The 71402-nt window shown below is 44.6% G+C and overlaps 4 protein-coding genes and 1 long non-coding RNA gene across 8 annotated transcripts; 4 read left to right on the top strand and 1 right to left on the bottom strand.

Moving 5' to 3' along the window:
• The first annotated feature begins 21976 nt into the window (after positions 1–21976).
• Positions 21977–26353, top strand: LOC115192022 (CD209 antigen-like protein C). The gene is made up of 6 exons (XM_029750110.1): positions 21977–22345; positions 22429–22530; positions 22612–22869; positions 24670–24794; positions 24907–25007; positions 25335–26353. The coding sequence occupies exons 1-6, from the start codon at positions 22162–22164 to the stop codon at positions 25504–25506; spliced, it is 942 nt and encodes a 313-aa protein (XP_029605970.1). The 5' UTR covers positions 21977–22161; the 3' UTR covers positions 25507–26353.
• Positions 26354–34896: 8543 nt separating this feature from the next.
• On the top strand, positions 34897–39754 carry LOC115192019 (CD209 antigen-like protein E). The gene is made up of 6 exons (XM_029750109.1): positions 34897–35307; positions 35958–36059; positions 36183–36257; positions 38133–38257; positions 38372–38472; positions 38803–39754. Exons 1-6 carry the CDS (start codon positions 35205–35207, stop codon positions 38972–38974), a joined length of 678 nt encoding a protein of 225 aa, XP_029605969.1. The 5' UTR covers positions 34897–35204; the 3' UTR covers positions 38975–39754.
• On the bottom strand, positions 37965–52331 carry LOC115192020 (uncharacterized). Its single transcript, XR_003877860.1, has 2 exons — positions 52257–52331; positions 37965–38227 (listed from the first exon to the last, which is right to left on the bottom strand). It is a non-coding gene; the product is annotated as an uncharacterized LOC115192020 (long non-coding RNA).
• Positions 49049–53715, top strand: LOC115192018 (C-type lectin domain family 4 member E-like). 4 transcript variants are annotated; one of them, XM_029750108.1, is made up of 6 exons: positions 49049–49441; positions 50071–50172; positions 50299–50370; positions 52268–52392; positions 52489–52589; positions 52921–53715. In XM_029750108.1, exons 1-6 carry the CDS (start codon positions 49339–49341, stop codon positions 53090–53092), a joined length of 675 nt encoding a protein of 224 aa, XP_029605968.1. In that variant the 5' UTR covers positions 49049–49338; the 3' UTR covers positions 53093–53715. The 4 variants fall into 4 exon arrangements, with proteins under 4 accessions (XP_029605968.1, XP_029605967.1, XP_029605966.1 ...); XM_029750107.1 differs by having other exon boundaries at positions 50296–50370; XM_029750106.1 differs by having other exon boundaries at positions 50056–50172.
• Positions 53716–67450: 13735 nt separating this feature from the next.
• Positions 67451–71215, top strand: LOC115191618 (C-type lectin domain family 4 member E-like). Its single transcript, XM_029749405.1, has 6 exons — positions 67451–67830; positions 68221–68322; positions 68446–68562; positions 70397–70521; positions 70616–70716; positions 71044–71215. The coding sequence occupies exons 1-6, from the start codon at positions 67728–67730 to the stop codon at positions 71213–71215; spliced, it is 720 nt and encodes a 239-aa protein (XP_029605265.1). The 5' UTR covers positions 67451–67727.
• The last annotated feature ends 187 nt before the right edge of the window (positions 71216–71402 follow it).

The following is a 71402-nucleotide window of genomic DNA, read 5'->3' as shown; positions in this document are numbered from 1 at the left end:
ACTGCCCAGACTGTCCCGAACGGCCAGACTGCCCAGACTGTCCCGAACGGCCAGACTGCCCAGACTGTCCCGAACGGCCAGACTGCCCAGACTGTCCCGAACGGCCAGACTGCCCAGACTGTCCCGAACTGCCAGACTGGCCAGACTGCCCCGAACTGCCAGAGTGGCCTGACTGCCCGGAACGGCCAGAACCGGAGCCACCTCCTGATATAGGTGGGTTGGGGAGGGGGGGTGTAGCACAGTGCCGTCGTTGACGGCAGCCACCCTCCCTTCCCTCCCTTTAGTAGAGGGGAATTTTTGTTTTGTTGTTGTTTTTGTTTTGTTTTTTGTTTTAAAGGTGCTTCAGGGGTTAGCACCTTTAAGAGGGGGGGGTACTGTCACGTCCTGGCCAGTATAAGGGTTAATTAGTATTGTAGTTTGGTCAGGACGTGGCAGAGAGTATTTGTTTTATGTGGTTCGGGGTGGTGTGTTTGTTGTAGGGACATTTGATTTAAGTATTCTGGGGTTTTTGGGCACTGTTTGGTTTTCATGTATTCTATGTTTAGTCTAGTGTGTCTGTTTCTATGTTTTGGTTAATTGGGGTTGGGACTCTCAGTTGAAGGCAGGTGTTGTCTATTTGCCTTTGATTGAGAGTCCCATATATTAGGGTGTGTTTGTGTTTGTCATTTGTGGGAGATTGTTCCGTGTTTAGTGTGTGTAAACCTAACAGGACTGTCAGTGTAGCGTGCGTTCGTTTTTGTTATTTTGTATGTTCATTTTGGGAATTTATTAAAAGTTCAAAATGAACCATCTCAACTCCGCTGCATATTGGTCCTCATTTTCCGATGATGATTTCGCTATATTGTCAAGCGACGAGGAAATCCCTGACACGCAGCATCTGCTAAATATGTGTATGTAACCAATAAAATGTGATTTGATACAGCAGAACTATGTTGTCATTTGAAATGTTTTATTCTGTCCACTGTTCTGTGAATGTCCCACAAGATCATTACCTTGTCCCGCATTTGGGCTTCTTAAATGTGTTCACCTTAATTCCACTGGTGGAAACATTGTTACTGCAACATGTTAACATAATGTTTTCACAGGAGAAAAACATTACTTCAACCCAACATGTGAATTTGTTTTACATGTGAAACAGCAAATGTGATTTTTACACGTTGTCGGAAATGCAGTTTTACACGTTGCAATGTGGAATTGAATTTTCACATGTGAAAAACGTTCACATTGCAACGTGTAAAACTGCATTTCCGATTTTCATAGAAGTTTTTAACATGTGAAACTACAATTCACATGTGAGATGAAAACATGTTATTCTCCTCACGTGAAAAGGTGGTGTTAACATGTGAACTCTAAATTGAATACATGTGAAAGTATGGATTCACGTGTGAAATTTAAGCTCAACATGTGAAAACAGCTGTTTTTATAATCTCAAAGTGTGAAAATGTGTTTCTTTCTCACCTAATGAATTGCCTGTCATACAATAGAAAAAGTGGTGTGGAATCTCTCCTCTGCCGACAACTTTTTGCTGAATCGTCCATTCCCCTTGGTGATCCGCCTGGCGATTGGCACTTTCCATAATGAACCTGAGACTCCGGAATGTGTGATGCGCTGTTCTAAATATTAATACATCAGATGGGGTAGTGTGTGTGTGTGTGTGTTTTTAACAACATGATTGGTCCACCATGGGGAACCCATTTCTTTGTTATTATCAATAATGACAGAGCATTGACGTGATCCTATCATACAAGAGCAACTTTTTCTTACACATCCTTTAAAATCCAAAGCCTGGTGAATCAATAACTATTATCGGTTTATTATGATATTCATGAAAAACGTATCTAAAAAAGCTCTGTTCGGCTGCTCTTTGCAATCATTTGGCACGTCCATGGTCGTCTGAAGTATTTGATGAGGCTTCATTTGCACACTGCTGTAAGAGATTTGGTCACAGTTGTTCTCTCTCTCTCTCTCAGAATCTTCGTTTACCACATGAGTCAGCTCCTAGCTGCGCTCGGAGGGGTGGAAGAGCGGCAAGTTACATTCAAGTGCAGTCTGTTGAATTTGAAGACAGTTACAGGGCCCTGGAATAAGCAGATAATTACAAAAAAAGCCTTGCACAGAAAAGAAGATATGCCTCGCATGTGATTACGCTGCGAGTTCAAGCCAACATATTAGGTCAGTCATTGGTGAATTAGTTAAAAGGGATATCGGGCCAAGACACAGCGAAGTAGCAGAGACAAATGTAGCAGAGACAAACTGTTCAACTTCCACAACCTTAGGAGGCAAGGAAAACAATGGAGACAAAGGTTTATTTTGGTTTATTATTTTCTCTCTCAAAATTATACATTTCAAATTAACCATCCGGCTGTGCTTAACTTTAGTAGATAGTTGTTAAGGTAACACTTTTGTCTCCATAAGAATGGAATTCAAGATAATTGGGTTTGGTCATTAATGTTGTCATGCTCTAGTCTAGCTTATTTGCAACTGTCCTGTGAAAGGAGTAGCATTACCCATTACCTCGTTCAGATTTTCAGATGGGGAAATATACGGTCTTCACCGTACCCGTCCCTCTCTGTGTCGTATTCCCCGCCTCTCCATCCCTCTCTTTAGAAATCAGGAGGCGAGGGAGAGAGGAGGAACAGTTAATAGCAACTCATTGTCTCCCAGCTCAGCATGGCGGCTCCCGGTGAATGGCAGGCAGTGGCCAGGGCTGGGACAAGCTGTTGGTGGTGGGGGCCATTTCTTATTTGTCAGGGGGGAGAAGCCAGGGCTTTGTGGGATTATGAGGCACTCAGAGTGGAGTAACTGGGGCTCCAGTCTCCACCCTCCGCCTAGCTCCTCTGTCCCCACCCAGTCCCAGAGCCCCTCTCCCAGCCTTAGCCATCTGCTGCCCCTGCTTCATCTGGAGCAAAGCTGATCTGCACTGGGAATAGAGCTGTTTCCATCTGTGGATAGATATAACTATATGCTGTATTTGTGCATCATTTTAGCTACACACAGATCCAAGCAAGAGGCATTACTTGATGATGAGCTACTAACATAATTATTTTGCATACAACATTTAAAATAAGTCATTTGTCAAATAGTGCTAAGACAAACAAGACCACATTTAAATCCACCAAACTCTTGTAGCTCCACCACCATCCTTGTTAGAGAAGAATGTCTCACTGGCACCCCTATGGTGGAACAAGCTCCCTCACGACGCCAGGACAGCGGAGTCAATCACCACCTTCCAGAGACACCTGAAACCCCACCTCTTTAAGGAATACCTAGGATAGGATAAAGTAATCCTTCTAACCCCCCCCCCTCCCTAAAATATTTAGATGCACCATTGTAAAGTGGTTGTTCCACTGGATATCATAAGGTGAATGCACCAATTTGTAAGTCGCTCTGGATAAGAGCATCTGCTAAATGACTTAAATGTAAATGGTCCCCAAAAGGAAAAAGGCTATTTTAGGTTTAGGGGTTAGGTTTAGGGTTAGGGTTAGAATTAGGATTATGGTTAGAATTAGGGTTAAGGATTAGGAGTTAGGGTTAGGTTTAGTTTTAGGGATAGGGGTTTGGTGTTAAGGTTAGGGTGAAGGACTAAGTTAAGGGTTAGGGTTACGGTTTAGGGAAAATATGATTTTGAATGGGAATACATTTTTCGTCCCCACTTGGATAGTAAAACCAATGTGTGTGTGTGACCAGGCTTGTCCACAGCAGGCGAGACTCTCATAAAACTCCCATCTGCTGGGGCCACATGTTCCAACGCCCAGTGTCTGGCTGGAGCCCTGATCCCCCACCCTGAGATTTAGGCAGACACTGTCATCAACACTGGAGAGGGTGTATAGCACACTACCTTTATAGCACACTACTTTTGACCAGTGCCCATAGACCCATGGTCAAAAGTAGTTCACTAAATAGGGAATAGGGTTCCATTTGGAATGCAGTCCTGGACTCATTTCTGGACTCATTCTTAATTTAGGTGTAATGATGTCATCACTTTCACCAAACACCAGTTTTACGAGCGAAGCAGGGGAAATAACAGTGTCACATCATCTTGACTCGCACATCTAGGCCGCTCAGAAAAAAGAACCGTAAACACCAGCAGTAGATTAGCAGTAAATAACAAAACTGAAGTGGAGAAGCAGCTGACCCTTGGCTTGAACCTTGAACCCAAGAAGCCAATTTCTGCTCCAGGTTGACAATTCCTCTAGGTACAGATCTAGGATCAGCTTCCCCTCCCCCAATCCTTTACAATTGTGGGGAAAATGCTAAATTGACCCCGGATCAGCGTCTAGGGTCAACTACATCCAGGTCCCCAATCTCTCTTGAAGAGGAAATGTCCCTGTTTCGAGACATTTCTGTCGATCTCACTCCGGTTCTGAGAAGCAGCATTACATAACTGCAGGGCTGTTGAACTGTTAATGAACCTCTCTATGTTACATAAGCACCCAGTCACATCTGGTGATGTATCCAGCAATTGTCACGTTCGCTATCTTCGAACTCCCTGTCATAAATAAGCCAAGGCGCAGCATGCCGGTAATTCCACATCCTTTATTTTGAAGTGAAACCGAACAAAACAATAAACAGGATAAACAGAAACGTGACGTTCTGGGGCTGCTCCAAGGCAGCTACACAAAAACAAGATCCCACAATTCAAGGAGGGAAAAGGGCTACCTAAGTATGGTTCCCAATCAGAGACAACGAAGGACAGCTGCCTCTGATTGGAAACCACACTCAGCCAAAACAAAGAAATAGAAAAACTAGATTGCCCACCCCACATCACACCCTGACCTAACCAAACTAGAGGAAAATAAACGTCTCTAAGGTCAGGGTGTGACAGCAATGTTAAAAAAGGATGGGAGAACTCAGGACTCTGTTAAAAAACAATTGAAATAGGTCCTATTCATTAGAGCAAAACATTTAGCAACAGACAACTAATATGAAAGTTTCTTATTGTGCAACTTCATATACTGTAGTACCTCCCCGTTTTGGTTGCCTGGCTACCCATCCACATCGCTCCTGCCTAAAGCCACGCCCACTAATGAGTCTGGATCTCCTCCACGACGACATTTCGAATGTGAACACATTCAAACTGTTTTGATTGGTCCCAGAAACCGATGGGTTGGGCCAGAGCCGGAACACACGTGGGTAAAGCGAAGCTTCGGAAATAGTCATTGGCTTTGATACTCCGATTGGTTAGACACAATCCAAATGCTGCTGATGACTTGTTTTGTACAACGCTCCGCATTTTGATGTCAGCATAAAGGATATCTATGATGGCTGTCTCAGACTGAACGTATGGAGCGATAGATAGAGCAGCGGAATCCAATCCAGTATGAGTCGTCAGGCAACCATTTCGGGCCCGATTCCATTTTGTGTCTAGTGAACACGACACTACTCTCCTCTCTCCGTTCAATAGCCTCCTTTCTCTGTTTGACTGTAGAAGTAAGCCTGCTGGATGGGTGATTGGGTTTGGAGCAATGGGTTTGGAGGTGTAGGCCTAGCAATTTTTTTGCCACTAACGGATAGGCATATGGGAACTGAGCTAATGCTAGGGGAAGATTCAAGTTTCTCATTAGCTCTGGTCTATTTCATCCAGGAAAAAGGCAGAGCGAAGCAGGATTGGAATTAGCAGGGCTAATTCAATTCTGGCTCCTCTTGCTGTGGTGTACGCGGCTCCGCGGAGGAACAATATCCAGCTGTAAAATGCTTTGCTGGAGGATAAACAAAGTTAATGGAGGAGGAAGAGGAGAGAGGGAAGCACAATCAACCGTTCCGGATAAGATGGATGTTGGTGATAGAAAGAAATGCTAACAGAATTAAGTCAGCCCAAACTTTTGTTGTTTATTTGATTGATTTCAAATACAAAAGTGTGTCGTTATCAACTGGTCTATTATTGTCCAATCAGGAGAATGATTTCATTTCTTTTCATAAAAACCCATCTAATTTTTGTCTGTATAGAAAACAAACAAGAATAAGTATTGATGGCTTTTTTTCGCCACTGCTTGTGCAGGGTACACTTTATGCTTTTTCAATGCTTCTACACCTTCCACCTTGGTTTCTGTTTACAGACGGATAGATTGCTTTGTCCGATGCTTCAGCTCGGATACGAGACTTTCCCAATCAGCCGCGTGGTGTGAAACAGGGAAGGCCCCTCTCTCTGCTATTCTGTTGTAACTCATAGTTCTCTCCCTCAGACAGAGCAAGGTGCAATGTGATCAACTGTAAAATGAGCCATTAACAGTGTCAGAGCAGCAAAGCGTCAGTCACCACTCACCGATAACAGGAGGCAACATCCATCTCAGATCCCAAAATAAACGGAGGAGAGTCAACGACACATACGTAAGACAACATTCAAAAACATTCCTCTCCATACGTCCACTATGGATCACAACATTTTCAGATACTGTTTTAATCCATTCCGCTGATCATGAAACAGCAGAGATGGCCGTCGCCTAAGACAGCAAAGTCATCAAGCTCTTCTTACTGCATTTAACGAGTCATCGACTAACCCTAACAAGTGTAGCCAGTCTCCTGATCCACGTGGCGGCAAATTCACAAAGGCAGTAGGAGGTCGCTAATTCGATTAACGAGGCTATCCCAGACGACTGCATGCTACTAGTGATTTTAAGTTTAATCACCTCAGTCACAAAGCTTAATCAGACAATTAGTAATTTAAGCAAAACACTTAAACAAGGGGCTAAATACTTAAACTAAAAACGGCATATATATTATTTATATTATTATATATACATACAGTATACCCTATCATTATTCATAAACTGTCTGGTTCGAGCCCTGATTGCTGATTGGCTGACAGCTGTGGTATATCAGACCGTATACCACGGGTATGACAAAATATTTATTTAAATTTGTATAATTATGTTGGTAACCAGTTTATCCTCAGGGGTTGGTGGTATATGGCCAATATACCACGTCTAAGGGCTGTATCCATGCATTCATGCATAAGAACAGCACCTTAGCAGTGGTATATTGGCCATATACCACACCCCCTCTGGCCCTATTGCTTAAATAATCAGCACCATGTTTTTTACTGAAGTGCCTAAATCAAGCAGTAGGAGCGAGCACTCTCTACGTTGTGCTCTTTCTCTGAAACAGACTCGATGAATGGAAGGACAGATTGACATCAGAGCTGCTAATGACAGTTTAGACCATGCGTTGCAGGCTGGGACTTCACAGGTTGATGCTCTGGGGAGACGGTGAATCAAATCTACTTTATTTGTTTATTTGCTACCTTTTTTGGACTGGATGTATCTACTATACATTGAATATATTGTATGTCTCTAGACGGACGGCTGTGATAAGACGCGGGTTTTAACACTCCTAGTTACGCTGTAACACTCTAATGTAATTCCTGTCATGCATAGAGGTTATGGGAATCTTAGTAAACCCATCTATGTGGGTGACCTACTGTAGGTCAATGACAAGCAAGGCCAATAGCTCTGGCCTGCATGAGGCTTGGCAAGTGTTTCTCTAATTCTCAAAATGAACACTTTCCCTTAAAGTGTGACTATGTTTTGAAGTATTGTGTATACTGGAATTACACATTGCAGCAGTGCACTCGGGGCCAGGTTAAAGGTTTGAGTTTTTGCTGTATATAGTAACAAGAATAAGTACACAGCAGCAATGTTACCAAACAAACACTGGTTAAATGATCTTTTAAGTCAAACGTGACATAATGCATCCATTACAATTGTGGTATGGATTTATCTCTAGCCACTGGCTGCATGTATGGATTCAATCTGTTAATCCACAAATGAATCCAGAAGAACAGATAGCATGTCCGGCTGCGTCGGATATGACCATAGGTAGGCACAGAGGAACATAGGCAATGGAAAGTACAGAACGCTATTTGCTCTGGGTTCAAACTGTGTTCATTTACAACATATTAATTGCTCCGCTAATGTCAACCTGAATGCTTTGTTATTTTAGTAGTTGATTTGCCCCTAAGAATCCTGCATCCATTGCCCTTGCCTTGCCAGCCTGTGGAACACACATACTGTATTAACCCCTGCTATTATCATCACATCAACACTTTACCATGACCTCATTATCGCAGACTTCTCCTAGCCCAGCAGCTCATCCAATGGACCTGTAGTAATGGTGCTATTAATGTAGTAATCACCATCTCATTTCATTCACAACCCCGAACACCCATATTGTTCCTCCCCCTACCCGTCGGTGCTCAGACAGTCTGGGATATGATTGGAAACGATTCGCCCTGTAAATGAGGTTTTGTAGGACGACTCTTCCTTTCTTCTGCCTGATGTAATAAGACATGCCACATAAAGGTCTGCGGTGCCGCCTAGAGAGGTGTCAGGTGAGAAAAGAGAAAATAATTATATTTTGTTCGAAATAAAATTCTGATATGATGTGCTAACCTGGCTAAGGCTAACACAAGTGTCAGGCACGTTAACTCATCACGTGTGCATGGCTCTCCAAACCACGTCTGTTCCACAAGCAGGCTGAGGCTGCATCCAAAATGGCACCCTTAATTACTACATAAGGAACAGGGTGCCATTTGGGACGTTTACGTCGTTGGTCCATCCATCATCCGTCCTGGTAATAGGAGTGATCCCTGGTGTTAAATATAACTCCATCCCACTCCCTCGAATTCTAACTCGGGGTCTCGCTATGTACAGTGCAGTACCTGAATCATGAATTAAAGATAGTTCATTATTTAATACATGAAGCAGGAAATTAATCATTTAGATCAGCGTCAGTTTGATATATGGCAGTGTGGCATGCAGTGTGGACCATGAACTGTGAAGTCCCATCCCTCCTCCCAAATGGCACCCTTTTCCCTACATAGTGATAGCTTTGGTCAAAAGTAGTGCACTCTATAGGGAATAGAGTGCCATTTTGGATGCATCCACATACAGTGGTGCAGTCTGCCAAGACCCCACATTAGAAAGCTTGTACCGCATGCCCCCGCTCATGATAAAATAGCCATGGCAAATGGATTCCCTAATAAGGCCAAGCATATAAGAAAAGAGGACTAATCTGTCGTAAATGTGTTACTTCTGGAAAGTGTCCATTGACTTGGCTTGGTTGCTTATGTTCTCAGAAAATGCACCGAGGTGCATTTTGAAATGCATTGTTCATCATCGCTCACTCAGGGAGGCCACTACATATTTCCCAATCATGTTTTTCCCTCTCTGCCTTTACTGGAAGTTTGTTTGTTTGCCTCGCAAGATGTCAGGACCGTGTGTGTTCCCGTAGATAAGCTTGGCTAGCAGGCGGCGTACATCACCCAGGGACGGGAGAGGAATACAATGGACCAGCTCAGTGTATGTCTGTGTCCCAAATGGCACCCTATTCCCTATATAGTGCACGATGGCACTGGTCAAAAGTAATGCACTTTATAGGGAATAGGGTGCCATTTGAGACGCAACCTGTGAATGGGAAACAGTGTTGTCTGTCTGTCTTTAGCCCTCCCCCTCTCCGCTGCTCAATCAACCCCCAGCTCAAAAGAGAAAATAGTTATGTCGTCTGTCAGTTTTTTAAAGCAGATTGTCTGCTGCGTCTGAAGATTGAGTGTTCAGATGACTTCTGGTGAAATGATAGAGGGAGGGGAAAAAGGGAATACAGAAGGAGGGAAAAATCTGAGCTTCAAGGCACACGAGGTAGGGAGCATTTCCCTCATAAGATAAGAGATGAGAGCAAGGCTTTGTCAAGATATCCACACCGGCAAACTGCGTATTGAAAGGTTAAAATTTGACATGTTTTTTTTTCACCACCTAACCCTTCCAAATAGATTATAAAGAAGGTAAAACGAAGTGGTAAGCTGGTGTGAACATTGGAACGTAGCCTAGATAATGCATGCATCCATCCAGAAGTAAAGCAACCACTCTGCATCTCCAGAGGCTAGGGGAGTCTAGCTGCGGCATTGCCCTGCCCTACACTTGGAACACTTGGGACTTGGAAATGGGTGGATGGCACACCACTGACCACAGAGAAAGGAAGGATAACTACTTACTTTGACTACTTATCTATACAGGTTATTCTCATTGATGGCAGAAGTCAACCAAGTTGATTTTAAGCTGAAAAATGTTTGGTTATTATTGAGGATTATGATGTTTTAGCCATAATGTCTGACTATTTTTAAACCCTGGTAATGCAGAATGACTTGTAATGTGAGGATAATCATCACTGGATTTGTGAGAAAATGGTTTACCAACATGGTAAAATGGTTTACCATGATAATCAAGTTTTAGGGAAGACCCAGATGCATACGGTGTCGAAGTAATAAAAGTTTATTACTAGAACAGGAGCAGGCTATTACTAATATACTAATACTTTTAGTAAAAGTATGTATCTACAACTCGCAATCTGTGGATTATATTCGATTAGATAGATTGAAATTGTGTGTTAAACATCACAGCATAGTTGAAAGATATATGGTGCGTAGAAATCCGAAGAGGGTGGCCAGCGGAGATAGGTGGGATGGGCTGAGGGATGCTGAGGGTTGGGATGTGGAATTGGAGACAAGTGGGAGTGGAGTTGCTGGGCGGGGGCATAGAATGACGGTCAAAGATAAAAGTATAAATAAGTAAAAATAAAACTTTCTCGGATGATTAAGGGGCAGCTCTTGGGGAACTGTGTGTGTGGGGGGGCGATATTGGGGGGGGGGGGGGGGCGATATTGGAGGGCTGCTGGCCTGGCTGTTGGGAGATGGGCCGGTGGCTGATGGATCGCTAGTTCGACGTGCCCTTGAGCAGGGTGTTGACCCTGGTTGCTTCTGTGTGTCGCTCTAGATGGGAGTCTGTTAGATGACTAAGGTGATGTAGGTTTTGAGCGGCTTCACTGCAAGTATATTGTATGTTTTAAACATTCAATAATAAAAAATAATACAACATTTAAAAAGAACAAAACGACAGGTCAAGGGCAGGCAGAGGTCAGTAATCCAGATCAGAATCAAAAGGTACAGAATGGCAGGCAGTCTTAGGGTCAGGGCAGGCACTATGGTCAACATCTGGAAAACTAGAAAACAAGAGCTATAGAAAAAGACATGAGCAAGGCAAAAATGCTGGTAGGCTTGACAAGACGAACTGGCAACAGACAAACAGAGAACACAGGTATAAATACACTGGGGATAATGGGATAGATGGGCGACACCTGGAAGGGGGTGGAGATAAGTACAAAGACAGGTGAAACAGATCAGGGTGTGACAATGATAACATACTGTTACACATACAGCAGACCCCAGTGCACACAACTTCCTCCTTCATTCTCTCTCTCTATCTGTCTCAAAGACACACATACACACACACACATGCATGTACACACACGCACCCAAGTATGCAAATGTATTATATTTTTTGTATTTGTATATTTAAACCTCTTAATAAGCTGACAGTCCCCAAAATTGGGCACTGGAACTACTTTAAAAGATATGTATATGTTTACACGGCTTATTTTATTGATTTCCCACCATTTTATAATTCAGAAGAAAGCAATCCCGACCTTCCTAAGACCATGTAAAGGTCCTCTGTGGAATAAGCTGGTATTTGCGTCCCTCTGGTGGTCAGCTGCATCATTACATTAATTTATATCACTTCACTGCAACGTTATGGCAAAGGGGTGGTCCTTAGAAAAACATTTATTCAACTGATTCAGGGCACAGATATGGCAAGGAAATCACTGAATGTGTCTCAAGCAGGCAGATCTAAATACATAACTTCATGGCTCAACGATAAAGAATGTGAACTACCCACTTCCTTAAACCTAAAATAAGTAAAGTCATTTTATGAGGAAGTCAAACATTTATTTTACGTCAGAAGTAGACACATTTTTCCCTTTACCTATCCCTTCTCCCCTTGTCTATAGGACGGACGTATGCTGTTTAAAAGTCCCAAATGTTGATTTAGACGTTCACAAATTTAACAGATTTTGACTATCACTAATGTCATGATATGTTTGGTAAAGTAATAAAGAAGGTGAAATATGACATATTGCAAAATATGAAAAGGCTTATCATATCATAACATTTGTATATGTTTTAGTGTACTTTTATTGTGTATTAGATCATATGGGTTGAATTTTTTGTTTGTTTTTATCAGACATAAATCATTCCAGGTGAGCGCCAAAGGTCATAGCTTTATGGTGGGGGGGGGGGGGGGGCTAAATGTCTGTCAGCTCAACTACCTTCCTGCTTATTTCCTGATAGTGTAGCTTCCTGTGGACCAGTAGTTATGTTTCACACATCATCAGACACAACATGAAGTCAGTACAGTAGACTCAACAGAACAGATTTTACAACAGAAATAGCTAATTTTGTTTTTTTGTATTAGCATATGAATAAAATCCTTACTTATTAGCTTCATGTGTATTAGCAGTTATGTTTCACACTTCAACAGATACAACATGAAGCCATTACAGTAGACTCTTGATAAGTTCACACTCACTACTTGGGAACCAAATGCAAATATGCAAATGTGAAGAAAATGCCATAGCACACAACTACCCATGCCATTTTTTTGTCATCTTCCTCTATTGACACACCTGGGAGTGACATCTTCAGCAGATAGTCACACAGACAAACACAGAGACAAACACACACACACACACAGAGACAGACACACAAAGAAACAGACACAGAGAGACAGACACAAGGCAGAGGCAATTAGAATACAACACATCCACAAAGATATGCTTTATTGACAACAAAATCAACATTTTGCAATGGCCATCTCAGTCTCTTGACTTGAACCCCATTAAAAACCTGTGGTTTGAATTGAAGAGGGCAGACCATACGTGCATATGAAGGACATCAAGCATCTGTAAAGATTCTATATGGAGGAATGGTCTAATATCCCTCCCAATCTATTAAAACATTTTAGAAAAAGGCTCAGTGCCGTTATCCTCACAAGGGGAGTTTTGCAGTGTTAAAAACAGGGGTGCCAATAATTTTGACCCCTATCTTTATTGGATTTTTTTAATTACATGTTAAACCAAATATCTTTCTATGAGCAATTGTATTAGTATAAAATATCATAATAAAAAATATGTGGAGCTCAGTATTTTAATTATTTTATACAGTCTTTTTTGCTCATCTTTATCAAGGATGCCAATAATTTTGGACCTGACTGTATATATTTATCTTTTTCAACAATATGAGTTTCTCTACAAATCAAAATGTATTTGTTACATGAGCCAAATACAACAGGTGTAGATCTTACTGTGAAATGCGTACTTACAAGCCCAACCTGTTAGGGCTAGGGGGCAGTATTTACACCGCCGGATAAAAAACGTACCCGATTTAATCTGGTTACCACTCCTACCCAGTAACTAGAATATGCATATACTTATTAGATATGGATAGAAAACACCCTAAAGTTTCTAAAACTGTTTGAATGGTGTCTGTGAGTATAACAGAACTCATATGGCAGGCAAAAACCTGAGAGATTCCTTTACAGGAAGTCTGACCATTTATTGGCTTCCTTTGACATCTCTTTCCAAAACAAAGGATCTCTGCGGTAACGTGACACTTCCCACGGCTCCCATAGGCTCTCAGAGCCCGGGAAAAAACAGAATGTCGTCATTCCAGCCCCAGGCTGAAGCACGTTATCGCCTTTGTCAAGTGGCCGATCAGAGGACAAAGGGCTTAGGCTCGTGCACTGGCCGCACGAGCCTAATCTGCACTGGTCGTCTTTCTTTTTTTCCCTCTATTTACCGAAACGCAGATTCCCGGTCGGAATATTATCGCTTTTTTACGAGATAAATTGCATAAAAATTGATTTTAAACAGCGGTTGACATGCTTCGAAGTACGGTCATGGAATATTTAGACATTTTTTGTCACGAAATGCGCCATGCTCGTAACCCTGATTTACCATTTCGGATAGTGTCTAGAACGCACGAACAAAACGCCGCTGTTTGGATATAACGATGGATTATTTGGGACCAAACCAACATTTTTTATTGAAGTAGAAGTCCTGGGAGTGCATTCTGACGAAGAACAGCAAAGTTTCTAAATAGCTAGCCCGTGATGGCTGGGCTATGTACTTAGAATATTGCAAAATGTGCTTTCACCAAAAAGCTATTTTAAAATCGGAGTTCTGTATCTATAATTCTTAAAATAATTGTTATGCTTTTTGTGAACGTTTATCGTGAGTAATTTAGTAAATTGTTAGTAAATTCCCCGGAAGTTTGCGGGGGGTATGCTAGTTCTGAACGTCACATGCTAATGTAAAAAGCTGTTTTTTGATATAAATATGAACTTGATTGAACAAAACATGCATGTATTGTATAACATAATGTCCTAGGTGTGTCATCTGATGAAGATCATCAAAGGTTAGTGCTGCATTTAGCTGTCTTCTGGGTTTTTGTGACATTATATGCTAGCTTGAATAATGGGTGTCTGATTATTTCTGGCTGGGTACTCTGCTGACATAATCTAATGTTTTGCTTTCGTTGTAAAGCCTTTTTGAAATCGGACAGTGTGGTTAGATTAACGAAAGTCTTGTCTTTAAAATGCTGTAAAATAGTCATATGTTTGAGAAATTGAAGTAATAGCATTTCTAAGGTATTTGAAAATCGCGCCACAGGATTCAACTGGCTGTTACGTAGGTGGGACGATTTGGTGCCACCTAGCCCAGAGAGGTTATTAACCAACAATGCAGTTTAAGAAATAGAGTTAAGAAAATATTTACAGGTTAGTCGAGGTAATTTGTACATGTAGGTAGGGGTAAAGTGACTATGCGTAGTTAATAAACAGCGAGTAGCAGCAGTGTAAAAACAAAGGGGGGGTCAATGTAAATAGTCTGGGTGGCCATTTGATTAATTGTTCAGCAGTCTTATAGCTTGGGGGTAGAAGCTGTTAAGGAGCCTTTTGGACCGAGACTTGGCGCTCCGATACCGCTTGCCGTGCGGTAGCAGAGAGAACAGTCTATGACATGGGTGACTGGAGTCTTTGACAATTTTTTGGGCCTTCCTCTGACACCGCCTAGTATATAGGTCTTGGATGGCAGGAATCTTGGCCCGAGGCAGGAAGCTTGGCCCTTGTAGACATTTTTGAGAATCTGGGGATCCATGCCAAATCTTTTCAGTCTCCTGAGGGGGAAAAGGTGCTGTCGTGCCCTCTTCAAGACTGTCTTGATGTGTTTGGACCATGATAGTTTGTTGGTGATGTGGACACCAAGGAACTTGAAACTCTCAACCTGGCCTCAACACAAGTGTCTAGATTGGTCTGACTGAATCTGTTACCGAGGGGACTTGCAAATGTGTGGATGGCACACTGCTGACCACAGAGAAAGAGAGAGTAACTACTTCAACAATAAGGCTTCAATTTTTATTTCATTCAACTTTTATCTATACAGGTTCTTCTCATTTATGTTTTTAAGATGAAAAATGTCTGGATATTATTGAGGATTATAAACTGGGTGGTTCAAGCCCTGAATGCTGATTGACTGACAGCCGTGGTACATCAGGCCGTATACCACGGGTATGACAAAACATTTATTTTTACTTATCTAATTACGTTGGTAACCAGTTTATAATAGCAATAAGGCACCTTGGGGGTTTGTAAAATATAGCCAATATACCACTGCTAAGGGCTGTGTCCAGGCAATCCGCATTGCGTCGCGCGAAAAGAACAGCCCGTAGCCGTGTGTCACAGGATCCAACAAAAGTGGCGCCCCTCCTCGGTCGGGCGGCGCTCGGCGGTCGTCGTCGCCGGCCTATTAGCTGCCATCGATCGTTGTTTCTGTGTCTTTTAGTTTTGTCTGTCTGTTCCGCACCTGTTTTGTGTCTGTCATTAGTGGGGGCTTATTTAATGTGTGTTTTCAGTTGGGGTTTTGTGCGGGATTGTTTATTGATCACTCAGGACGGTGGGACGTATTTTTGTACGTTGTGTTTCCGACAGTTTTGTCAAAAGATTTACCGGGCTGCGCCCCTTGCCTTTTGTGCCGTGGAATATATACCTTTTTGTGTTTTATGGGAATGTGTTTTTTCCCAGGCAAACTTTGTGTAGCGCCCTGTGCTTTACGGCCTTTGTGTGTGTCATTTCATTAAAAGACACACCTCCAGCTCCTCTGTCTCCTGCATCTGATTCCGCCTCTACACCAGTCCAAATCAGTCGTGACACCGTGGTATATTGGCAATATACCATACCACCTAGAGCCTTATTGCTTACTTATGACATATTAACCATAATGTCTTACTGTTTCTAAACCTCTAAGTACGGGTATTGGCCTAACCCTGATAATGCTGACCCTTCTGAGAATGAGGATAAGTGCTGAGGTGAATGCAGAAACATTGCATCCTCTGAGGCTGGGAATGACTTGTCATGTGAAGACAATGGTCATTGGGTTTGTGAGAAAATGGTTCACCAACACCATGACAACACATACAGCAGACCACAGTGCACACAACTTCTTCCATTACAGCAGACTCTTGATAAGTTCCCACTCACTACTCAGGAACCAAATGCAAATATGCAATGGTGAAGAAATTGCCATAGCCACAACTACCCATGTCCATTTTTTGTCATCTTCCTCTGTTGACACTTCCCTAGGAGTGACATCTTCAGCAGATAGTCACACAGACAGAGACAAACTCAGAGACAGATACACACACAGAGACAGACACAAGACAGAGCCCCGTGTGACTCAGTTGGTAGAGCATGGTGTTTGCAACGCCAGGATTGTGGGTTCGATTCCCATGGGGGGCCAGTACGGGGAAGAAAAAAAAAAGTATGAAATGTATGCATTCACTACTGTATGTCGCTCTGGATAAGACCGTCTGCTAAATGACTAAAATGTAATGCAGAGGCAAATAGCACACATTAAATCCACAAAGATATGTTTTGTTGACAACAAAATCAACATTTTGCAATGGCCATTTCAGTCTCTGGACTTGAACCCCATTAAAAACCTGTGGTTTGAATTGAAGAGGGCAGACCATACGTGCAGATGAAGGACATCAAGCATCTGTAAAGATTCGGTATGGAGGAATGGTCTAATATCCCTCCCAATCTATTAAAACATTTTAGAAAAAGGCTCAGAGTTTTGCAGTGTTAAAAACAGGGGTGCCAATAATTTTGACACATATTTTCTTTAGATTTAAAAAAATGTTTGTTCAACAAAATCTCTTTCTCAGAGCAATTGTATTAGTATAAAATATCATAATAAAAATGTGGAGCTCAGTATAGTAAGTCTTTTTTGCTCATCTTTATCAAAGGAGCAATCATTTTGAACCTGACTGTATATATTTATATTTTTCAACAACGTGAGTTTCTCTTCGGCCTCAACACAGGGCCAAGATCGGTCTGACTGAATCTGTTACCGAGGGGACTTGCGAATGTGTGAATGGCACACCACTGACCACAGAGAAAGAGACAGTAATTACTTCGACAATACGTTTTCACATTTATTTTCATTAAACTTTTATCTCTACAAGGTTATTCTCATTGATGGGTTTTAAGAAGAGCAATGTCTAGATATTATTCAGGATTCTGATGTTTTAACCATGACATCTGACTGTTTTAAACCTCTAGGTATGGTATTGGCCTAACCCTGATAATGTTGGCCCTTCTCAGAATGAGGACAGTGCTGAGATGAACACAGAAACATTATCTCCTCTGAGGCTGGGAATGACCTGTCCCTCAATTTGTGAGAAAATGGTTTACCAACATCATGACAACACATACAGTAGACAACAGTGCACACAACTTCCTACATTTTGTCTCTCTTTCTCTCTTTCTCAAATAAAAACAAAATGTATTCATAAAGCCTTCTTTACATCAGCAGATGTCACAAAGTGTTTATACAGAAACCCAGCCTAAAACCCCAAACAGCAAACAATGTTTTTATTTTTATTTCACCTTTATTTAACCAGGTAGGCCAGTTGAGAACAAGTTCTCATTTACAACTGCGACCTGGCCAAGAAAGCAAAGCAGTGCGACAAAAACAACAACAGAGTTACACAAACAAACGTACAGTCAATAACGCAAAATAAAAAAAAAATAGAAAGCTCTGTGTGTGCAAATGTAGAAGAGTAGGGAGGTGAGCAAAAATAGGCCCTAGAGGCGAAAATAATTACAATTTAGCATTAATACTGGAATGATAGATGTGCAGACGATGATGTGCAAGTAGAGATACTGGGGTGCAAAAGAGCAAGAGGGTTAGTAATAATATGGGGATGAGATAGTCGGGTGTGCTATTTACAGATTGGCTGTGTACAGCTACAGTGATCGGTAAGCTGCTCTGACAGATGATGCTTAAAGTTAGAGAGGGAGATATAAGACTCCAGTATCAGAGATTTATGCAATTCGTTCCAGTCGTTGGCAGCAGAGAACTGGATGGAAAGGTGGCCAAAGGAAGTGTTGGCTTTGGGGATGACCAGTGCAATATACCTGCTGGAGCGTGTGCTACGGGTGGGTGTTGCTATGGTGACCAGTGAGCTGAGATAAGGCGGGATGTTACCTATCAGAGACTTATAGATGACCTGGAGCCAGTGGTTTTGGCGACGGATATGTAGTGAGGGCCAGCCAACGAGAGCGTACAGGTCGCAGTGGTGGTCAGTATATGGGGCTTTGGTGATAAAACGGATGGCACTGCGATAGACTACATCCAGTTTGATGAGTAGAGTGTTAGGGGCTATTTTGTAAATTACATCGCCGAAGTCAAGGATCGGTAGGATAGTCAGTTTTACGAGGTTATGTTTGGCGGCATGAGTGAAGGAGGCTTTGTTGCGAAATAAGAAGCCGATTCTAGATTACATTTTAGATTGGAGATGCATAATGTGAGTCTGGTAGGAGAGTTTACGGTCTAACCAGACACCTAGGTATTTGTAGTTGTCCACATATTCCAAGTCAGAACCGTCCAGAGTATGATGCTTGTCGGGCGGGAGGGTGCGGGCAGAAATCGGTTGAAGAGCATGCACTTAGTTTTACTCGCATTTAAAAGCAGTTGGAGGCCACGGAAGGAGAGTTGTATGGCATTGAAGCTTGTTTGAAGGTTTGTTAGCACAGTGTCCAAAGGGCCAGATGTATACAGAATGGTGTCGTCTGCGTAGAGGTGGATCAGAGAATCACCAGCAGGAGTCAGGCAAGTTGCTGTAGGGGGTGATGAGATGTTGGCCGGTGTAGGGGTAGCCAGGTGGAAGGCATGGCCAGCTGTGGAAAAATTGTTATTGAAATGAAATGAAGTGATGACAGTGTTTCCTATCCTCAGTGCAGTGGGCAGCTGGGAGGAGGTGCTCTTATTCTCCATGGACTTTACAGTGTCCCAAAACTTTTGGGAATTAGTACTACAGGAAGCACATTTCTGTTTGAAAAAGCTAGCCTTAGCTTTCCTAACTGACTGAGTATGTATATCGGTTCCTGACTTCCCTGAAAAGTTGCATTTCGCGGGGGCTATTCGATGCTAATGCAGAACGCCACAGGATGTTTTTGTGCTGGTCAGGGCAGTCAAGTCTGGGGTGAACCAAGGGCTATGTCTGTTCTTTGTTCTACATTTTTTGAATGGGCATGCTTAGTTAAGATGGAGAGGAAAGCACTTTTGAAGAGCAACCAGGCATCCTCTACTGACGGGATGAGATCTATATCTTTCCAGGATACCCAGGCCAGGTCAATTAGAAAGGCCTGCTCGCTGAAGTGTTTTAGGGAGTGTTTAACAGTAATGAGGGGTGGTCGTTTGACCGCGGACACATTACACACGCAGGCAATGAGGCAGTGATCGCTGAGATCCTGGTTGAAGATAGCAGAGGTGTATGTAGAGGGCAAGTTGGTCAGGATGATATCTAAGAGGGTGCCCATGGTTGCGGATTTAGGGTTGTACCTGGTAGGTTCCTTGATAATTTGTGTGAGATTGAGGGCATCTAGGTTAGATTGTAGGATGGCTGGGGTGTTTAGCATGTCCCAGTTTAGGTCACCTAACAGTATGAACTCTGAAGATAGATGAGGGGGGCGATCAATTCACATATGGGGTCCAGGGCACAGCTGGGGGCTGAAGGGGGTCTTTAAGAAGCGGTAACGATGAGAGACTTGTTTCTAAAATGTTGGATTTTTAAAAGCAGAAGCTCAAATTGTTTGGGCACAGACCTGGATAGTATGACAGAACTCTGCAGGCTAACTCCGCCACCTTTGGCAGTTCTGTCTTATCGGAAAATGTTATAGTTAGGGATGTAGAAGCACGGTGGCTAGGAAAAACTCCCTAGAAAGGCAGGAACCTAGGAAGAAACCTAGAGAGGAACAAGGCTCTGAGGGGTGGCCAGTCCTCTTCTGGCTGTGCCGGGTGGAGATTATACATGGCCACTAAGACCAGATCGTTCTTCAAGACGGTTATAGATGACCAACAGGGTCAAATAATAATCACAATGCAACAAGTGAGCACCTCAGGAGTAAATGTCAGTTGGCTTTTCATAGTCGAGCATTCAGAGTACTAGACAGCAGGTGCGGTAGAGAGGGAGAGGGATAGAGATAGTTGAAAACAGCAGGTCCGGGACAAGGTAGCACGTCTGATGAACAGATCAGTGTTCCATCAACACAGGCAAAACAGCAGAAATTGGATCAGGAGCATGACCAGGTGGACTGGGGACAGAGAAAGCCAGGAGTCATCAGGCCAGGTAGTCCTGAGGCATGGTCCTAGGGCTCAGGTCCTCCGGGAGGGGAGAGAGCGAGAAAGAGATAGGAGAATTAGAGGGAGCATACTTAAGATCACACAGGACACCAGAGAAGACAGGAGAATTACACCAGAGAAGACAGGAGAATTACACCAGAGAAGACAGGAGAATTACACCAGAGAAGACAGGAGAATTACACCAGAGAAGACAGGAGAATTACACCAGAGAAGACAGGAGAATTACACCAGAGAAGACAGGAGAATAACACTCAGCCCTAAACTGAAAAAAGGTGGCCAAAATGACACATTTCGTTTGCAGAATGAAAACATAAAATACATGACACACAATCAACTACCTCCATCAAAACATACTGTACAACTTGTTATGTAATGATTTTTTCCTACATCTATCAATATACCCTAACAAGGTTAACCCTCTTTTATAAGTCTGTGCCATCTGTTGATACTACAACTCAAACCAAATAATTATAGTACGCACCATTAAGACAACTAAACATATTATCACAACATGGGCTGCATTCTTTTTTCCTAAAATTATTTTACCAAAGATGACCAACGCAGAAAGAATGTCACTCAAGCGCATGAATATCCAGAAACAAAAGGCTTTATTTGACCTTTTTCCATTTTAACTGAGAGCTGAACTTTCCTCTATGGGCCCCTCTACCTCTCATTTGCCCTCTGCCTCTTACTTGGTCCATTCTTACAAACAGCAAGTCAGAGGTGACCTCTTTTACGCATGAATAAGGACTGATTGAACAATTGTGCAAAGAAGATTTGCACGCTTGCAAAAGTAGTTTACAATCATGGGAGTCATTTGTATCAGCTGTGACCAAATGCTTGAATTTTGTTTGACATGATTTACTCAACTGACTTCTGCGTTTTTTGTAGAGAGTTGTGTTTACTGTTTTGCACAAATGTGCTTAGCATTTGCATACTTTGTGAAAGCAATGAGTAATGACTTACTGTTTTGCAAAACGGTATATTGTTGTGCTCATTAAGTTATGATGGCACTCAAGTGGACCCCAGGTTCATTAAAAGTGTCTTAGCAATCGAGAAAAACTGTAATACATTCCTTCCTATTTCCTGATAATGTGGCTTCCTGTGTACCAGTGGTTATGTTTCACAACGTGAAGTCAGTCCAGTAGACTCAACAACAGAATAGTTTTACAATAGAAGTTGATTATTTTGCACATTTCATTTTTTGTATTAGCATATTAATAAAATCTCTACTTCTTATCTTCCTGTGCACCAGTAGTTCTGTTTCACACGTCGTCAGACACAACATGAAGTCAGTACAGTAGACTAATAAGTGTAAACTCACTACTCAGGAGACCAATACAAATATGCAAAGGAGAAGCTGTAGCCACAACTACCCGTGTCATTTTTTTATACCTCACTAGGGGTTACACCTTCACATAGATAAAGACAGACACACAGACGATACAGAGACAGACACGAACACAGAGACAGACACAGAGACAGACACAAGGCAGAGGCAATGATATCACTATAACCTGAGACTTCATGTGAAATTACAGCACAGAGTACAAGAAGCATCAGGCATTGCTGAAGATGTCTGAGGCCATCTATGCCATGCCAGACATGACCAAGAAGGTCAAGTTTGACAGAAGTAAAGCTGAGGAAAGGATTGTGGACATCTACGTCGGTGCAGACACCCTGAGGGACCATGAGACCAGCACCAAGACAGAAGATGTAGAACATACTTCAACTAATGGACCGGGAGACCAGCACACAGGTAACACACACACACACACACACACACACACACACAATATACACACAAATACTATACACACACATCTTTTTACGTGTACATAGAGCCCGATAGCACAGGGAAGAGACCCTTCCTAGCTGTAGCGGTGTGTCTGGGGCTGCTGTGTGTTCTCCTACTGGCTGGGATCATAGGACAATCTGTCCACTGTAAGTATAGCTAAATTGTAATTACTATAATTCAGGGGCAGTGCCGTGGGTATAATCTGACTTAGTGAGTAACTTTTCTAGGCCGACAACAGACCAGATACAACCTGTCTAAAGAGGGAGACGTGCTACAGACCAGACACAACAACCTGACTAAAGAGAGAGACCAGCTACAGACCAGACACAACAACCTGACTAAAGAGAGAGACCAGCTACAGACCAGACACAACAACCTGACTAAAGAGAGAGACCAGCTACAGACCAGATACAACAACCTGACTAAAGAGAGAGACCAGCTACAGAGGGAGAAAGATGATTTTATGGAAAAGTCCTCTAATCCGAGTGAGTTTACCTAATACACGATCGTAACATTAATTGTACATGTTCAATATGCACAGGGCCGTAGCTACATGAGGACATTGAGGTGCTGACCTCAGTAACTGTTTCTAATGAGAAAAATGAATGAAATAGATTCTTCATCTGACTGAGTTCTATTCGCGCCTCTTCGCAAACGAGTGGAATCAAGAACAGTGGTTTGTTTGTTAAGTTTTCCAACGTCAACCCGGATTTGCATCCTGGATTTGCCTTTTAAGCAGCACTTTCACCACTATCTCAAACGGCTAACTCCTCCCTCTCACGGCACAGGCTGAGGGCCTGAGACGTGAAACGAACTACCCCAGCTCGTAGTCGCTCATGTAGACACTAGTGATGCTGCTGACTGTGTTTGCCAGATGCCAGACAAAAGTACATTTTAAAACCCACCAGCATCTCCTGCCGTGTCTACAGACATGCCCATACGAATCCAAGTTGAATCTCAGAGAATGAGTAGAAAACTATTAAATAGTCGCTAATAGATACTTCAGTCAGTCATGTTTTTCTAATTACCCGCCACAAACACAGTAACAGACAGAGTCACAATCACACAGGTATCCATAAAATCAATGCATTAGTCTTACAGTCAATACGTCACAAACTCATTGCTATAACACCATGTGAAAGAATAGCAGAATTTCCATTCATTTGAAATAAATAAGCAATACATTAGTAATAATCCGTCATCATGTCTGTAGGATTATGAAGCAGAGACTTCTATTGCAGTAATGTTGAAGGGCTCTGGGTAGTATTACTGAGCCAGCTAGAAGGATGAAGTAAGACGGTAATGTTAAAAGGAGCCTACCTCAGCAGGAGCAAAAAATAGGCTACTAAGCTCTCATAATAACTTTGCTTTACAAAGATTAGGCTACTAAGACAGACAGTGATGTGGCGCTCCGTGGTGAGGCTGAGGCAGGCTGCAATGCATGCAGGAGGAAGCAGAGGAACCAGAGAGAAAGGAAGCAAGGCGGGGAGAGGTTAATACAGTGGTTCCCAAACTTAGGGTTGGGGCCCCATGTGGGGTCCCCTGACTAAATCTGCATCAAAGAAGTTAGGAACTAAAAGAAAAGAAGATGTGTTTAAATATGAACATATTCACATTGCCTGTCTTCCCTATAGGCCTACATTTAAATGCACTCAAAATGCAAACAATGCAGGTCTAAAATAGTCCTACATTTCCATTACATCACTGATTGTTCCTCTTATCTCGATCACCACTGGAGTTTATAGTTGACCTATTACCCATCTTTTTTAACCACAACAACATCATTAATGTAATGTGACAATATGATCATCTGTGTGCTCCATTGATATCTGTTTGTGCGGAGCTTGATTAGTAATGCCTAGGAACACAAATGTGAACGCAATGTCAGTTGAGAAAAGCCATATCTATGTAAAGAGATGATGAATTACGCAGTTCAACAATACAACTGACTGAACAGTCACTGATGCTACTTGTCATTGTAAGTCATTTCTTATATTTCTTCCCTTTCTGGGGTATAACATTAATATTGTGTAGCTACTAGGCTTTGTGTTTGTAGATCAACTGAGGTGAATGAACCTACAGCAGCCAAGGTGATAATGGCTGGGGTCAGTTTTGCTTGTTTTTGCTGTTCTCCAAATAGCACTTTAAAGTTTTTTTTGTATTATATAGAAATTGAAACCCTAGTTACGGCCCTGAACGCGCACTAAAATGTTGTTTGTATTCTTTTATTAATGAGTGCAGAATAATGAGATGGCAATGAATGTTTTAACTAACCTGTTCTGAAGGCTGGAACAAGTTTGAATCCTGTTGGTACTTCGTCTCTACTGAGAGAAAAACCTGGAGTGAGAGCAGAAAGGACTGTGTGGCGAGAGGAGCAGACCTGGTGATCATAAACAGCAGAAAGGAACAGGTGAGAGAGTGGGGGGAGATAGATAAATACATGGAGAGAGAGAGCGAGAAAGAGAGAGAGAGACATGATAAACATATTTTGATCAGTATTAATTTATCTTTCTCAACAACAGAGATTTCTCTTTGCCCTCAACAAGAGAGTCTGGATCGGTCTGACTGACAGAGAGACTGAGGGGTTCTGGAAATGGGTAGACGGCACACCACTGATAACAAGGTGAGAGATTTGACCATCTAGTTGTGATATGGAAACTTTGAAAACAAATGATATTGCTTCAGATCATCTTCATAAAAACAAATGTTTCCCTTCGTAGATGTCATTCAATGAGCTCTATAGATGAATAATAGAAACCAAGCATTATTTTCTTCAAGAAACTAAAAAGTTATTTTTTTACACTATGTATATGTTTTTTACTTTTTGTTGGTGGCCCACATCTGACAGCGTGTGGCTTTAAAGCTAAAATAACACAGGCATTATTTATTTGATTTAGAATGATGTTTAACAGACAGTGTGACTGTCTGGTTCTCTGTGTTTTTAACATAGGTACTGGGTAAACAACCAGCCTAATAATGGTGGCAGTGTTTCAACCTTTCCGGGGGAGGATTGTGTTGGACTAAGAGATGGACAAGGTCAGCCTGAAAAGACATGGAATGATTTAAATTGTGCAGAAAAACGTAACTGGATTTGTGAGTTGTGTAACAATAACCTACTGTAACAACTACCCCTCCCTAACCCCCCCTCTCTCTCTTCATCTCTATGACTCTCTCTCTCTCTCACTCTCCCTCTCTCATTCTGTCTCCATCCCTACTCATTTATGTTTGTTTCATTCTGAACATATGAATCAAATTCCCATTTACTTCCTGGGATACATTAGTAGCTTCCTGTCTTCAGTAGTTAAATGATGGACACCTCATCAGACACAGACAATGATTGAGACACAACAACACTAAAAGTAAACAGCTGCATTAGAACAGGTAGAAGGGAACAGTATGAGGTTGTTAAGTCAGTACAGTCGACTCCTGATGAGTGCACGTCAGTTAAGTGCGAGACCTGGGTTCAAATACAACTTGAAATCTTTCAAACACTTTGAGCGTTTGCTTTAGCCTGTCTTCAGTGCCAGGTGGGTACTGGGGCTTTTCTGTTGCAACAGAAGTATTTTAAATGATTTCATATAGAGAGGCATTCTGGCAGTACTCATTAGACACTGGATGAAGAGGGGCGAAATCATGATTTTTCACTGTCCTCATTTCAATAATGTTGTTGCCTTGATTTTTTGGGTCTCGTTGTCTCCAGATTCACAGACACCCAAATGTAAATTTGGCCTATTGATTAACGAGACCCACTGTTTATCTTATTATTTTGTGCTATAATTTGCAGTTTACCTTGGAACATATTATCATTATAATTATTTTACATTGTTGTGCCTCAACGGGCCGTTAGCTATAAATAGGATCTATGTGCAATGGTCAGGTCCCTCTGAGGACGATGTCAGCTTGATGTTGAAATGTCAGTCACCTGTTCGCATCCTGTACAATGTATTAAAGTGAGCAATACGAAATCAATCTCTGCATTTTTTTGGTGACTGCTCCAACTCCTTTTACCTCAAATTAGTCCTTTTGGAAGTGTTCCTTGGCAAACCATTCTAATATTTCCATACAGTATTTCAGACACAGACACAGACACAGGGGTGGTGATAGGTTCAGAACCTGAGTAGACATTGCTGTATAGTCAGAAAACACAATACATTGTTGGAGATGTTTGAGGCCATTCATGACAAGCCAGATGTGACCTAGAAGGTCAAGTTTGATAGAAGGAAAGCTGAGGAGAGGATTGTGGACATCTACGTCAGTGCAGACACCCTGAGAGACCATGAGACCAGCACCAAGACAGAGAGGTAGAAGACACTTCTCCAAAGAACAGACCGGGAGGTCAACCTAATACACACACAATCTTTCTCTCACACACACACACACACGCACACGCACACAAACGCACACGAACATGCGCACACACACACACACACACACACGAACACGCGCACACACACACACACACAATGCAAAGAAAAACTATAAACACATATTTTATAACACAGGGAGAGACCCTTCATAGGTCTTGATGTGTTGTCCTACTGACTGGGATCATAGGCCTGTCTGTCAACTGTTGGTGAATGTTATAATTCCTACAAATTACCGGTAGTTCTGTGGTTTTCTGTTTTAGTTGTTATTGTAGATAACGGGTCTCTCAGAGGTTCTTAGTTTATAAGACCAACTCATCTGCAGAAAGAGTCTTCTTAGTTTATAAGACCAACTCACCTGCAGAAAGAGGCCAAATACAGACCAGTTACAAAACCCTGACTGAAGACAGAGACCAGTTTTAGAAAGAGAGAGACCAGCTACAACACTCTGAATCAAGAGAGAGACCAGCTACAGAGCAAATCAAATCAAAGCAAAATTATTTATATAGCCCTTCTTATATCAGCTGATATCTCAAAGTGCTGTACAGAAACCCAGCCTAAAACCCCAAACAGCAAGCAATGCAGGTGTAGAAGCACGTTGGCTAGGAAAAGCTCCCTAGAAAGGCCAAAACCTAGGAAGAAACCTAGAGAGGAACCAGGCTATGAGGGGTGGCCAGTCCTCTTCTGGCTGTGCCGGGTGGAGATTATAACAGAACATGGCCAAGATGTTCAAATGTTCATAAATGACCAGCATGGTCAAATAAGAATAATCACAGTTGTCGAGGGTGCAACAAGTCAGCACCTCAAGAGTAAATGTCAGTTGGCTTTTCATAGCCGATCATTGAGAGTATCTCTACCGCTCCTGCTGTCTCTAGAGAGTTGATAACAGCAGGTCTGGGACAGGTAGCACGTCCGGTGAACTGGTCAGGGTTCCATAGCCGCAGGCAGAACAGATCAGTCACTATTTACAACACCCTGACTAAGGAGAAGGACAAGCTACTGTCATGCCCTGACCTGAGAGTCAGGGTGTGGGGTGGGCATTCTATGTTTTGTATTTCTTTGTGTTGGGCCGAGTATGGTTCCTAACCAGAGGCAGCTGTCTATCGTTGTCTCTGATTAGGAACCATACTTAGGCAGCCTGTTTTTCCTTTGGGTTTTGTGGGTAGTTGCTTTCTGTTTAGTTGTATGTACCTGACAGAACTGTTGGCTGTCATTTTTGTTTAATTTTGTAAAGTGTTCATTTTTGCATTAAACGACAAGATGAACATATTCCACTCTGCTCCTTGGTCTACTCATTTTGACGCCTGTGACAGAACTACCCACCACAAGAAGACCAAGCAGCGTGGGCAGGATGACTGGACCTGGGAGGAGATCCTGGATGGGGCAGGACCCCGGACAAGGCCTGGGGAGTATTGCCGTCCGCAATGGGAGATCGAGGCAGCGAAAGCGGAACGGCGATACTGGGAGGAACAGGCAAGAAAGCAACAACGGAAGCCCGAGAGGCAGCGCCAAAACATTTTTGGGGGGTCACACGGATAGATTGGCTAAGGCGGGTCTAACACCTGAGCCAACTCCCCGTGCTTACCGTGGGGAGCGAGTGACCGAGCAAGCACCGTGTTATGCAGTGATACGCACTGTGTCGCCAATGCGTACTCACAGCCCGTTCGTACCATTCAGCTATCATATTTGCCACCAATGCTCCTTATAGGACACATCACTGCACTCTATACTCCTCTGTAAACTGTTCATCTCTGTATACCCATCGCAAGACCCACTGGTTGATGCTTATTTAAAAAACCCTCTTAGGCCTCACTCCCCCCTATCTGAGATATCTACTGCAGCCCTCATCCTATCCTCCACATACAACACCCGTTCTGCCAGTCACATTCTGTTAAAGGTCCCCAAAGCACACACATCCCTGGGTCGATCCTCTTTTCACTTCGCTGCAGCTAGCAACTGGAACGAGCTGCAACAAACACTCAAACTGGACAGTTTTATCTCAATCTCTTCATTCAAAGACTCAACCATGGACACTCTTACTGACAGTTGTGGCTGCTTTGTGTGATGTTTTGTTGTCTCTACCTTTTTGACCTTTGTGCTGTTGACTGTGCCCAATAATGTTTGTACCATGTTTTGTGCTGCTACCATGTCGTGTTGCTACCATGGTGTTGTTATGTTGTGTTGCTACCATGCTATGTTATCATGTGTTGCTGCCTTGCTATGTTGTTGTCTTAGGTCTCTCTTTATGTAGTGTTGTGTTGTCTCTATTGTTGTGATGTGTGTTTTGTCCAATATTTATATTTTATTTATTTATTTATTTTAGATCCAGACCCCTATCTCCGCAAGTGGCATTTTGCCTTTTGGTAGGCGGTCATTGTAAATAAGAATTTGTTCTTAACTGACTTGCTTAACTAAATAAAGATTAAATAAAATAAATAAAAATAAATAAAGAAGTGATCTTACATGAAAGTTCTCGAATCTGTTTACCTAATACATGGTCATGAGATCAAATATGAGAACATAACAACTGCCAATTCTGAAGTTTTTGAAAGAGCTAATGTAAGAGCTGGTGACGGATGGGAGCAAAATGTTCCCTACTGAAATCTCCATTATGCTTTTGTTAAGTGGGAAAAAAATATGTGAAAAATACATGTGAACCTTGTGTCTGAAAACCACATCTATTGTTTCTCACGGGAGCTCTAGAGGAAGAAGACATGTCAAATGAATGACGGAGAGAGAGAGAAAACAAAAACATTGTGATGCTAAGATTTAGAGAAAAGCATACTGTACTCTGTAAAATACATGTCAGAATTGTGTTTATTAGAAACATGTACATTTCCAGCATCAGGCTATGTTTAGTAAAAAGTTTGTAGATTTTTTTCATGTCCAGTTATAAGCATACTGTCACGTCCTGACCAGCAGAGGGCATATTGCTTAGTCTAGGTCAGGATGTGGCAGGTGGTTTGTGTTTGTTTAATGTTGGATGATTGGGACTTCCAATTGAAGGCAGGTGTGTATAGTTGCCTTTGATTGGAAGTCCTATATAGGTGTGTGTGTTTGTCTTTGGGGTTGTGGGGAATTGTTGTGAGCACTGCTGTGTTTGGTATAGCCTGCCACACCGTCACATTGTGAGTACCGTTCATTGTTTTGTTTATTGGTTTTCAGTGGATGCTCTACTCCTTTTGTTTTCAACATTAAAAACATGAGTATCCACACTTCCGCTGCATTTTGGTCCTCTTTCACCGACGACAATCGTGACAGAATTCCCCACCTACAAAGGACCAAGCAGCGGAAGAAGGCTGGCGAGGTAAGGGAGACCGAGAGGCACCCCCAATAATTTTTTAGGGGGGGGCACAAGGGGAGTGTTGCGGGGCAAGTATGGAGCCCCAGGCCAGCTCCCCGCACTAGCATGGAGGTGCGTGGTCACAATCGGGTACGCCCAGTACCAGCACCAGGCTTCAAGTGCGTGAACCCAGCCTCGTCAGTCAACAGTCGTCAGTGCGGCCCGCCAGTCAACAGTCGTCAGAGCTGCCCGCCAGTCAACCATCACCAGAGCTGCCCGCCAGTCAACAGTCGTCAGAGCTGCCCGCCAGTCAACAGTCGTCAGAGCTGCCCGCCAGTCAACAGTCGTCAGAGCTGCCCGCCAGTCAACAGTCGTCAGAGCTGCCCGCCAGTCAACAGTCGTCAGAGCTGCCCGCCAGTCAACAGTCGCCAGAGAGGTCAGACTGCGCTGAACTGCCGGAGTGGCCAGACTGCGCTGAACTGCCGGAGTGGCCAGACTGCGCTGAACTGCCGGAGTGGCCAGACTGCGCTGAACTGCCGGAGTGGCCAGACTGCGCTGAACTGCCGGAGTGGCCAGACTGCGCTGACCTGCCGGAGTGGCCAGACTGCCCTGACCTGCCGGAGTGGCCAGACTGCCCTGACCTGCCGGAGTGGCCAGACTGCCCTGACCTGCCGGAGTGGCCAGACTGCCCTGACCTGCCGGAGTGGCCAGACTGCCCTGACCTGCCGGAGTGGCCAGACTGCCCTGACCTGCCGGAGTGGCCAGACTGCCCTGACCTGCCGGAGCGGCCAGACTGCCCCGACTGTCCCGAGCCGCCAGACTGCCCCGACTGTCCCGAGCCGCCAGACTGCCCCGACTGTCCCGAGCCGCCAGACTGCCCCGACTGTCCCGAGCTGCCAGACTGCCCCGACTGTCCCGAGCCGCCAGACTGTCCGGACTGCCCCGACTGTCCCGAGCTGCCAGACTGCCCCGACTGTCCCGAGCCGCCAGACTGTCCGGACTGCCCCGACTGTCCCGAGCTGCCAGACTGCCCCGACTGTCCCGAGCCGCCAGACTGTCCGGACTGCCCCGACTGTCCCGAGCTGCCAGACTGCCCCGACTGTCCCGAGCCGCCAGACTGTCCGGACTGCCCCGAGCCGCCAGACTGCCCCGACTGTCCCGAGCCGCCAGACTGCCCCGACTGTCCCGAGCCGCCAGACTGCCCCGACTGTCCCGAGCCGCCAGACTGCCCCGACTGTCCCGAGCCGCCAGACTGCCCCGACTGTCCCGAGCCGCCAGACTGCCCCGACTGTCCCGAGCCGCCAGACTGCCCCGAGCCGCCAGACTGCCCCGACTGTCCCGAGCCGCCAGACTGCCCCGACTGTCCCGAGCTGCCAGACTGCCCCGACTGTCCCGAGCCGCCAGACTGTCCGGACTGCCCCGACTGTCCCGAGCCGCCGGACTGCCCCGACTGTCCCGAGCCGCCGGACTGCCCCGACTGTCCCGAGCCGCCAGACTGCCCCGACTGTCCCGAGCCGCCGGACTGCCCCGACTGTCCCGAGCCGCCGGACTGCCCCGACTGTCCCGAGCCGCCGGACTGCCCCGACTGTCCCGAGCCGCCGGACTGCCCCGACTGTCCCGAGCCGCCGGACTGCCCCGGCTGTCCCGAGCCGCCGGACTGCCCCGACTGTCCCGAGCCGCCGGACTGCCCCGACTGTCCCGAGCCGCCGGACTGCCCCGACTGTCCCGAGCCGCCAGACTGTCCAGACTGCCCCGACTGTCCCGAGCCGCCGGACTGCCCCGACTGTCCCGAGCCGCCGGACTGCCCCGACTGTCCCGAGCCGCCGGACTGCCCCGACTGTCCCGAGCCGCCGGACTGCCCCGACTGTCCCGAGCCGCCAGACTGTCCGGACTGCCCCGACTGTCCCGAGCTGCCAGACTGCCCCGACTGTCCCGAGCCGCCAGACTGTCCGGACTGCCCCGACTGTCCCGAGCCGCCAGACTGTCCGGACTGTCCCGAGCTGCCAGACTGCCCCGACTGTCCCGAGCCGCCAGACTGTCCGGACTGCCCCGACTGTCCCGAGCCGCCGGACTGCCCCGACTGTCCCGAGCCGCCGGACTGCCCCGACTGTCCCGAGCCGCCGGACTGCCCCGACTGTCCCGAGCCGCCGGACTGCCCTGACTGTCCCGAGCCGCCGGACTGCCCCGACTGTCCCGAGCCGCCGGACTGCCCCGACTGTCCCGAGCTGCCGGACTGCCCCGACTGTCCCGAGCCGCCAGACTGTCCGGACTGCCCCGACTGTCCCGAGCTGCCAGACTGCCCCGACTGTCCCGAGCCGCCAGACTGTCCGGACTGCCCCGACTGTCCCGAGCCGCCAGACTGTCCGGACTGCCCCGACTGTCCCGAGCTGCCAGACTGCCCCGACTGTCCCGAGCCGCCAGACTGTCCGGACTGCCCCGACTGTCCCGAGCCGCCAGACTGTCCGGACTGCCCCGACTGTCCCGAGCTGCCAGACTGCCCCGACTGTCCCGAGCCGCCAGACTGTCCGGACTGCCCCGACTGTCCCGAGCCGCCGGACTGCCCCGACTGTCCCGAGCCGCCAGACTGTCCGGACTGCCCCGACTGTCCCGAGCTGCCAGACTGCCCCGACTGTCCCGAGCCGCCAGACTGTCCGGACTGCCCCGACTGTCCCGAGCCGCCAGACTGTCCGGACTGCCCCGACTGTCCCGAGCTGCCAGACTGCCCCGACTGTCCCGAGCCGCCAGACTGTCCGGACTGCCCCGACTGTCCCGAGCCGCCGGAATGCCCCGACTGTCCCGAGCCGCCGGACTGCCCCGACTGTCCCGAGCCGCCGGACTGCCCCGACTGTCCCGAGCCGCCGGACTGCCCCGACTGTCCCGAGCCGCCGGACTGCCCCGACTGTCCCGAGCCGCCGGACTGCCCCGACTGTCCCGAGCCGCCGGACTGCCCCGACTGTCCCGAGCCGCCAGACTGTCCGGACTGCCCCGACTGTCCCGAGCTGCCAGACTGCCCCGACTGTCCCGAGCCGCCAGACTGTCCGGACTGCCCCGACTGTCCCGAGCCGCCAGACTGTCCGGACTGCCCCGACTGTCCCGAGCTGCCAGACTGCCCCGACTGTCCCGAGCCGCCAGACTGTCCGGACTGCCCCGACTGTCCCGAGCCGCCGGACTGCCCCGACTGTCCCGAGCCGCCGGACTGCCCCGACTGTCCCGAGCCGCCGGACTGCCCCGACTGTCCCGAGCCGCCGGACTGCCCCGACTGTCCCGAGCCGCCGGACTGCCCCGACTGTCCCGAGCTGCCAGACTGCCCCGACTGTCCCGAGCCGCCAGACTGTCCGGACTGCCCCGACTGTCCCGAGCCGCCGGACTGCCCCGACTGTCCCGAGCTGCCGGACTGCCCCGACTGTCCCGAGCTGCCAGACTGCCCCGACTGCCCCGACTGTCCCGAGCCGCCGGACTGCCCCGACTGTCCCGAGCCGCCAGACTGCCCCGACTGTCCCGAGCCGCCAGACTGGCCGGACTGCCCCGACTGCCTGGAACGGCCAGCACCTGAGCCACCTCCAGGATAGGTGGGTTGGGGAGGGAGGGTGTAGCACAGTGCCGTCGGTGACGGCAGCCACCCTCCCTTCCCTCCCTTTTTGTTTAGGGGGTATTGTTTGTTGGTTTTGTTGGGGTATTGGGGATTTTCTTGTGTTTTTCTTTTTTAGGTGCATCCCGGAGTCTGCACCTTGAGAGGGGGGTACTGTCACGTCCTGACCAGCAGAGGGCATATTGCTTAGTCTAGGTCAGGATGTGGCAGGTGGTTTGTGTTTGTTTAATGTTGGATGATTGGGACTTCCAATTGAAGGCAGGTGTGTATAGTTGCCTTTGATTGGAAGTCTTATATAGGTGTGTGTGTTTGTCTTTGGGGTTATGGGGAATTGTTGTGAGCACTGCTGTGTTTGGTATAGCCTGCCACACCGTCACATTGTGAGTACCGTTCATTGTTTTGTTTATTGGTTTTCAGTGGATGCTCTACTCCTTTTGTTTTCAACATTAAAAACATGAGTATCCACACTTCCGCTGCATTTTGGTCCTCTTTCACCGACGACAATCGTGACACATACGGTATATCACTTTAAAAATAATAATTACAAAGGCACAGATTGATAAATAAAGGTACAATGTAATTTAACAAGGTCTACCAGCTTTCTGATTGAATGTGATTAGATAGTTAAAACAGTGTCTCTGTAACGCCCTGGCCATAGAGAGGGGTTTTTGTTCTTTATTTTGGTTAGGCCAGGGTGTTACATTGGGTGGGCGTTCTATGTTCCTTTTTCTTTGTTTTTGTATTTCTTTGTTTTGGGCCGTGTGGCTCCCAATCAGGCACAGCTGAAGTTCGTTGTTGCTGATTGGGAGTCACACATAAGGAGCATGCTTTTCCTTTGGGTTTTGTGGGTAATTGTTTCTGTTAGTGTTTTGCACCTGACAGGACTGTTTGGCTGTCGGTTTTCTTGTTTTGTTTTTGTATAGTGTTCTTTCTGTTATTAAATTCAATGATGAACACTAACTCCGCTGCACCTTGGTCTACTCTCTCTCGTGACAGCCCTTACAGTCTCCTCCAGGTTGACACGTCAGATGGGCAGAACTGTACTGAGAGGACACACATATACTGTACAAGACGCATGCAGACGCACAGACGCACGCAGGCCACACGCACACACAACACACAAGTGAAGTTGCCTTTAAAACCTCTGATGAAGACATTTCCCACAAACCCTGCAGAATAACACACAGACAGCGTTGATACAAAAAAAAATGCCCCTAAATGGTCATCAGTGGCATAACGAGTTTGAGCCATAACGTGCCCTCCGTTTGAAGGCTGCGGAAACAACCAACATTCCTCGCAAAGTGATAGGCTGAAAGGCTGCACTTGTCACTATGTGTTGTCCTGCAGCTGTCATGTTCTATCACTCTGTTAGATGATCCTGTCAGGTCGATGTTCCTGCTTGAAGGTGGTTGGATACTCAAAACATTATATTAACTGCAGTGGACCAGAGACAGAGCTCAGAGAGGTACCAGGTGAAGTCACACATCAGAGCTACTACTCAACTACTTGTCAGTACAGTTAGAATCATACAGTAGATACTACCATTACAAGTCAGTTAGAAAGGTAATCATACAGTTAGTTAAGATGGATGACTACATCAACGAAGAGGTTGTTGAAATTGACAAGGTTATTGAAGAAAACAAGAATGGAGCAATGAGGAGAGTGACAACTGAGACACATCACTCAGGTAAGAACACAGAAACTCTGTCACACAAACGCACACACAAGCATTGGGGCCCCCCCCCTCACCCCACAGATAGTAAATGAACATGTCATAAGCCTTGATAATTATGTTTTTTAACTACAGGAAATTCGCTTTAAAACTGTTACATTTCTCTCAGCCTCATGGCAAAATGTGTAGAATAGCAGGAAATGTGCTCTAAAACAGCAACATTTTCTCACTTCCCCATGGCAAAAGAAAGACACCCCTCCCAGGTTGGGTGTGGGGGGGCTTGCTCAGACCTGCTCTACACCACTGGCCCACACACACTCACACACACACAACGACAAAGACCTACAAACACATGACGCAAAAACAAAAATGTCCCAGTGGAAAAGTTTTTTTTACAATTATTTTACCCCACATTTAAATATGCAAATGGGGGTATGTTTTCAGTGTATTCAGAGGTTTCAACATGTCATACTGATACAGTCAATTCCTGTGGACCCCAGGGAAGAGTAGCTGCTGCAATCGCAAAAGCTAAAGGGGATCCTAATAAAATACAAAAAATATCAACAGACAGCTGTGAGAAACGATCCTCTTGTAACTTATTTTAAATGAAACTGCACTCTGCTGTGTACGTCCGTGTGTTTTCACACCAGTGTGTATCTCCCCAGGACCTGACGGTTCAGAGAGAAGACTCTACGGGATGGTTGCTGTAAGCTTTGGGATGCTGTGTGTTCTACAAGTCGCTCTCAACATCTCCCTGCGACTAGAACGTGAGTGGATTGTTGTTAAATTATCACGTTATATCAGACTTTGACAACAAGCTAAGTGCTTCCTATGTTAGACATGTTTAAATGACTGGCAATCCACATCCAATATATTCTGTCCTCTTTTAGCAGACTGTCTGACTAAAGAGAGAGACCAGCAACAGAAGGAGAAAGATGATTTTATGGAAAAGTTCTCTAGTCCAGGTGAGTTTACCTAATACACAATCATAACATTAATTGTACATGTTCAATATGCACAGGGCCGTAGCTACATGAGGACATTGAGGTACTGACCTCAGTAACTGTTTCTAATGAGAAAAATGAATAAAATAGATTCTTGGTCTGACTCAGTTCTAATTGTGCCTCTTTGCAAACGAGTGGAATCAAGAACAGTGGTTTGTTTGTTTAGTTTGCCAACATCAAAACGGATTTGCATCCTGGATTTGCCTTTTAAGCAGCACTTTCACCACTATCTCAAACGGCTAACTCCTCCCTCTCACGGCACAGGCCGAGGGCCTGAGACGTGAAACCAACTACGCCAGCTCGTAGTCCGCTCATGTAGACACTAGCGACGCTGCTGACTGTACATTTTAAAACCCACCAGCATCGCCTGCCGTGTCTACAGATATCCCCATTCGAATACAAGTTGAATCTCGGAGAATGAGTACAAAACTATTAAATAGTCGCTTATAGATACTTCAGTCAGTCATGTTTTTCTAATTACCCGCCACAAACACAGTAACCGACAGAGTCACAATCACACAGGTATCCCTAAAATCAATGCATTAGTCTTACAGTCAATACGTCACAAACTCATTGCTGTAACACCATGTGAATGAATAGCAGAATTTCCATTCATTTGAAATAAATAAGCAAAACATTAGTAATAATCCGTCATCATGTCTGTAGGATTATGAAGCAGAGACTTCTATTGCAGTAATGTTGAAGGGCTCTGGGTAGTTATACTGAGCCAGCTAGAAGGATGAAGTAAGACGGTAATGTTAAAAGGAGCCTACCTCAGCAGGAGCAACAAATAGGCTACTAAGCTCTCATAATAACTTTGCTTTACAAAGATTAGGCTACTAAGACAGACAGTGATGTGGCGCTCCGTGGTGAGGCTGAGGCAGGCTGCAATGCATGCAGGAGGAAGCAGAGGAAACAGAGAGAGAGAGAGGAAGCAAGACGGGGAGTGGTTAATACAGTGGTTCCCAAACTTAGGGTTGGGGCCCCATGTGGGGTCCCCTGACTAAATCTGTATCAAAGAAGTTAGGAACTAAAAGAAAAGAAGACGTGTTTAAATATGAACATATTCACATGGCCTGTCTTCCCTATAGGCCTACATTTAAATGCTCTCAAAATGCAAACAATGCAGGTCTAAAATAGTCCTACATTTCCATTACATCACTGGTTGTTCCTCTTATCTCGATCACCACTGGAGTTTATAGTTAACCTATTACCCATCTTTTTTAACCACAATATCACTGATATTAATACAGAATCCTTAGTGATATTCAAATCATTAATGTAATGTGACAATATGATCATCTGTGTGCTCCATTGATGTCTGTTTGTGCGGAGCTTGATTAGTAATGCCTAGGAATACAAATGTGAACGCAATGTCAGTTGAGAAAAGCCATATCTATGTAAAGAGATGATGAATTACGCAGTTCAACAATACAACTGACTGAACAGTCACTGATGCTACTTGTCAGTGTAACTCATTTCTCATATTTCTCCCCTTTCCGGGGTATAACATTACTATTGTATAGCTACTAGGCTTGTGTTTGTAGATCAACTGAGGTGAATGAACCTACAGCAGCCAAGGTAATAATGGCTGGGGTCATTTTTGCTTGTTTTTGCTGTTCTCCAAAAATCACTTTAAAGTTTTTTTTATTATATGGAAATGCAGTATTTTTTTGGAAAGTTTCTATACAATTAATCCCGCTGTGTTACGATATCAATAAAACTCAAACCCTGGTTACGGCCCTGAACGCGCACTAAAATGTTGTTTGTATTCTTTCATTAACGAGTACAGAAAAATGAGATGGCAATGAATGTTTAAACTAACCTGTTCTGAAGGCTGGAACAAGTTTGAATCCTGTTGGTACTTCGTCTCTACTGAGAGAAAAACCTGGAGTGAGAGCAGAAAGGACTGTGTGGCGAGAGGAGCAGACCTGGTGATCATAAACAGCAGAAAGGAACAGGTGAGAGAGTGGGGGGAGATAGATAAATACATGGAGAGAGAGAGAGCGAGAAAGAGAGAGAGAGACATGATAAACATATTTTGATCAGTATTCATTTATCTTTCTCAACAACAGAGATTTCTCTTTGCCCTCAACAAGAGAGTCTGGATCGGTCTGACTGACAGAGAGACTGAGGGGTTCTGGAAATGGGTAGACGGCACACCACTGATAACAAGGTGAGAGATTTGACCATCTAGTTGGGATATGGAGACTTTGAAAACAAATTATATTGCTTCAGATCATCTTCATAAAAACAAATGTTTCCCTTCGTAGATGTCATTCAATGAGCTCTATAGATGAATAATAGAAACCAAGCATTATTTTCTTAAAGAAAAGGAAATAAAAAGTAGTTTTTTTAACACTACGTATGTTTTTTACTTTTTGTTGGTGGCCCACATCTGACAGCGTGTGGCTTTAAATCTGAAAAATACAGGCATTATTTATTTAATTTAGGATGATGTTTTACTGACAGTGTGATTATCTGGTTCTCTGTGTTGCTAACATAGGTACTTGGGGAGCAACCAGCCTAGTAATGGTGGTGGTCATTCAAGCTATCAGGAGAAGGACTGTGCTGAACTAGATGATGGACAACATCAGCCTGAAAAGACATGGAATGATTCAAATTGTGAAGAAAAACGTAACTGGATTTGTGAGTTGTGTAACAAAAACCTTCTGTAACAACTACCCCTCCCTAACCCCCCCTCTCTCTCTTCATCTCTATGACTCTCTCTCTCTGACTCTCCCTCTCTCATTCTGTCTCCATCCCTACTCATTTATGTTTGTTTCATTCTGAACATATGAATCAAATTCCCATTTACTTCCTGGGATACATTAGTAGCTTCCTGTCTTCAGTAGTTAAATGATGGACACCTCATCAGACACAGACAATGATTGAGACACAACAACACTAAAAGTCAACAGCTGCATTAGAACAGGTAGAAGGGAACAGTATGAGGTTGTTAAGTCAGTACAGTCGACTCCTGATGAGTGCACGTCAGATAAGTGCGAGACCTGGGTTCAAATACAACTTGAGATCTGTCAAATGCTTTGAGCGTTTGCTTTAGCCTGTCTTCAGTGCCAGGTGGGTACTGGGGCTTTTCTGTTGCAACAGAAGTATTTTAAATGATTTCATATAGAGAGGCATTCTGACATTACTCATTAGACACTGGAACCAGAGGGGCGAAATCATGATTTTTCACTGTCCTCGTTCCAATAATGTTGTTGCCTTGATAGACACACTATTTATCTTATTATTTTGTGTTATAATTTGCAGTTTACCTTGGAACATATGATCATTATAATTATTTTACATTGTTGTGTCTCAATGGGCCGTTAGCTATAAATATGATCTATGTGCAATGGTCAGGTCACTCTGAGGAAGATGTCAGCTTGATGTTGAAATGTCAGTCACCTGTTCGCATCCTGTACAATGTATTAAAGTGAGCAATAAGAAATCAATCTCTGCATTTTGTTGTTGACTGCTCCAACTCCTTTTTACCTCGAATTTGTCCATTTGGAAGTGTTCCTTGGCAAGCCTTTCTAATATTTTCATACAGTATTTCATTCCAGGTCTGGTAAGTCTACACTATCGACTCAGGAATCAGATGAATATGTTTCAAGGAAAATAACATGTCCCAACCTCAACCACCATGTTAGTTTTAGTTTATCTTCCTCTTTTTACATTTCCCTTTCTTCTGGGGACAACATATCAAAAACACTTAGTCTCAGAAATGGACACAAAGCAGACATAGACACAGGGGTGGTGATAGGTTCAGAACCTGAGTAGACATTGCTGTATAGTCAGAAAACACAATACATTGTTGGAGATGTCTGAAGCCATTCATGACAATGAATGTGACCAAGAAGGTCAAGTTTGACAGAAGTGAAGCTGAGGAGAGGATTGTGGACATCTACGTCAGTGCAGACACCCTGAGAGACCATGAGACCAGCACCAGACAAAGAGGTAGAAGACACTTCTCCAAAGAACAGACCGGGAGCTCAACCTAATACACACACAATCTTTCTCTCTCTCTCTCTCACACACACACACACACACACACACACACGCACACACACACAATGCAAAGAAAAACTATAAACACATATTTTATAACACAGGGAGAGACCCTTCATAGGTCTTGATGTGTTGTCCTACTGACTGGGATCATAGGCCTGTCTGTCAACTGTTGGTGAATGTTATAATTCCTACAAATTACCAGCAGTTCTGTAGTTATCTGTTTTAGTTGTTATTGCAGATAACAGGTCTCTCAGAGGTTCTTAGTTTATAAGACCAACTCATTTGCAGAAAGAGTATTCTTAGTTTACAAGACCAACTCACTTGCAGAAAGAGGCCAAATACAGACCAGTTACAAAACCAGTTTTAGATAGAGAGAGACCAGCTACAACACTCTTAATGAAGAGAGAGACCAGCTACAGATCAGTCACTATTTACAACAACCTGACTGAGGAGAAGGAAAAGCTACAGTGGGAGAGAAGTGGACCTTGGCCCTTAGACCTTGGACCTTCTTTGTTGATATTTTCTGTGGTATTGTTAACAAACACGCCCCCACAAAGAAAATGAGATTTAAAAAACAGGTTCAGCCCCTGGTTGGACCGTGATCTTGTGGAGCTACTACACCTCAAGAATTGCATTTGACGAAAGGCTCGGCACACGCATACTCAAGCTGACTTGCTATTGTTCAAGCAAATGAGAAATAAGTTCACTCACCCTATCCAGAAGGCCAAAGTTAATTACTTTAAGGAGCAGTTCTCTCTCTGTGGGTCTAACCCCAAGACGTTCTGGAAAATGGTTAAAGACCTGGAGAATAAACCCTCTTCCTCACAGCTGCCCATGTCTCCTTAATGTTGATGATGCGGTTGTTACTGACAAGAAGCACATGGCTGAGCTCTTTAATCACCACTTCATTACGTCAGGATTCCTATTTGACTCAGCCATGCCTCCTTGCCCGTCCAACATTTCCTGATCTCCCACCCCTTCTAATGCGACTATCCCCGATGCTTCTCCCTATTTTTCCCCTGCCCCACTACAAAGTTTCTCCCTGCAGGCAGTCACTGAGTCTGAGGTGCTAAAGGTGGTCCTTAAACTTGACCCCAAATTGTCACGACTTCTGTCGAGGTCGATGCCGCTCCTCGTTAGGGTGGGGCTCGGCGGTCGACGTCACCGGTCTTCTAGCCATCACTGATCCATTTTTCATGCTCCATTGGTTTTGTCTTGTTTTCCTACTGTAAAGCTTGGGCGTAGTGGGTGCGGAGTCAGGCGCAGGAAGCAGAGAATACAGGGTAGTGTTTTTAATGAACACAACGGCAAACACAAGCCACCCCACAGCGATCCAGGGCGCACACAAAACCAAAGTGCCCCAAACACAGGGGACAGAAAATAGTCGGCGCAAACCACGCACTAGCACCTCAAACACATGAGTGTGTACACAAGCAAAACACAGATCAACAATCCTGCACACAGAGCAGGCGGGCCTACTGGCTAAAATAGCCCAGCTAATCAGCCCAACACAAAACAGGTGCAAACAATAAACGGAATGGGGGAAAAAAGGGAATCAGTGGCAGCTAGTAGGCCGGTGACGGCAACCACCGAGCGCCACCCGAGCAGGACCACCATCCTCCCACACCCCCTCTCCTATACCCAGGGAACTGGGAGAGGGGGTGCACAGGGAGACCGGAGGGGGTTCCCGCTCGCGCACCATCTGTGGCCGCAGAGGTCACACTGCTGGTCGGTGCCTGGTAGGTTCCTCTGGGTATCGAGGTAACAGGCAGGGTGCTCTGGCACCACCCCAGGTGAGTAGGCACCATTCTCATCCAGAGCCCTCTGTTGCACTTATGTTTGTATCTGTTACTTTTCCTGATTTTTCCCTGTGTTCCCAGCATAAGGCGCTAGTAGATTCAGGCACGCCTGGGAATTTCTTTGATCAAGCTTTTGCTCATAGTTTAGGGATCCCCATTGTACCCGTAGATGTGCCTTTCCCCGTTCCCACCTTAGGGAGGACACAGCTCCTTTGAGTATGGTGATTTAGGGGGATCACAAGGAAAAAATGTGTATTTTCCTTATGGACACTGCGTATCCTGTGGTGCTGGGTCTACCTTGGTTAATTTGTCATAACCCCACTTTTTCTTGGCCACAGAGGGCTCTCACGGGGTGGTCTCGAGAGAGCTCAGGTAGGTGTGTAGGGGTTTCCGTTGGTGCTACTACGGTGGAAAGTCCAGACCAGGTCTCCACCGTGCGCATTCCCCCCGAATATGCCGATTTGGCTCTCGCCTTCTGTAAGAAGAAGCCGACTCAATTACCACCCCATCGACAGGGGGATTGTGCGATAAATCTCATGGTAGACGGTGCACCTCCCAGGAGTCACGTGTATCCCCTGTCGCAAGCGGAGACGGTGGCTATGGAGACATATGTCTCCGAATCCCTGCGTCAGGGGTACATTCGGCCCTCCATTTCACCTGTCTCCTCGAGTTTCTTTTTTGTGAAGAAGAAGGATGGAGGTTTGCGCCCGTGCATTGATTATCGAGGTCTCAATAAAATGATGCTGGGGTACAGTTACCCGCTACCTCTGATCGCCACGGTGATTGAGTTAATGCACAGGGTGCGCTTCTTCACTAAACTGGATCTCAGGAGTGCGTACAACCTGGTGCGTATCTGTTAAAGGAATTTATATCTTTGATGATAATAATCAATAATCAATTCGCCTTGACTAATGCCCAAGGTTTGTAAGACAATGGGTTAAAATAATTAGGCAAGGACTCAGCTTTCTGCAAAAGGTATCTGTAGCTTTATTCAGAGAACGTTCTGAGGTCAGGATAACAAAACAGTCATTATATAGTTCTTGCTTTCTTACACACATGCATTTACACACAAACTGTTGGTGACCTGCATCCCCCATAGACTTCTCACACTGTTTATCACTATCCCGAGCTCAGCCTGTTCTTTTCCCTCAAGGTTAGAAATGCTTTGAAGCTTTCACTCCCTGGACCATCTGTCTCCTGGTGTCTCTCCTAATTGCATACACACATTTCTTTCCCTATCCCGTGGTTCCTGGACTTTCCAGAACTAATCAAACTAATCGATCCCTACATTGATCATTACATTGATTATTCGTTAACCATGCTGTATGACTAATAATTCATCATGGTTTATTGATTCATTTACCTTTATTAGATAATTCTCTTATCAGTATCCGAGATGGAGACGAGTGGAAGAGAGCATTTAGTACCACCTCAGGGCATTATGAGTACCTCGTCATGCCGTACGGTTTGAAGAATGCTCCATCAGTCTTCCAATCTTTTGTAGACGAGATTTTCAGGGACCTGCACGGGCAGGGTGTAGTGGTGTATATCGATGACATTCTAATTTACTCCGCTACACGCGCCGAGCATGTGTCCCTGGTGCGCAGAGTGCTTGGTCGCCTGTTAGAGCATGACCTGTATGTCAAGGCTGAGAAATGCCTGTTCTTTCAACAGTCCGTCTCCTTCTTAGGGTATCACCTATCCATGTCAGGAGTGGAGATGGAGAGTGACCGCATTGCAGCCGTGCGTAATTGGCCGACTCCCACCATGGTAAAGGAGTTGCAGCGATTTTTAGGGTTTGCCAATTACTACCGGAGGTTTATCCGGGATTTTGGTCAGGTAGCTGCTCCTATTACCTCACTGTTGAAGGGGGGTCCGGTGCGCTTGCAGTGGTCGACTGGGGCGGACAGGGCTTTTAGGAAACTGAAGGCTTTGTTTACCTCAGTTCCAGTGTTGACTCATCCGGATCCGTCTTTGCAAATCATAGCGGAGGTGGACGCGTCTAAGGCTGGGATAGGAGCTGTGCTCTCTCAGTGCTCGGGTACAGCACCTAAGCTCAGCCCCTGTGCCTTCTTCTCGAAGAAGCTCAGCCCGACGGAGCGAAACTATGATGTGGGGGACCGTCGTCAAAGCTTTGAAGGCGTGGAGACATTGGCTTGAGGGGGCTAAACACCCTTTTCTCATCTGGACTGACCACTGCAATCTGGAGTACATCCGGGAGGCGAGGAGACTGAATTCTCTCCAGGCAAGGTGAGCCATGTTTTCACCCATTTTGTGTTTACCCTCTCTTACAGACCAGGTTCCCAGAACGTTAAGGCAGACGCACTGTCCCGGCTGTATGACACAGAGGAGCGGTCCATGGATCCCACTCCCATAATCCCAGCCTCTTGTTTGGTGGCACCGGTAGTATGGGAGCTGGACGCGGACATTGAGCGGGCGTCACGTGCAGAGCACGTTCCCCCTCAGTGTCCTGCTGGGCGTCTGTACGTTCCGTCTGCTGTCAGTGACCGATTGATCTACTGGGCTCACACGTTACCCTCCTCTGGTCATCCTGGGATTGGCCAGACGATGCGCTTGTCTTAGTGGGAGGTACTGGTGGCCCACCTTAGCTAAGGACGTGAGGGTTTATGTTTCCTCCTGCTCGGTGTGCGCCCAGTGCAAGGCTCCTAGACACCTACCCAGAGGTAAGTTTACAACCCTTACCCATTCCACAACGGCCGTAGTCGCACTTGTCGGTGGATTTCATTACCGATCTTCCACCTTCACAAGGTAACACTACGATCCTGGTCGTTGTGGATCGTTTTTCTAAGTCCTGTCATCTCCTCACTTTGCCCGGCCTCCCTACGGCCCTACCAACTGCAGAGGCTCTGTTTACACACGTCTTTCGGCACTACGGGGTGCCTGAGGGTATAGTGTCTGATCGGGGTCCCCAGTTCACGTCAAGGGTCTGGAAGGCGTTCATGGAGCGTCTGGGGGTCTAGGTCAGCCTTACCTCGGGTTTTCACCCTGACAGTAACGGTCAGGTGGAGAGAGTTAACCAGGATGTGGGTAGGTTTCTGAGGTCTTATTGTCAGGACTGGCCGGGGGAGTGGGTGGCGTTCGTGCCCTGGGCAGAGATGGCTCAGAACTCGCTTCGCCACTCCTCCACTAACCTCTCTCCCTTTCAGTGTGTGTTGGGGTATCAGCCGGTTCTGGCCCCTTGGCATCAGAGTCAGACCGAGGCTCCTGCGGTGGACCACTGGTTCCGGCGTGTGGAGGAGACCTGGAACGCCGCTCATGTCCACCTTCAGCGCCCCGTACGACGCCAGAAAGTTGTCGCAGACCGTCACCGCAGTGAGGCCCCGGTGTTCCCACCGGGGGACAGGGTCTGGCTCTCGACCAGAAACATGCCCCATCCACCTGCCCTGCCGGAAGCTGAGTCCGGGGTTTGTGGGGCCGTTTAAAGTCCTGAGGAGAGTGAACGAGGTATGTTATAGGTTAAAGCTTCCCCCCATTACTGCATTAACACGATCCATCCTGGATTTGAGAGGGGCCTTCAGTACCTCATGGACTGGGAGGGGTACGGTCCGGAGGAGAGATGCTGGGTTCCGGTGGAGGATGTATTGGATCCTTCCCTGCTGCGAGAGTTCTATCGTCTCCATCCGGATCCGCGTCATGGGGGTACTGTCACGACTTCTGCCGAGGTCGATGCCCCTCCTCGTTCGGGTGGTGCTCAGTGGTCGACGTCACCAGTCTTCTAGCCATCACTGATCCATTTTTCATGTTCCATTGGGTTTGTCTTGTTTTTCTACACACCTGGTTCCAATCCCATTCATTAGATGTTGTGTATTTAACCCAATGTTTTCCCTCATGTCCTTGTCTGAGATTGTTTGGTGTTATTGTGTTTCGTGAATTATGTATAGGTGTGTGACGGGTTATGTTACACATGTTATTTCTGTACGCTTGTTTTTTGGAGTTTGTTTCTTTCTCATTAAACCACTCCAATTACATCAAGTTGGTTTCTCCTATGCCTGACTTCCATGCTACCTACACCCATGTCAATGACACAAATAACCATCTGGGTCAGATGGTTTAGACCCTTTCTTCTTTAAGGTTGCTGCCCCTATCGTCGCCAAGCCTATATCCAACCTTTTTAACCTGTCTCTCCTTTCTGGGGAGGTTCACATTTCTTGGAAGGCAGCCACGGTGCGTCCTTTATTTAAAGGGGGAGATCAAGCTGATCCTAACTGTCTTCAATGATGTCACCATTGCCCTTGATTCTAAGCAATATTGTGCTGCTATTTTTATTGACTTGGCCAAAGCTTTTCATACGGTAGATCATTCTATCCTTGTGGGCCGGCTAAGGAGTATTGGTGTCTCTGAAGGGTCTTTGGTCTGGTTTGCTAACTACCTCTCTCAAAGACTGCAGTGTTCAAAGTCAGAAAATTTGCTATCTCAGCCACTGCCTGTCACCAAGGAGTAACCCAAGGCTCAATCCTAGGCCCCGCGTTATTTTCAATTTACATCAATAACATAGTTCAGGCAGTAGGAAGCTCTCTCATCCATTTATATGCCGACGATACATTCTTATACTCAGCTGGCCTCTCCCCGGATTTTGTGCAACAAAGCTTTTTTAGTGTCCAACATGCTTTTTCTACCCTTAACCTTGTTCTGAACACCTCCAAAACAAAGGTCATGTGGTTTGGTAAGAATAATGCCGCTCTTCCCACAGGTGTTATAACTACCTCTTAGGGTTTAGAGCTTGAGGTAGTCACCTCATACAAGTACTTGGGAGTATGACTAGATGGTGCACTGTCCTTCTCTCAGCACATATCAAAGCTGCAGGCTAAAGTTAAATCTAGACTAGGTTTCCTCTACCGAAATCGCTCCTCTTTCACCCCAGCTGCCAAACTAACCCTGATTCAGATGACACTCCTACCCATGCTAGATTACGGAGACATAATTTATAGATCGGCAGGTAAGGGTGCTCTCGAACGGCTAGACGTTCTTTACCATTCAGCCATCAGATTTGCCGCCAATGCTCCTTATAGGACACATCACTGCACTCTATACTCCTCTGTAAACTGGTCATCCCTGTATACCCATCGCAACCACTGGTTGATGCTTATTTATAAAACTCTCTTAGGCCTCACTCCCCCCTATCTGAGATATCTACTGCAGCCCTCATCCTCCTTATACAACACCCGTTCTGCCAGTCACATTCAGTTAAAGGTCCCCAAAGCACACACATCCCTGGGTCGCTCCTCTTTTCACTTCGCTGCAGCTAGCAACTGGAACGAGCTGCAACAAACACTCAAACTGGACAGTTTTATCTCAATCTCTTCATTCAAAGACTCAATAATGGACACTCTTAATGACAGTTGTGGCTGCTTTGTGTGATGTATTGTTGTCTCTACCTTCTTGACCTTTGTGCTGTTTAATGTGGCCAATAATGTCTGTACTACGTTTTGTGCTGCTACCATGTTGTGTTGCTACCATGTTGTCATGTTGTGTTGCTACCATGCTGTGTTGTCATGTGTTTCTGCCTTGCTATGTTGTTGTCTTAGGTCTCTCTTTATGTAGTGCCGTGTTGTCTCTCTTGTTGTGATGTGTGTTTAGTCCAATATTTATATTGTATTTATTCATCTATTATAATCCCAGGCCCCCGTCCCCGCAAGAGGCATATTGCCTTTTGGTAGGCAGTCGTTGTAAATAAGAATTTGTTCTTAACTGTATTGCCTAGTTAAATAAAGGTTAAATAAAATTAATATAAATAAATAAAGAAGGGATCTTACTTGAAAGTTCTCAAATCTGTTTACTTAATACATGGTCATGAGATCAAATATGAGAACATGTCACGTCCTGACCAGCAGAGGGCTTAATTGTATTAGTTTTGGTCAGGACGTGGCAGAGTTTTTGTGTTATGTGTTAGTTAATTGGGGTTGGACTCCCAATTGAAGGCCGGTGTGTTGAGTTGCCTTTGATTGGGAGTCCTATATAGTAGTGTGTGTTTTTCCTTGGGGTTGTGGGTAATTGTTTCTTGTTTAGTATGTTTGCACCTGACAGGACTGTTGGCTGTCGGTTATCCCAGTTTGTTTTGTATAGTGTTGTCTTTTGCTTTATTAAATATGACGAACACTAACTCCGCTGCATTTTGGTCCATTCCTGAAGACAGCCCTTACAGAACATAACAACTGCCAATTCTGAAGTTTTTGAAAGAGCTAATGTAAGAGCTGGTGACGGATGGGAGCAAAATGTTCCCAACTGAAATTTCCATTATGCTTTTGTTAAGTGGAAATAAAATATGTGAAAAATACATGTGAACCTTGTTTCTGAAACCCATATCTATTGTTTCTCCCGGTTTGCTGTAGAGGAAGATGACATGTCAAGTGAATGATGGCGAGAGAGAGAAAACAAAAACATTGTGATGTTAAGATTTAGAGGACAGCATACTGTACTCTGTAAAATACATGTCAGAATTGTTTTTATTAGAAACATGTACGTAACCAGCATAGGGCTATGTTTAGTAAAATGTTTGTAGATTTTTTCATGTCCAATTATTAGCACGCGCTTATCGCTTTAATAATAATACAATGTCATTTAACAAGGTCTACCAGCTTTCTGATTGAATGTGATTAGATAGTTAAAACAGTGTCTCCTCCAGGTTGACACATCAGATGGGCAGAACTGTACTGAGTGGACACACATATACTGTACAAAACGCATGTAGACGCACAGACGCACGCAGGCCAAACGCACACACAGACACAACACACAAGTGAAGTTCCCTTTGAAACCTCTGATGAAGACATTTCCCACGAACACTTCATAATAGCTCTTCACACTGATTTCACACATTGACAGCATTGTTTCAAAATAAATGTGTCATCAGTGCCATAACGAGTTTGAGCCATAACGTGCCCTCCGTTTGAAGGCTGCGGAAACAACCAATATTCCTCGCAAAGTGATAGGCTGAAAGGCTGCACTTGTCACTATTTGTTGTCCTGCAGCTGTCATGTTCTATCACTCTGTTAGATGATCCTGTCAGGTCGATGTTCCTGCTTGAAGGTGGTTGGATACTCAAAACATTATATCAACTGCAGTGGACCAGAGACAGAGCTCAGAGAGGTACCAGGTGAAGTCACACATCAGAGCTACTACTCAACTACTTGTCAGTACAGTTAGAATCATACAGTAGATACTACCATTACAAGTCAGTTAGAAAGGTAATCATACAGTTAGTTAAGATGGATGACTACGTCAACAAAGAGGTTGTTGAAATTGAAAAGGTTATTGAAGAAAACAAGAATGGAGCAATGAGTAGAGTGACGACTGAGACACATCACTCAGGTAAGAACACAGAAAACTCTACAGGAAATTAGCTTTAAAACTGTTACATTTCTCTCAGCCCCATGGCAAGATGTGTAGAATAGCAGGCAATGTCCTCTAAAACAGCAAAATTTTCTCTCTTCCCCATGGCAAAAGAAAGACACCCCTCCCAGGTTGGGTGTGAGGGGCCTTGCTCAGACCTGCTCTACACCACTGACCCACGCACGCGCACACACACACACACACACACACACACACACACACACACACACACACACACACACACACACACACACACACACACACACACACACACAACGACAAAGACCTACAGACACATGACGCAAAAACAGAAATGTCCCAGTGGAATTTTTTTTTTACAATTACTTTACCCCACATTTAAATATGCAAATGCATGTATGTTGTCAGTGTATTCAGAGTTTCCAACATGTCATACTGATACAGTCAATTCCTGTGGACCCCAGGGAAGAGTAGCTGCTGCAATCGCAACAGCTAAAGGGGATCCTAATAAAATACAAAAAATATCAACAGACAGCTGTGAGAAACGATCCTCTTGTAACTTATTTTAAATGAAACTGCACTCTGCTGTGTACGTCCGTGTGTTTTCACACCAGTCTGTATCTCCCCAGGACCTGACGGTTCAGAGAGAAGACTCTACAGGATGGTTGCTGTAAGCTTTGGGATGCTGTGTGTTCTACAAGTCGCTCTCAACATCTCCCTGCGACTAGAATGTGAGTGGATTGTTGTTAAATCATCACGTTATATCAGACTTTGACAACAAGCTAAGTGCTTCCTATGTTAGACATGTTTAAATGACTGGCAATCCACATCCAATATATTCTGTCCTCTTTTAGCAGACTGTCTGACTAAAGAGAGAGACCAGCAACAGAAGGAGAAAGATGATTTTATGGAACAATTCTCTTGTCCAGGTGAGTTTACCTAATACACGATCATAACATTAATTGTACATGTTCAATATGCACAGGGCCGTAGCTACATGAGGACATTGAGGTACTGACCTCAGTAACTGTTTCTAATGAGAAAAATGAATAAAATACATTCTTGGTCTGACTCAGTTCTAATTGTGCCTCTTTGCAAACGAGTGGAATCAAGAACAGTGGTTTGTTCGTTATGTTTGCCAACATCAAAACGGATTTGCATCCTGGATTTGCCTTTTAAGCAGCACTTTCACCACTATCTCAAACGGCTAACTCCTCCCTCTCACGGCACAGGCCGAGGGCCTGAGACGTGAAACGAACTACCCCAGCTCGTAGTCGCTCAAGTAGACACTAGCGACGCTGCTGACTGTGTTTGCCAGATGCCAGACAAAAGTACATTTTAAAACCCACCAGCATCTCCTGCCGTGTCTACAGACATGCCCATACGAATACAAGTTGAATCTCGGAGAATGAGTAGAAAACTATTAAATAGTCGCTAATAGATACTTCAGTCAGTCATGTTTTTCTAATTACCCGCCACAAACACAGTAACAGACAGAGTCACAATCACACAGGTATCCATAAATTCAATGCATTAGTCTTACAGTCAATACGACACAAACTCATTGCTATAACACCATGTGAAAGAATAGCAGAATTTCCATTCATTTGAAATAAATAAGCAAAACATTAGTAATAATCCGTCATCATATCTGTAGGATTATGAAGCAGAGACTTCTATTGCAGTAATGTTGAAGGGCTCTGGGTAGTATTACTGAGCCAGCTAGAAGGATGAAGTAAGACGGTAATGTTAAAAGGAGCCTACCTCAGCAGGAGCAACAAATAGGCTACTAAGCTCTCATAATAACGTTGCTTTACAAAGATTAGGCTACTAAGACAGACAGTGATGTGGCGCTCCGTGGTGAGGCTGAGGCAGGCTGCAATGCATGCAGGAGGAAGCAGAAGAAACAGAGAGAGAGAGAGAGGAAGCAAGACGGGGAGTGGTTAATACAGTGATTCCCAAACTTAGGGTTGGGGCCCCATGTGGGGTCCCCTGACTAAATCTGTATCAAAGAAGTTAGGAACTAAAAGAAAAGATGTGTTTCAATATGAACATATTCACATGGCCTGTCTTCCCTATAGGCCTACATTTAAATGCACTCAAAATGCAAACAATGCAGGTCTAAAATAGTCCTACATTTCCATTACATCACAGGTTGTTCCTCTTATCTCGATCACCACTGGAGTTTATAGTTGACCTATTACCCATCTTTTTTAACCTCAACATCACTGATAGAAATACAGAATCCTTAGTGATATTCAAATCATTAATGTAATGTGACAATATGATCATCTGTGTGCTCCATTGATGTCTGTTTGTGCGGAGCTTGATTAGTAATGCCTAGGAACACAAATGTGAACGCAATGTCAGTTGAGAAAAGCCATGTCTATGTAAAGAGATGATGAATTACACAGTTCAACAATACAACTGACTGAACAGTCACTGATGCTACTTGTCAGTGTAACTCATTTCTCATATTTCTCCCCTTTCCGGGGTATAACATTACTATTGTATAGCTACTAGGCTTGTGTTTGTAGATCAACTGAGGTGAATGAACCTACAGCAGCCAAAGTAATAATGGCTGGGGTCATTTTTGCTTGTTTTTGCTGTTCTCCAAATAGCACTTTAAAGTTTTTTTTATTATATAGAAATGCAGTATTTTTTTGGAAAGTTTCTATACAATTAATCCCGCTGTGTTACGATATCAATAAAACTCAAACCCTGGTTACGGCCCTGAACGCGCACTAAAATGTTGTTAGTATTCTTTCATTAACGAGTGCAGAAAAATGAGATGGCAATGAATATTTAAACTAACCTGTTCTGAAGGCTGGAACAAGTTTGAATCCTGTTGGTACTTCGTCTCTACTGAGAGAAAAACCTGGAGTGAGAGCAGAAAGGACTGTGTGGCGAGAGGAGCAGACCTGGTGATCATAAACAGCAGAGAGGAACAGGTGAGAGAGTTGGGGGAGATAGATAAATACATGGAGAGAGAGAGAGACATGATAAACATATTTTGATCAGTATTCATTTATCTTTCTCAACAACAGAGATTTCTCTTTGCCCTCAACAAGAGAGTCTGGATCGGTCTGACTGACAGAGAGACTGAGGGGTCCTGGAAATGGGTAGACGGCACACCACTGAACACAAGGTGAGAGATTTGACCATCTAGTTGGGATATGGAGACTTTGAAAACAAATGATATTGCTTCAGATCATCTTCATAAAAACAAATGTTTCCCTTCGTAGATGTCATTCAATGAGCTCTATAGATGAATCATAGAAACCAAGCATTATTTTCTTAAAGAAAAGGAAATAAAAAGTAGTTTTTTTAACACTACGTATGTTTTTTACTTTTTGTTGGTGGCCCACATCTGACAGCTTGTGGCTTTAAAGCTAAAATAACACAGGCATTATTTATTTTATTTAGAATGATGTTTAACTGACAGTGTGACTGTCTGGTTCTCTGTGTTGTTAACATAGGTACTGGATAATCGACCAGCCTAATAATGGTGTTCGTGTTTCAACCTTTCCGGGGGAGGACTGTGTTGAACTAAAAGATGGACAAGATCAGCCTGAAAAGACATGGAATGATTTAAATTGTGAAGAAAAACGTAACTGGATTTGTGAGTTGTGTAACAATAACATACTGTAACAACTACCCCTCCATTACCCCCCCTCTCTCTTCATCTCTATGACTCTCTCTCTCTGACTCTCCCTCTCTCATTCTGTCTCCACTCCTACTCATTTATGTTTGTTTCATTCTGAACATATGAATCAAATTTGAAATCTTTCAAATGCTTTGAGCGTTTGCTTTAGGCTGTCTTCAGTGCCAGGTGGGTACTGGGGCTTTTCTGTTGCAACAGAAGTATTTTAAATGATTTCATATAGAGAGGCATTCTGGCAGTACTCATTAGACACTGGATGAAGAGGGGCGAAATCATGATTTTTCACTGTCCTCGTTTCAATAATGTTGTTGCCTTGATTTCTTGGGTCTCGGTGTCTCCAGATTCACAGACACCCAAATGTAAATTTGGCCTATTGATTAACAAGACCCACTGTTTATCTTATTATTTTGTGTTATAATTTGCAGTTTACCTTGGAACATATTATCATTATAATTATTTTACATTGTTGTGCCTCAACGGGCCGTTAGCTATAAATAGGATCTATGTGCAATGGTCAGGTCCCTCTGAGGACGATGTCAGCTTGATGTTGAAATGTCAGTCACCTGTTCCCATCATGTACAATGTATTAAAGTGAGCAATACGAAATCAATCTCTGCATTTTTTTGGTGACTGTTCCAACTCCTTTTTACCTCGAATTTGTCCATTTGGAAGTTTTCCTTGGCAAGCCATTCTAATATTTCCATACAGTATTTCAGACACAGACACAGACACAGGGGTGGTGATAGGTTCAGAACCTGAGTAGACATTGCTGTATAGTCAGAAAACACAATACATTGTTGGAGATGTCTGAGGCCATTCATGACAAGCCAGATGTGACCTAGAAGGTCAAGTCTGACAGAAGTGAAGCTGAGGAGAGGATTGTGGACATCTACGTCAGTGCAGACACCCTGAGAGACCATGAGACCAGCACCAAGACAGAGAGGTAGAAGACACTTCTCCAAAGAACAGACCGGGAGGTCAACCTAATACACACACAATCTTTCTCTCACACACACACACACACGCACACGCACACAAACGCACACGAACATGCGCACACACACACACACACACACACACACGAACACTCGCACACACACAATGCAAAGAAAAACTATAAACACATATTTTAAAACACAGGGAGAGACCCTTCATAGGTCTTGATGTGTTGTCTTACTGACTGGGATCATAGGCCTGTCTGTCAACTGTTGGTGAATGTTATAATTCCTACAAATTACCGGTAGTTCTGTGGTTTTCTGTTTTAGTTGTTATTGCAGATAACGGGTCTCTCAGAGGTTCTTAGTTTATAAGACCAACTCACCTGCAGAAAGAGGCCAAATACAGACCAGTTACAAAACCCTGACTGAAGACAGAGACCAGTTTTAGAAAGAGAGAGACCAGCTACAACACTCTGAATCAAGAGAGAGACCAGCTACAGAGCAAATCAAATCAAAGCAAAATTATTTATATAGCCCTTCTTACATCAGCTGATATCTCAAAGTGCTGTACAGAAACCCAGCCTAAAACCCCAAACAGCAAGCAATGCAGGTGTAGAAGCACGTTGGCTAGGAAAAGCTCCCTAGAAAGGCCAAAACCTAGGAAGAAACCTAGAGAGGAACCAGGCTATGAGGGGTGGCCAGTCCTCTTCTGGCTGTGCCGGGTGGAGATTATAACAGAACATGGCCAAGATGTTCAAATGTTGATCTTTGGAAAGTTTCTATACAATTAATCCCGCTGTGTTACGATATCAATAAAACTCAAACCCTGGTTACGGCCCTGAACGCGCACTAAAATGTTGTTTGTATTCTTTCATTAACGAGTGCAGAAAAATGAGATGGCAATGAATGTTTAAACTAACCTGTTCTGAAGGCTGGAACAAGTTTGAATCCTGTTGGTACTTCGTCTCGACTGAGAGAAAAACCTGGAGTGAGAGCAGAAAGGACTGTGTGGCGAGAGGAGCAGACCTGGTGATCATAAACAGCAGAGAGGAACAGGTGAGAGAGTGAGGGGAGATAGATAAATACATGGAGAGAGAGAGAGCGAGAAAGAGAGAGAGAGACATGATAAACATATTTTGATCAGTATTCATTTATCTTTCTCAACGACAGAGATTTCTCTTTGCCCTCAACAAGAGATTCTGGATCGGTCTGACTGACAGAGAGACTGAGGGGTCCTGGAAATGGGTAGACGGCACACCACTGATAACAAGGTGAGAGATTTGACCATCCAGTTGTGATATGGAGACTTTGAAAACAAATGATATTGCTTCAGATCATCTTCATAAAAACAAATGTTTCCCTTCATACATGTCATTCAATGAGCTCTATAGATGAATCATAGAAACCAAGCATTATTTTCTTAAAGAAAAGGAAATAAAAAGTTGTTTTTTTAACACTACGTATGTTTTTTACTTTTTGTTGGTGGCCCACATCTGACAGCGTGTGGCTTTAAATCTGAAAAATACAGGCATTATTTATTTAATTTAGGATGATGTTTTACTGACAGTGTGATTATCTGGTTCTCTGTGTTGCTAACATAGTTACTTGGGGAGCAACCAGCCTAGTAATGGTGGTGGTCATTCAAGCTATCAGGAGAAGGACTGTGCTGAACTAGATGATGGACAACATCAGCCTGAAAAGACATGGAATGATTCAAATTGTGAAGAAAAACGTAACTGGATTTGTGAGTTGTGTAACAAAAACCTTCTGTAACAACTACCCCTCCCTAACCCCCCCTCTCTCTCTCTTCATCTCTCTGACTCTCTCTCTCTGACTCTCCCTCTCTCATTCTGTCTCCATCCCTACTCATTTATATTTGTTTCATTCTGAACATATGAAATGAATTCCCATTTACTTCCTGGGATACATTAGTAGCTTCCTGTCTTCAGTAGTTAAATGATGGACACCTCATCAGACACAGACAATGATTGAGACACAACAACACTAAAAGTAAACAGCTGCATTAGAACAGGTAGAAGGGAACAGTATGAGGTTGTTAAGTCAGTACAGTCGACTCCTGATGAGTGCACGTCAGATAACCTGTCTGGGCTAGGGGGCAGTATTGAGAATTTTGGAAAAAATATGTTCCCATTTTTAACTGCCTCCTACACCAACTCAGAAGCTAGAATATGCATATTATTGTTCAGGTTTGGATAGAAAACACTCTGAATTTTCTAAAACTGTTTGAATGGTGTCTGTGAGTATAACAGAACTCCTATGGCAGGCAAAAACCTGACAAGGTTTCAAGCAGGAAGTACCCTGTCTGACAAGGAGTCGTGCGTCTTGCATCTTTTTATTGAAAAGTAAGGATCTTAGCTGTAACGTGACAATTCCCAGGGCTCCGATAGGCTCTCAGAGCCCGGGAAATAACTGAAGGTTGACGAGGCAGCCTCAGGCTGAAACACATTATCACCTTTTGTAAGTGGCTGCTCCGAGGACCTTTGAATGAGGCGCGTGCACGAGTCGCTTCTGAGGAGAAATTTTATTCGGCTGTTTAGGCTCAATGCATACTCCCCGTCGGAATATTATCACTTATCTACGAGTTAAATGGCATAAAAATTGGTTTTAAACAGCGGTTGACATGCTTCGAAGTACGGTAATGGAATATTTAGACATTTTTGACACGCCAATGCGCCATGCGCGGGACCGTGAAGAAGCATTCTGATAGTGTCTAGAACTCACGAACAAAACGTCGCTGTTTGGATATAACGATGGATTATTTGGGACCAAACCAACATTTGTTATTGAAGTAGAAGTCCTGGCAGTGTATTCTGATGAAGAACAAGCAAGGTAAGAACATTTTTCTTATAGGAAATGTGATTTTGGTGGAGGCTGACCTGGGTGGGTATCTAAATAGCTAGCCCTGTAATGCCGGGCTATGTACTTAGATTATTGCAAAATGTGCTTCATCCGAAAAGCTATTTTAAAATCGGACATATCGAGTGCATAGAGGAGTAATGTATCTATAATTCTTAAAATAATTGTTATGCTTTTTGTGAACGTTTATCGTGAGTAATTTAGCAAACTGTTAGTAAATTCCCCGGAAGTTTGCGGGGGTTATGCTTTTTCTGGACGTCACATGCTAATGCAAAAAGCTGTTTTTTGATATAAATATGAACTTGATTGAACAGACATGCATGTATTGTATAACACAATGTCCTAGGTGTGTCATCTGATGAAGATCATCAAAGGTTAGTGTTGCATTTAGCTGTGGTTTGGGTTTATGTGACATGATATGCTAGCTTGAAAAATGGGTGTCTGATTTTTTCTGGCTGGGCACTCTGCTGACATAATCTAATGTTTTGCTTTCGTTGTAAAGCCTTTTTGAAATCGGACAGTGGGGTTAGATTAACGAGATTCTTGTCTTTAAATAGCTGTAAAATAGTCATATGTTTGAGAAATTGAAGTAATAGTATTTCTAACGATTCAAAAATCGCGCCACTGGAATTTCAGTAGCTGTTACGTAGGTGGGACGAAATCGTCCCACATACCCCAGAGAGGATAAGTGCGAAACCTGGATTCAAATACAACTTGAAATCTTTCAAATGCTTTGAGCGTTTGCTTTAGGCTGTCTTCAGTGCCAGGTGGGTACTGGGGCTTTTCTGTTGCAACAGAAGTATTTTAAATGATTTCATATAGAGAGGCATTCTGACAGTACTCATTAGACACTGGAACCAGAGGGGCGAAATCATGATTTTTCACTGTCCTCGTTCCAATAATGTTGTTGCCTTGATAGACACACTATTTATCTTATTATTTTGTGTTATAATTTGCAGTTTACCTTGGAACATATTATCATTATAATTATTTTACATTGTTGTGTCTCAACGGGCCGTTAGCTATAAATATGATCTATGTGCAATGGTCAGGTCACTCTGAGGAAGATGTCAGCTTGATGTTGAAATGTCAGTCACCTGTTCGCATCCTGTACAATGTATTAAAGTGAGCAATAAGAAATCAATCTCTGTCTTTATTTGTTGACTGCTCCAACTCCTTTTTACCTCGAATTTGTCCATTTGGAAGTGTTCCTTGGCAAGCCTTTCTAATATTTTCATACAGTATTTCATTCCAGGTCTGGTAAGTCTACACTATCGACTCAGGAATCAGATGAATATGTTTCAAGGAAAATAACATGTCCCAACCTCAACCACCATGTTAGTTTTAGTTTATCTTCCTCTTTTTACATTTCCCTTTCTTCTGGGGACAACATATCAAAAACACTTAGTCTCAGAAATGGACACAAAGCAGACATAGACACAGGGGTGGTGATAGGTTCAGAACCTGAGTAGACATTGCTGTATAGTCAGAAAACACAATACATTGTTGGAGATGTTTGAGACCATTCATGACAAGCCAAATGTGACCAGGAAGGTCAAGTCTGACAGAAGTGAAGGTAAGGAAAGGATTGTGGACATCTACGTCAGTGCAGACACCCTGATGGACCATGAGACCAGCACCAAGACAAAGAGGTAGAAGACACTTCTCCAAAGAACGGACCGGGAGGTCAACCTAATACACACACAATCTTTCTCTCTCTCTCTCTCTCTCTCTCACACACACACACACACACACACACACACACACACACACACACACACACACACACACACACACACACGCACACACAATGCAAAGAAAAACTATAAACGCATATTTTATAACACAGGGAGAGACCCTTCATAGGTCTTGATGTGTTGTCCTACTGACTGGGATCATAGGCCTGTCTGTCAACTGTTGGTGAATGTTATAATTCCTACAAATTACCAGCAGTTCTGTAGTTATCTGTTTTAGTTGTTATTGCAGATAACAGGTCTCTCAGAGGTTCTTAGTTTATAAGACCAACTCATTTGCAGAAAGAGTATTCTTAGTTTACAAGACCAACTCACTTGCAGAAAGAGGCCAAATACAGACCAGTTACAAAACCAGTTTTAGATAGAGAGAGACCAGCTACAACACTCTTAATGAAGAGAGAGACCAGCTACAGATCAGTCACTATTTACAACAACCTGACTGAGGAGAAGGAAAAGCTACAGTGGGAGAGAAGTGGACCTTGGCCCTTAGACCTTGGACCTTCTTTGTTGATATTTTCTGTGGTATTGTTAACAAACACGCCCCCACAAAGAAAATGAGATTTAAAAAACAGGTTCAGCCCCTGGTTGGACCGTGATCTTGTGGAGCTACTACACCTCAAGAATTGCATTTGACGAAAGGCTCGGCACACGCATACTCAAGCTGACTTGCTATTGTTCAAGCAAATGAGAAATAAGTGCACTCACCCTATCCAGAAGGCCAAAGTTAATTACTTTAAGGAGCAGTTCTCTCTCTGTGGGTCTAACCCCAAGACGTTCTGGAAAATGGTTAAAGACCTGGAGAATAAACCCTCTTCCTCACAGCTGCCCATGTCTCCTTAATGTTGATGATGCGGTTGTTACTGACAAGAAGCACATGGCTGAGCTCTTTAATCACCACTTCATTACGTCAGGATTCCTATTTGACTCAGCCATGCCTCCTTGCCCGTCCAACATTTCCTGATCTCCCACCCCTTCTAATGCGACTATCCCCGATGCTTCTCCCTATTTTTCCCCTGCCCCACTACAAAGTTTCTCCCTGCAGGCAGTCACTGAGTCTGAGGTGCTAAAGGTGGTCCTTAAACTTGACCCCAAATTGTCACGACTTCTGTCGAGGTCGATGCCGCTCCTCGTTAGGGTGGGGCTCGGCGGTCGACGTCACCGGTCTTCTAGCCATCACTGATCCATTTTTCATGCTCCATTGGTTTTGTCTTGTTTTCCTACTGTAAAGCTTGGGCGTAGTGGGTGCGGAGTCAGGCGCAGGAAGCAGAGAATACAGGGTAGTGTTTTTAATGAACACAACGGCAAACACAAGCCACCCCACAGCGATCCAGGGCGCACACAAAACCAAAGTGCCCCAAACACAGGGGACAGAAAATAGTCGGCGCAAACCACGCACTAGCACCTCAAACACATGAGTGTGTACACAAGCAAAACACAGATCAACAATCCCGCACACAGAGCAGGCGGGCCTACTGGCTAAAATAGCCCAGCTAATCAGCCCAACACAAAACAGGTGCAAACAATAAACGGAATGGGGGAAAAAAGGGAATCAGTGGCAGCTAGTAGGCCGGTGACGGCAACCACCGAGCGCCACCCGAGCAGGACCACCATCCTCCCGCACCCCCTCTCCTATACCCAGGGAACTGGGAGAGGGGGTGCACAGGGAGACCGGAGGGGGTTCCCGCTCGCGCACCATCTGTGGCCGCAGAGGTCACACTGCTGGTCGGTGCCTGGTAGGTTCCTCTGGGTATCGAGGTAACAGGCAGGGTGCTCTGGCACCACCCCAGGTGAGTAGGCACCATTCTCATCCAGAGCCCTCTGTTGCACTTATGTTTGTATCTGTTACTTTTCCTGATTTTTCCCTGTGTTCCCAGCATAAGGCGCTAGTAGATTCAGGCACGCCTGGGAATTTCTTTGATCAAGCTTTTGCTCATAGTTTAGGGATCCCCATTGTACCCGTAGATGTGCCTTTCCCCGTTCCCACCTTAGATAGTCGACCATTAGGATCAGGGATAATCAGGGAGGACACAGCTCCTTTGAGTATGGTGATTTAGGGGGATCACAAGGAAAAAATGTGTATTTTCCTTATGGACACTGCGTATCCTGTGGTGCTGGGTCTACCTTGGTTAATTTGTCATAACCCCACTTTTTCTTGGCCACAGAGGGCTCTCACGGGGTGGTCTCGAGAGAGTTCAGGTAGGTGTGTAGGGGTTTCCGTTGGTGCTACTACGGTGGAAAGTCCAGACCAGGTCTCCACCGTGCGCATTCCCCCCGAATATGCCGATTTGGCTCTCGCCTTCTGTAAGAAGAAGCCGACTCAATTACCACCCCATCGACAGGGGGATTGTGCGATAAATCTCATGGTAGACGGTGCACCTCCCAGGAGTCACGTGTATCCCCTGTCGCAAGCGGAGACGGTGGCTATGGAGACATATGTCTCCGAATCCCTGCGTCAGGGGTACATTCGGCCCTCCATTTCACCTGTCTCCTCGAGTTTCTTTTTTGTGAAGAAGAAGGATGGAGGTTTGCGCCCGTGCATTGATTATCGAGGTCTCAATAAAATGATGCTGGGGTACAGTTACCCGCTACCTCTGATCGCCACGGTGATTGAGTTAATGCACAGGGCGCGCTTCTTCACTAAACTGGATCTCAGGAGTGCGTACAACCTGGTGCGTATCTGTTAAAGGAATTTATATCTTTGATGATAATAATCAATAATCAATTCGCCTTGACTAATGCCCAAGGTTTGTAAGACAATGGGTTAAAATAATTAGGCAAGGACTCAGCTTTCTGCAAAAGGTATCTGTAGCTTTATTCAGAGAACGTTCTGAGGTCAGGATAACAAAACAGTCATTATATAGTTCTTGCTTTCTTACACACATGCATTTACACACAAACTGTTGGTGACCTGCATCCCCCATAGACTTCTCACACTGTTTATCACTATCCCGAGCTCAGCCTGTTCTTTTCCCTCAAGGTTAGAAATGCTTTGAAGCTTTCACTCCCTGGACCATCTGTCTCCTGGTGTCCCTCCTAATTGCATACACACATTTCTTTCCCTATCCCGTGGTTCCTGGACTTTCCAGAACTAATCAAACTAATCGATCCCTACATTGATCATTACATTGATTATTCATTAACCATGCTGTATGACTAATAATTCATCATGGTTTATTGATTCATTTACCTTTATTAGATAATTCTCTTATCAGTATCCGAGATGGAGACGAGTGGAAGACAGCATTTAGTACCACCTCAGGGCATTATGAGTACCTCGTCATGCCGTACGGTTTGAAGAATGCTCCATCAGTCTTCCAATCTTTTGTAGACGAGATTTTCAGGGACCTGCACGGGCAGGGTGTAGTGGTGTATATCGATGACATTCTAATTTACTCCGCTACACGCGCCGAGCATGTGTCCCTGGTGCGCAGAGTGCTTGGTCGCCTGTTAGAGCATGACCTGTATGTCAAGGCTGAGAAATGCCTGTTCTTTCAACAGTCCGTCTCCTTCTTAGGGTATCACCTATCCATGTCAGGAGTGGAGATGGAGAGTGACCGCATTGCAGCCGTGCGTAATTGGCCGACTCCCACCATGGTAAAGGAGTTGCAGCGATTTTTAGGGTTTGCCAATTACTACCGGAGGTTTATCCGGGATTTTGGTCAGGTAGCTGCTCCTATTACCTCACTGTTGAAGTGGGGTCCGGTGCGCTTGCAGTGGTCGACTGGGGCGGACAGGGCTTTTAGGAAACTGAAGGCTTTGTTTACCTCAGTTCCAGTGTTGACTCATCCGGATCCGTCTTTGCAAATCATAGCAGAGGTGGACGCGTCTGAGGCTGGGATAGGAGCTGTGCTCTCTCAGTGCTCGGGTACAGCACCTAAGCTCAGCCCCTGTGCCTTCTTCTCGAAGAAGCTCAGCCCGACGGAGCGAAACTATGATGTGGGGGACCGTCGTCCAAGCTTTGAAGGCGTGGAGACATTGGCTTGAGGGGGCTAAACACCCTTTTCTCATCTGGACTGACCACTGCAATCTGGAGTACATCCGGGAGGCGAGGAGACTGAATCCTCTCCAGGCAAGGTGAGCCATGTTTTCACCCATTTTGTGTTTACCCTCTCTTACAGACCAGGTTCCCAGAACGTTAAGGCAGACGCACTGTCCCGGCTGTATGACACAGAGGAGCGGTCCATGGATCCCACTCCCATAATCCCAGCCTCTTGTTTGGTGGCACCGGTAGTATGGGAGCTGGACGCGGACATTGAGCGGGCGTCACGTGCAGAGCACGTTCCCCCTCAGTGTCCTGCTGGGCGTCTGTACGTTCCGTCTGCTGTCAGTGACCGATTGATCTACTGGGCTCACACGTTACCCTCCTCTGGTCATCCTGGGATTGGCCAGACGATGCGCTTGTCTTAGTGGGAGGTACTGGTGGCCCACCTTAGCTAAGGACGTGAGGGTTTATGTTTCCTCCTGCTCGGTGTGCGCCCAGTGCAAGGCTCCTAGACACCTACCCAGAGGTAAGTTTACAACCCTTACCCATTCCACAACGGCCGTAGTCGCACTTGTCGGTGGATTTCATTACCGATCTTCCACCTTCACAAGGTAACACTACGATCCTGGTCGTTGTGGATCGTTTTTCTAAGTCCTGTCATCTCCTCACTTTGCCCGGCCTCCCTACGGCCCTACCAACTGCAGAGGCTCTGTTTACACACGTCTTTCGGCACTACGGGGTGCCTGAGGGTATAGTGTCTGATCGGGGTCCCCAGTTCACGTCAAGGGTCTGGAAGGCGTTCATGGAGCGTCTGGGGGTCTAGGTCAGCCTTACCTCGGGTTTTCACCCTGACAGTAACGGTCAGGTGGAGAGAGTTAACCAGGATGTGGGTAGGTTTCTGAGGTCTTATTGTCAGGACCGGCCGGGGGAGTGGGTGGCGTTCGTGCCCTGGGCAGAGATGGCTCAGAACTCGCTTCGCCACTCCTCCACTAACCTCTCTCCCTTTCAGTGTGTGTTGGGGTATCAGCCGGTTCTGGCCCCTTGGCATCAGAGTCAGACCGAGGCTCCTGCGGTGGACCACTGGTTCCGGCGTGTGGAGGAGACCTGGAACGCCGCTCATGTCCACCTTCAGCGCCCCGTACGACGCCAGAAAGTTGTCGCAGACCGTCACCGCAGTGAGACCCCGGTGTTCCCACCGGGGGACAGGGTCTGGCTCTCGACCAGAAACATGCCCCATCCACCTGCCCTGCCGGAAGCTGAGTCCGGGGTTTGTGGGGCCGTTTAAAGTCCTGAGGAGAGTGAACGAGGTATGTTATAGGTTAAAGCTTCCCCCCATTACTGCATTAACACGATCCATCCTGGATTTGAGAGGGGCCTTCAGTACCTCATGGACTGGGAGGGGTACGGTCCGGAGGAGAGATGCTGGGTTCCGGTGGAGGATGTATTGGATCCTTCCCTGCTGCGAGAGTTCTATCGTCTCCATCCGGATCCGCGTCATGGGGGTACTGTCACGACTTCTGCCGAGGTCGATGCCCCTCCTCATTCGGGTGGTGCTCAGCGGTCGACGTCACCGGTCTTCTAGCCATCACTGATCCATTTTTCATGTTCCATTGGGTTTGTCTTGTTTTTCTACACACCTGGTTCCAATCCCATTCATTAGATGTTGTGTATTTAACCCTCTGTTTTCCCTCATGTCCTTGTCTGAGATTGTTTGGTGTTATTGTGTTTCGTGAATTATGTATAGGTGTGTGACGGGTTATGTTACACATGTTATTTCTGTACGCTTGTTTTTTGGAGTTTGTTTCTTTCTCATTAAACCACTCCAATTACATCAAGTTGGTTTCTCCTACGCCTGACTTCCATGCTACCTACACCCATGTCAATGACACAAATAACCATCTGGGTCAGATGGTTTAGACCCTTTCTTCTTTAAGGTTGCTGCCCCTATCGTCGCCAAGCCTATATCCAACCTTTTTAACCTGTCTCTCCTTTCTGGGGAGGTTCACATTTCTTGGAAGGCAGCCACGGTGCGTCCTTTATTTAAAGGGGGAGATCAAGCTGATCCTAACTGTCTTCAATGATGTCACCATTGCCCTTGATTCTAAGCAATATTGTGCTGCTATTTTTATTGACTTGGCCAAAGCTTTTCATACGGTAGATCATTCTATCCTTGTGGGCCGGCTAAGGAGTATTGGTGTCTCTGAAGGGTCTTTGGTCTGGTTTGCTAACTACCTCTCTCAAAGACTGCAGTGTTCAAAGTCAGAAAATTTGCTATCTCAGCCACTGCCTGTCACCAAGGAGTAACCCAAGGCTCAATCCTAGGCCCCGCGTTATTTTCAATTTACATCAATAACATAGTTCAGGCAGTAGGAAGCTCTCTCATCCATTTATATGCCGACGATACATTCTTATACTCAGCTGGCCTCTCCCCGGATTTTGTGCAACAAAGCTTTTTTAGTGTCCAACATGCTTTTTCTACCCTTAACCTTGTTCTGAACACCTCCAAAACAAAGGTCATGTGGTTTGGTAAGAATAATGCCGCTCTTCCCACAGGTGTTATAACTACCTCTTAGGGTTTAGAGCTTGAGGTAGTCACCTCATACAAGTACTTGGGAGTATGGCTAGATGGTGCACTGTCCTTCTCTCAGCACATATCAAAGCTGCAGGCTAAAGTTAAATCTAGACTAGGTTTCCTCTACCGAAATCGCTCCTCTTTCACCCCAGCTGCCAAACTAACCCTGATTCAGATGACACTCCTACCCGTGCTAGATTACGGAGACATAATTTATAGATCGGCAGGTAAGGGTGCTCTCGAACGGCTAGACGTTCTTTACCATTCAGCCATCAGATTTGCCGCCAATGCTCCTTATAGGACACATCACTGCACTCTATACTCCTCTGTAAACTGGTCATCCCTGTATACCCATCGCAACCACTGGTTGATGCTTATTTATAAAACTCTCTTAGGCCTCACTCCCCCCTATCTGAGATATCTACTGCAGCCCTCATCCTCCTTATACAACACCCGTTCTGCCAGTCACATTCAGTTAAAGGTCCCCAAAGCACACACATCCCTGGGTCGCTCCTCTTTTCACTTCGCTGCAGCTAGCAACTGGAACGAGCTGCAACAAACACTCAAACTGGACAGTTTTATCTCAATCTCTTCATTCAAAGACTCAATAATGGACACTCTTACTGACAGTTGTGGCTGCTTTGTGTGATGTATTGTTGTCTCTACCTTCTTGACCTTTGTGCTGTTTACTGTGCCCAATAATGTCTGTACTATGTTTTGTGCTGCTACCATGTTGTGTTGCTACCATGTTGTCATGTTGTGTTGCTACCATGCTGTGTTGTCATGTGTTTCTGCCTTGCTATGTTGTTGTCTTAGGTCTCTCTTTATGTAGTGCCGTGTTGTCTCTCTTGTTGTGATGTGTGTTTAGTCCAATATTTATATTGTATTTATTCATCTATTATAATCCCAGGCCCCCGTCCCCGCAAGAGGCATATTGCCTTTTGGTAGGCAGTCGTTGTAAATAAGAATTTGTTCTTAACTGTATTGCCTAGTTAAATAAAGGTTAAATAAAATTAATATAAATAAATAAAGAAGTGATCTTACTTGAAAGTTCTCAAATCTGTTTACTTAATACATGGTCATGAGATCAAATATGAGAACATGTCACGTCCTGACCAGCAGAGGGCGTAATTGTATTAGTTTTGGTCAGGACGTGGCAGAGTTTTTGTGTTATGTGTTAGTTAATTGGGGTTGGACTCCCAATTGAAGGCCGGTGTGTTGAGTTGCCTTTGATTGGGAGTCCTATATAGTAGTGTGTGTTTTTCCTTGGGGTTGTGGGTAATTGTTTCTTGTTTAGTATGTTTGCACCTGACAGGACTGTTGGCTGTCGGTTATCCCAGTTTGTTTTGTATAGTGTTGTCTTTTGCTTTATTAAATATGACGAACACTAACTCCGCTGCATTTTGGTCCATTCCTGAAGACAGCCCTTACAGAACATAACAACTGCCAATTCTGAAGTTTTTGAAAGAGCTAATGTAAGAGCTGGTGACGGATGGGAGCAAAATGTTCCCAACTGAAATTTCCATTATGCTTTTGTTAAGTGGAAATAAAATATGTGAAAAATACATGTGAACCTTGTTTCTGAAACCCATATCTATTGTTTCTCCCGGTTTGCTGTAGAGGAAGATGACATGTCAAGTGAATGATGGCGAGAGAGAGAAAACCAAAACATTGTGATGTTAAGATTTAGAGGACAGCATACTGTACTCTGTAAAATACATGTCAGAATTGTTTTTATTAGAAACATGTACGTAACCAGCATAGGGCTATGTTTAGTGAAATGTTTGTAGATTTTTTCATGTCCAATTATTAGCACGCGCTTATCGCTTTAATAATAATACAATGTCATTTAACAAGGTCTACCAGCTTTCTGATTGAATGTGATTAGATAGTTCAAACAGTGTCTCCTCCAGGTTGACACATCAGATGGGCAGAACTGTACTGAGTGGACACACATATACTGTACAAAACGCATGTAGACGCACAGATGCACGCAGGCCACACGCACACACAACACAAAAGTGAAGTTCCCTTTGAATCCTCTGATGAAGACATTTCCCACGAACACTTCATAATAACTCTTCACACTGATTTCACACACAGACAGCGTTGTTACAAAATAAATGCCCCTAAATGGTCATCAGTGGCATAACGAGTTTGAGCCGTAACGTGCCCTCCGTTTGAAGACTACGGAAAGTACCAACATTCCTCGCAAAGTGATCGGCTGAAAGGCTGCACTTGTCACTATGTGTTGTCCTGCAGCTGTCATGTTCTATCACTCTGTTAGATGATCCTGTCAGGTCGATGTTCCTGCTTGAAGGTGGTTGGATACTCAAAACATTATATTAACTACAGTGGACCAGAGACAGAGCTCAGAGAGGTACCAGGTGAAGTCACACATCAGAGCTACTGCTCAACTACTTGTCAGTACAGTTAGAATCATACAGTAGATATTACCATTACAAGTCAGTTAGAAAGGTAATCATACAGTTAGTTAAGATGGATGACTACGTCAACAAAGAGGTTGTTGAAATTGAAAAGGTTATTGAAGAAAACAAGAATGGAGCAATGAGGAGAGTGACGACTGAGACACATCACTCAGGTAAGAACACAGAAACTCTGTCACACAAACACACACACACACACACACACACACACACAATGACAAAGACCTACAAACACATGACGCAAAAACAGAAATGTCCCAGTGGATTTTTTTTTACAATTATTTTACCCCACATTTAAATATGCAAATAGTTGTATGTTGTCAGTGTATTCAGAGGTTCCAACATGTCATACAGATACAGTCAATTCCTGTGGACCCCAGGGAAGAGTAGCTGCTGCTATCGCAACAGCTAAAGGGGATCCTAATAAAATACAAAAAATATCAACAGACAGCTGTGAGAAACGATCCTCTTGTAACTTATTTTAAATGAAACTGCACTCTGCTGTGTACGTCCGTGTGTTTTCACACCAGTCTGTATCTCCCCAGGACCTGACGGTTCAGAGAGAAGACTCTACGGGATGGTTGCTGTAAGCTTTGGGATGCTGTGTGTTCTACAAGTCGCTCTCAACATCTCCCTGCGACTAGAATGTGTGTGGATTGTTGTTAAATCATCACGTTATATCAGACTTTGACAACAACCTAAGTGCTGCCTATGTTAGACATGTTTAAATGACTGGCAATCCACATCCAATGTATTCTGTCCTCTTTTAGCAGACAGTCTGACTGAAGAGAGAGACCAGCTACCAACCAGTTACAACAACCTGACTAAAGAGAGAGACCAGCTACAGAGGGAGAAAGATGATCTTATGGAAAAGTCCTCTAATCCAAGTGAGTTGACCTAATACACGATCATAACATTAATTGTACATGTTCAATATGCACAGGGCCGTAGCTACATGAGGACATTGAGGTACTGACCTCAGTAACTGTTTCTAATGAGAAAAATGAATAAAATAGATTCTTGGTCTGACTCAGTTCTAATTGAGCCTCTTTGCAAACGAGTGGAATCAAGAAAAGTGGTTTGTTTGTTTAGTTTGCCAACGTCAACCCGGATTTGCATCCTGGATTTGCCTTTTAAGCAGCACTTTCACCACTATCTCAAACGGCTAACTCCTCCCTCTCACGGCACAGGCCGAGGGCCTGAGACGTGAAACGAACTACCCCAGCTCGTAGTCGCTCATGTAGACACTAGTGATGCTGCTGACTGTGTTTGCCAGATGCCAGACAAAAGTACATTTTAAAACCCACCAGCATCGCCTGCCGTGTCTACAGACATCCCCAGACGAATACAAGTTGAATCTCGGAGAATGAGCACAAAACTATTAAATAGTCGCTTATAGATACTTCAGTCAGTCATGTTTTTCTAATTACCCGCCACAAACACAGTAACAGACAGAGTCACAATCACACAGGTATCCATAAAATCAATGCATTAGTCTTACAGTCAATACGTCACAAACTCATTGCTGTAACACCATGTGAAAGAATAGCAGAATTTCCATTCATTTGAAGTAAATAAGCAATACATTAGTAATAATCCGTCATCATGTCTGTAGGATTATGAAGCAGAGACTTCTATTGCAGTAATGTTGAAGGGCTCTGGGTGGTATTACTGAGCCAGCTAGAAGGATGAAGTAAGATGGTAATATTAAAAGGAGCCTACCTCAGCAGGAGGAACAAATAGGCTACTAAGCTCTCATAATAACGTTTCTTTACAAAGATTAGGCTACTAAGACAGACAGTGATGTGGCGCTCCGTGGTGAGGCTGAGGCAGGCTGCAATGCATGCAGGAGGAAGCAGAGGAACCAGAGAGAGAGGAAGCAAGACGGTGAGAGGTTAATACAGTGGTTCCCAAACTTAGGGTTGGGGCCCCATGTGGGGTCCCCTGACTAAATCTGTATCAAAGAAGTTAGGAACTAAAAGAAAAGAAGACGTGTTTAAATATGAACATATTCACATGGCCTGTCTTCCCTATAGGCCTACATTTAAATGCTCTCAAAATGCAAACAATGCAGGTCTAAAATAGTCCTACATTTCCTTTATATCACTGGTTGTTCCTCTTATCTCGATCACCACCAGAGTTTATAGTTCACCTATTACCCATCTTTTTTAACCACAACATCACTGATATTAATACAGAATCCTTAGTGATTTTCAAATCATTAATGTAATGTGACAATATGATCATCTGTGTGCTCCATTGATGTTTGTTTGTGCGGAGCTTGATTAGTAATGCCTAGGAATACAAATGTGAACGCAATGTCAGTTGAGAAAAGCCATATCTATGTAAAGAGATGATGAATTACGCAGTTCAACAATACAACTGACTGAACAGTCACTGATGCTACTTGTCAGTGTAACTCATTTCTCACATTTTCCCCCCTTTCCGGGGTATAACATTAATATTGTGTAGCTACTAGGCTTTGCGTTTGTAGATCTACTGAGGTGAATGAACCGACAGCAGACAAGGTGATAAAGGCTGGGGTCATTTTTGCTTGTTTTTGCTGTTCTCCAAATAGCATCTTAAAGTTTTTTTTATTATTTTGAAATTCAAACCCTGGTTACGGCCCTGAACGGGCACTAAAATGTTGTTTGTATTCTTTCATTAATGAGTGCAGAAAAATGAGATGGCAATGAATGTTTAAACTAACCTGTTCTGAAGGCTGGAACAAGTTTGAATCCTGTTGGTACTTCGTCTCTACTGAGGGAAAAACCTGGAATGAGAGCAGACAGGACTGTGTGGCGAGAGGAGCAGACCTGGTGATCATAAACAGCAGAAAGGAACAGGTGAGAGAGTGGGGGGAGATAGATAAATACATGAAGAGAGAGAGAGATGATAAACAGATTTTGTTCAGTATTCATTTATCTTTCTCAACGACAGAGATTTCTCTTTGCCCTCAACAAGAGATTCTGGATCGGTCTGACTGACAGTGAGACTGAGGGGTTCTGGAAATGGGTAGACGGCACACCACTGATAACAAGGTGAGAGATTTGACCATCCAGTTGTGATATGGAGACTTTGAAAACAAATTATATTGCTTCAGATCATCTTCATAAAAACAAATGTTTCCCTTCATAGATGTCATTCAATGAGCTCTATAGATTAATAACAGAAACCAAGCATTATTTTCTTCAAGAAACTAAAAAGTTATTTTTTTACACTATGTATATGTTTTTTACTTTTTGTTGGTGGCCCACATCTGACAGCGTGTGGCTTTAAAGCTAAAATAACACAGGCATTATTTATTTGATTTAGAATGATGTTTAACAGACAGTGTGACTGTCTGGTTCTCTGTGTTGTTAACATAGGTACTGGGTAAACAACCAGCCTAATAATGGTGGCAGTGTTTCAACCTTTCCGGGGGAGGATTGTGTTGGACTAAGAGATGGACAAGGTCAGCCTGAAAAGACATGGAATGATTTAAATTGTGCAGAAAAACTTAACTGGATTTGTGAGTTGTGTAACAATAACCTACTGTAACAACTACCCCTCCCTAACCCCCCCTCTCTCTCTTCATCTCTATGACTCTCTCTCTCTCTCACTCTCCCTCTCTCATTCTGTCTCCATCCCTACTCATTTATGTTTGTTTCATTCTGAACTTATGAATCAAATTCCCATTTACTTCCTGGGATACATTAGTAGCTTCCTGTCTTCAGTAGTTAAATGA

Source organism: Salmo trutta, chromosome 4 (assembly GCF_901001165.1).
Source record: "Salmo trutta chromosome 4, fSalTru1.1, whole genome shotgun sequence".
Taxonomy (NCBI): domain Eukaryota; kingdom Metazoa; phylum Chordata; class Actinopteri; order Salmoniformes; family Salmonidae; genus Salmo; species Salmo trutta.
This window is presented reverse-complemented; position numbering and strand designations above follow the sequence as displayed.

Excerpts from the sequence above, each read along its gene's own strand:
- LOC115192022 (XM_029750110.1), top strand. The coding sequence starts at position 22,162 with ATGTCTGAGGCCATCTATGCCATGCCAGACATGACCAAGAAGGTCAAG. Across the intron at positions 22,346-22,428 it reads ACCGGGAGACCAGCACACAG|AGCCCGATAGCACAGGGAAG; the intron begins GTAACACACACA and ends ACGTGTACATAG. Across the intron at positions 22,531-22,611 it reads CATAGGACAATCTGTCCACT|GCCGACAACAGACCAGATAC; the intron begins GTAAGTATAGCT and ends TAACTTTTCTAG.
- LOC115192019 (XM_029750109.1), top strand. The coding sequence starts at position 35,205 with ATGGATGACTACATCAACGAAGAGGTTGTTGAAATTGACAAGGTTATT. Across the intron at positions 36,060-36,182 it reads CATCTCCCTGCGACTAGAAC|CAGACTGTCTGACTAAAGAG; the intron begins GTGAGTGGATTG and ends GTCCTCTTTTAG. Across the intron at positions 38,473-38,802 it reads GGCACACCACTGATAACAAG|GTACTTGGGGAGCAACCAGC; the intron begins GTGAGAGATTTG and ends TTGCTAACATAG.
- LOC115191618 (XM_029749405.1), top strand. The coding sequence starts at position 67,728 with ATGGATGACTACGTCAACAAAGAGGTTGTTGAAATTGAAAAGGTTATT. Across the intron at positions 68,563-70,396 it reads GGAAAAGTCCTCTAATCCAA|GCTGGAACAAGTTTGAATCC; the intron begins GTGAGTTGACCT and ends CCTGTTCTGAAG. Across the intron at positions 70,522-70,615 it reads TAAACAGCAGAAAGGAACAG|AGATTTCTCTTTGCCCTCAA; the intron begins GTGAGAGAGTGG and ends TCTCAACGACAG.
- LOC115192018 (XM_029750105.1), top strand. The coding sequence starts at position 49,339 with ATGGATGACTACGTCAACAAAGAGGTTGTTGAAATTGAAAAGGTTATT. Across the intron at positions 49,442-50,055 it reads GACTGAGACACATCACTCAG|TCTGTATCTCCCCAGGACCT; the intron begins GTAAGAACACAG and ends TTTTCACACCAG. Across the intron at positions 50,173-50,295 it reads CATCTCCCTGCGACTAGAAT|CAGACTGTCTGACTAAAGAG; the intron begins GTGAGTGGATTG and ends GTCCTCTTTTAG.